Source organism: Carica papaya, chromosome 6 (genome assembly GCF_054855325.1).
Source record: "Carica papaya isolate Zhongbai chromosome 6, ASM5485532v1, whole genome shotgun sequence".
NCBI lineage: Eukaryota > Viridiplantae > Streptophyta > Magnoliopsida > Brassicales > Caricaceae > Carica > Carica papaya.
This window is the reverse complement of record NC_142314.1, coordinates 18831009-18903097: the sequence shown is the minus strand read 5'-3', so window position 1 is coordinate 18903097 and position 72089 is coordinate 18831009. Positions and strand designations below refer to the sequence as shown.

The 72089-nt window shown below is 35.3% G+C and overlaps 1 protein-coding gene and 2 long non-coding RNA genes across 3 annotated transcripts; 1 reads left to right on the top strand and 2 right to left on the bottom strand.

Annotated features, from left to right (window-relative positions):
• Positions 1-8576: 8576 nt before the first annotated feature.
• On the bottom strand, positions 8577-9305 carry LOC148253371 (uncharacterized). Its single transcript, XM_088223340.1, has 2 exons — positions 8959-9305; positions 8577-8844 (listed from the first exon to the last, which is right to left on the bottom strand). Exons 1-2 carry the CDS (start codon positions 9303-9305, stop codon positions 8577-8579), a joined length of 615 nt encoding a protein of 204 aa, XP_088079466.1.
• Positions 9306-51936: 42631 nt separating this feature from the next.
• On the bottom strand, positions 51937-54480 carry LOC148253370 (uncharacterized). The gene is made up of 2 exons (XR_015812812.1): positions 53028-54480; positions 51937-52183 (listed from the first exon to the last, which is right to left on the bottom strand). It is a non-coding gene; the product is annotated as an uncharacterized LOC148253370 (long non-coding RNA).
• A 1158-nt stretch (positions 54481-55638) lies between these two features.
• LOC148253369 (uncharacterized) lies at positions 55639-68223 on the top strand. The gene is made up of 3 exons (XR_015821719.1): positions 55639-55946; positions 56025-56096; positions 67595-68223. It is a non-coding gene; the product is annotated as an uncharacterized LOC148253369 (long non-coding RNA).
• The last annotated feature ends 3866 nt before the right edge of the window (positions 68224-72089 follow it).

The following is a 72089-nucleotide window of genomic DNA, read 5'->3' as shown; positions in this document are numbered from 1 at the left end:
ATTGATAACATTTTTTTAATAATGGCATCTATAAATATTTTATATGAGCAAAAATTCTACATATATTTATTACAAATAACATGCTATTATCTTTTATATATATATATAAAATTTTCATCAAAATAAACAACAAAAATTAAATAAATGAACAAAATATGTAGATAGCATATTCATTTTTACTTTTTTAGTAAGTACCTAAATATGTAGCACGCGTGTCAATGATATTATATATATGCATGGTATAGTAGCTATAATATAAACTAATTAATTAAGTTGAATGATATTATATATATGTATGGTATAGTAGCTATAATATAAACTAATTAATTAAGTTGATTTTTATTTTGCGCTATATATATTTATAAAATTTACGACAAAATTGTGTATGTGAAATGTGGGGTATCAATCCTTAATAATCATTGGAGGATTTAATTATTTATTTTTGCATTCTAGATAGGCTTGGAATACATAGGTTGGTAGAATTTAAAAGCTTTCCTACTTCAGCTTTAGCATTTGAATTTTGGAGAGAGGTGAGTCTTCCATGTAACAAAAAAATACCTTCTTTTTTTTAAGATAATGAAAATTTTAGTTATCATAATTTAATATTAGTGAGCAAGAAATTGGTGACATCCCAAATACTAATTAAAGTATAAGGGTTCCAGATACAAAAACATATACGAGTGCATTTAAAATAATTATATGCAGTGGAATAAAATATATTACAATCCCTTACAAAATAAGTTTGAGTTCGAAATCTTACAATACTGAGGCAACAAAAATAAATACAAGGCTCTCCAAAAGTGGACTCATCAGAGTGCGGATAAAAAATATGCACTCATAATGGTTTACAGATCTACGTGATCTTGGAAGTCTTTAATGGCCAAGTTGACAAGTGAATCCTCGCTATCGTCCTCATCTAGGGGCGGGCATGGAAATGAGTGAGTTCCATATACTTAGTAAAGAAAATAATATTTAAATGATATTACTAAGATTTTAAAAGTAATTAACTTAGAAATGATACCTTATTCGCTTACCATTGAGGAACGTGCATATAGGACCATTTAAATAATGAAGAAAATATTTTATTTTGTATAGAAAAATGTTAACATCAAATCAATCATATCAACATATAATTATGTCATGTAAATAGAAAAAATCAAACAAATCATATCATATCATGCTTTCATTTCATCTTTTGCTATTCTTCGTACGAATCCATTCCGACCTCTATCTACTAAGGGCAATACAAATTCCTGACTACCACTGTGAAATGACAATTTCATTTCATATCATTATCAACACATTTGCAGCTTGCTAAACCACAACACATTTAAAGCTTGCCAAACCATGACACATTCTATAACCATGGTCGTGCCAACTTCAGTGGTACTACATGTAAACTATAGTCATGACCGTACGTCACCAAATGTGACCCCTATAATAATATCGCGTCACCACTCTCGTAAGAGGATACATCGTCATCCACTGGGAGCGTTCCTCTCACATCCTTTTAGACCAGATGGAGGAAAAACAGAACTCCTCGGAGATAAAAAGCCTAACAGCTCATATTAATTTAATATCATGCATGCAAATATCCATAATCCTTTCATATATTCACCAAATAATATCATGCTTCATCATCTCTTATCATGACATCATATTTATCATGTTTATTTATCCACTTGTTAGAATGACACAAATCAGGAAATATCATAAAATATATATGTAAATAAATTAGAAACATAGCAATAATCAAACATATAACAAGTCATGAAATATTCTTTTTATTAAACTAGAAATTCTCCTTAGAACGTGCAAAATAATTACCAAGTTTCCTTACTGAATGCTTGAAGTCTTCCCTAACTCTTCTTCGTTTTATTCCTTCCTTCTCTCTCTCTCTCTCTCTTGAATTACTTTAGTGAATGGAAGAATGAAGATGGAGTGAGGAGGAGTGGTGGATGAGGTCCCTATTTATAAAAATAGTGACCATTGGATCTTCACCAAGTGTCACAAATCTGTGAGGAGAGAGGGAGGGGAAAAAGTGATCGATGCGTTGTGGCAATTGATGGATGTAACTAACGGACGACTGACGAGATGAAAATGGTGCAATGATGGTGTAAAAACTGAAGGCACACCGCCCAAACGACAGCGGTACATGCTGCTCAAATGACAGCAGTACATGCCGCCCAAGGGGCAATACCCGCTGTCCGAGGGCCACACGCACAGACTGCGCACTTCGCACCCTGTACTGATTGGACGTGCGTGCAGGTGCATGTCCCAAGCTTGCCGTATGCGCACATATATCCGCGGCTCGTGGGGCCTGCATTGATGGGAAAAATTTCCTGCAGCCCTTTTTACAGGATTTTTTTGTTGTTTTCCTTCTCTATTTTTCGTGAAAATTTTAAAATTAGCAAAATAAAATAAAATAAATAACAACTACATAATTAAATAATTAAACAAATACATTAGTTCATAAAAACATAAAAATTAACTTTTAAATCCTATTTCATCATAAACTAAAATATAATTTAAAGAGTTTAATGGTTTTAGGGCTCAAATAATTAGAGGTTTTATACAACAATTAAGCGCAAAGGTTTCGGGATGTTACATTCCCCCCACCTTTAAAAAATTTAATCCTCCAAATTTGTTACAAATAGATGAGGAAACTTCTCTCGCATTTCTTTCTCCAATTTCCACGTTGCCTCTTCTAGAGTGTGATGTTGCCATTATACCTTTACCATCAGGTCCTTTTGTTGCATAGAAATTTATCTATCCAATCAAGGATTTTCGCAAGGAACTCCTCGTAAGTTATATCTGCTTGAACTTGTATTTCTTGGTGTGGAATAATGTGAGAAGGGTTAGGTTGGTACATTTTAAGCATGGAGACATGGAAAACATCATGTAGACCCACAAACTCTAGAGGTAGGGCGAGGTGGTATGCCATGGGTCCCATACATTCCAGATCATAAAAGGTCCTACATATCAAGGCTCAACTTTCCTTTCTTACCAAATTGCATTTTCCCTTTGTAAGGGAAGATTTTGAGGAAGACATGGTCGCCAATGGCAAACTCCAATGGTCTTCTATGGTTATTAGCGTAGCTCTTTTGATGACTCTGAGCAGTGGTGAGGTTCTTCTGTATAATGGTCACTTTTTTAATGGTCTCCTGAATGTAGTCTAGTCCCAAATGATGTTGGTTTTTTACTTTGTTCTAGCAGGTTAGAGAACAATAGGGCCTACCATACAGGGCTTCATATGGAGCCATGCCGATATTGGAATGATAACTGTTATTAAAAGCAAATTCACATAAAGGAAGGTACTAATACCAGTTATCACCAAAGTCGAGAACACAAGCGCAGAATATATCATCGAGCATCTAAATGATATGGTCAAACTAACCATCGATTTAATGGTGATAGGTAGTATTGAAGTTAAATCCCGAATCGAGGGCTTCCTAAAAACTATCCCTAAAATGGGAGGTAAATTGGGGGTCTCTGTCTAAAATAATAGAAGATGGAATGTCATAGAGTCGAACAATCTCCTCAACATAGAGACGGACTAACTTGCTTGTAGAGTCTTTTATTCTGATAGCTAGGAAATGAACAGTCTTGGTAAACTTATCAACGACGACACATATTGCATTATGATTGGAACAAGTTCTGGTGAACTGGTGATAAAGTCCATGGTCACATGCTCCCACTTCTATTCTGGAATAGGGAGGCCTTACAATAAACTGCCAGGTCTCTGATGTTCGGCCTTAATTAGTTGGTAAGTAAGGCATCGAGATATATAATTAATAATATTTCTCTTCTTCCTATGCCACCAATATTGGCGCCTCAAGTCTCGGTACATCTTGATACTTCCGGGATGAATGGATAACTTGGGGGCATGAGCAACCTTAAGAACATTTGCCCAGACTATAGCAAAGATCCAAATACGATCCTGAAATTGACATAACCCATCATTTGTAAGCCTAAAATTAGAAAATTCATCAGAAGTAAACTTTCCTAAATTATGAGTTATCTTGGGCTCGGTGGATTAACCTTTCCAAATCTTCATGAAAAGATCAGGCAAAGACAAATCTGGGCAAGGTAGGCACCACCATTCCCATAGTTATTAAGGTGGAGTGCCTGCATTACATCAACTAGCTTCTAACTAGAGGCCATGATCTAGACCAACAAAGCAGACTCCTTCTGATTCAAGGCATCAATCACCACATTACCTTTACCGAGGTGGTAGATCTTGTAGTCATAATCTTTCAGGAGGTCTAGCCAGTGCCTCTGCCTCATATTCAGTTCCCTCTGAGAAAATATGTATCTCAAACTTTTATGGTCAGTGTAAATTTTAAATGTCTGGCCATACAGATAGTGGTGGCCATAACTTCAGGGTAAAGACTATGGCAGCCAATTCCAAGTCATGCGTGGGGTAATAACACTCATGGGGTTTCAACTGTTTGGATCCATAAATGACTACCCAATTGTGTTGCATCAGGACACATCCCAAACCTACATGAGATGCATCACAGAAAACCTAAAATTAACCAGTATTGTTAAGAAGGATCAATACTGGGGCAGAAGTGAGGCGATACTTTAACTCAGCAGAAGTTTTTTCACATTCATCATCCTAAAAAAAGGCTATACCCTTCTTGGTGAGGCGGATCAAAGGAGTTACAATCTTGGAGAACCCATCGATGAACCGTCAGTAATAGCTAGCCAAACCCAATAAACTGCGTACCTCGACAATATTGATTGGTTGGCTCCAATTAATTACAGTTTTAACCTTAAATAGATCCACAGAAACTCCTTCGCCAGAAATCACATGACCAAGAAAAGAGACTCGGTCCAACCAAAAACAACATTTGCTGAATTTTACGTACAAGTGATTCCGTCAGAGGGTCTCCAATACATAGGATAAATGGTCTACATGTTCTTTGTAGTTCTTCGAGTGCACTGGGATGTCATCAATGAACACGATGATGTATTGATCCAGTGCATGCCAAAAAACTCTATTCATAAGATCCATGAAAATAGTAGGGGCATTAGTCAATCCAAAAGGGATAACCTTGAACTCATACTAATCGTACTGCCATTAAAAAGGCGTCTTGGAATATCTTCTTCCTTCACTCTCAACTTATAGTACCCTGATTTGAGATCAATCTTCAGGAAAACTGTAGCACCTTGTAACTGATCGAAGAGATCATCAATATAGGGGAAAGGGTACTTACTTTTTACCATCACTCAATTTAGCTCTCTATACTCAATACATAGTCGGAGAGAATCGTTTTTTTTCTTTATAAATAGCACTGAGGCACCCCAAGGAGAATGCTAGGGCGAATGAATCTTTGCCCAAGAAGCTCAAAGAGCTAGTGCTCAAGTTTAACGAGTTCGGTTTGACTCATGTTGTAGGCTTTGAGATTGGTTGAGTTCCTAGAAGTAGATCGATGGAAAATTTTATCTCTTATCGGGGAGGTAGACCACGCAGTTCCTCTGAAGAGACATTCAAAAAGTTATAAACCATAAGGATTATAAACATTACAGGATCAGCATCCATGTTCCTATTCACTTGAAGGTTAAAAAGAAAACAAGAAAATTTTATGCATATAAGTCTTCTCCTAAATATTTCATAAACAAATATTTTTTTCATTCTTGGTGAACGAAGTGTTATAAATTTATCTTCACAATTGATAATTTCCATATACTTCTCTAACCAATCTATACCTAAAATGATATCGAATCACAAGAAATCTAAGAGTATGAGGTCTACTAGCAGTTCGACCCCTGAGGCTTTTATTTACAGTTTTTATACATATAGTGAGGTTCTAAAAGTCCTCTAGAAGGAGTTTGTACTACTATTACTTCATTCAACGGTTCAGGCTTAATATCTAGCTTACAAGTAAAAGAACAAGAAATAAAAGAATGGGTAACATGTGTCAATCAAAGCTTGGGTCGTGGTGTCATAGATAGAAAGCATACCTGGATGATAGTAGGATTGGCAAGGCACCATGCTCATCAAGATGATAAACACATCACTAGGCTATAGGTCTGGCCCCGTCCTTTGGCCGTTGAGGAAAATCCCTCAACAAGAATTATTCAAACATTGGTAGGGCTGATCACCATGAAAATAGCCACAATGTTGACATAGTTGGGCAAGTCGAGCAGTATTTCTAGTGGATGGTGGTAAAGCAGGAGGAGAGGCAACTCAAAGTCTCTTATCAGGGTGGCTATTGGCAGGGTCAGGTAACCTTTTTTTTTGTTGAGGTTGGTGTTGCTGTTGCTAGGTGCAAAGGCAATGCATTGGTGCTGTGCTGAGATAAGGTCTTCAGCCAACTGTGTGTGTCTAAGAACCTTGGCATAGAAGTTGAGTCTCAGCATCGCTACCCAGTCATAGATATCTACATGAAGGCCCTTCAAGAATTTTCTGACCTTATGACTCTCAGGGGTGACCATTAAAAGGGCGAATCTAGACAACTAGGTAAATCGGGCTGCATACTAGGCTACCGTCATATTTCCTTGGTAGAAGTCCTGAAATTCCTCCTCTTTCTTCTCTCAAATGTACACAAGAAAAAAGTTTTCAAAAAAAGCATCCATGAAAACTTCCCAAGTGGTAGGGGGTAAGACTTCTTTCTTAAACCGCCACTAGTGTTCCGCTTCTCCACTCAACATAAAGGTTGCAAGGGAAACTTTCTATTCTTCTGTTAGGTATAGGATATGGAAAATTTTTTCTATCTGCAGGATCCAAGCTTCTATAGCTAAGGTGTCGGGGCCTCTTTCGAAGTGGGGTGGGTTGAGTCTTCTAAACTCGGCAATGTTATGGGAAATGGATCTTTCAGCTTGGCGATAGTCGAGGGCACGAGGGTGTTGACATTGGTTAGCTTGGTTTTGACCTACTACTGCGGTTAGATCCTGAATGGCATGGAAATGCTCAGTAAACTCAGCTTTAGTCGGTGGATCTTGGGCTTCGGGTCATTCAGTTCTTTATAAGGAAGATCTCCCTTGAGTCATTTTTGTCCTATAAATGAAAAGGGAGACAATGAGTTCGTGACTAGTTTTCAAAAAAGAAAATTATCCTAAGTATCTATAGTGGTTTTTCCTATACTATAGCCTTAGTGTAACGGATTATTCCGTATAATTGCTTTGATACAATTTTGTGACATTCCAAATACTAATTAAAGCATAAGGGTGCCAGATACAGAAATAGATAAGAGTACATTTAAAATAATTATATGCAGCGAAATAAAATATATTATAATTCCTTACAAAATAAGTTTGAGTTCCAAATCTTACAATACTGAGGCAGCAAAAATAGATACAAGCCTCTCCAAAAGTGGACTCATCAGAGTGTGGAACAAAATATGCACTCATAACGGTTCACAAATCCACTGAATCCTCGAAGGCTTCAATGGGCAAGTCGACAAGCGGTTCCTCACTATCGTCCTCATCTGGGGGGGATGGAAATGGGTGAGCTTCATATACTTAGTAAGAAAAATTAGGGCATCAGTAACTACATTTTCTCTATCGGAGTGGTAGATGATCTTGCAGTCAGAGTCTTTCAGGAGGTCCATCTAGTGTCTCTGTCTCATATTCAACTCCCTCTACGAGAAGATGTACTTAAAATTTTTTTGGTCACTATAAATCTCGAAGGTTTGACTAAACAGGTAATGATGCCATATCTTCAAGACAAAGATAATGGCTGCCAACTCTAGGTCATGATTAGGTTAGTTCTACCTCATGGGGTTTCAACTGTCAGGATCCATAAGTGACAACTCTACCATGTTGCATCAAAACACATCCCAAACCAATATGAGATACATGGCAGTAGACCTAAAATCTTCTAGTGTTGTCAGGAATGATCAACACCAAAGTAAAGATAAGACGACGTTTTAATTCTATAAACCTTTCACCACATTCGTAATTCCAGATAAACTGTATGCCTTTTTGAGTGAATCAAGTCAATGGAGCTACAATCTTAGAAAATCCATTGATGAATCAGTGATAGTAACCTGCCAAGCCTAGGAAACTACGCAACTCGGCTATATTAGTGGGTGGATTCTAGTTGATAACTATTTAAACCTTGGCAGGATCCACAGAAACTCCTTCACTCAGAATTACATGACTGAGGAAGGAAATGCGATCCAACCCGAAGGAGCATTTGCTAAGTTTAGCATGCAGTTGGTTCTGGCAAAGTGTCCCCAACAGTTTAGAGAAGTGGACTGCATGTTCCTTTGGGCTCTTAGAGTATGCTAAAATGTCCACAATAAATATGATGATGTACTGATCTAGTGCGTGTCAGAAAACTATATTCATGAGGTCCAAAAAGGCTACAGTTGCATTAGTTAACCTGAACGACATCGTCCTAACTCGTACAGACCATACTTACACTGAAACGTAGTCTTCAAAATATCTTCTTCTTTGACTCTCAACTGGTGATATCCTGTTTTGAGGTCGATATTGAAGAAGACCGTGCCTCCTTTCAATTGGTCAAAAAGGTCGTTAATTCAAGGTAAGGGGTACTTTCTTTTAACCGTTACTTAATTAAGTTCTCGGTAGTCCAGTAAAGTATGAGGGAGCCATCTTTCTTTTCACAAACAATACTGGAGCGCCCCAAGGAGAATGACTAGGGCAGATGAACTTCTGGGCAAACAGCTCAAAAAGCTAATTTCTAACTCTGTGAGCTCAGCACGACTCATACGATAGGTGGGTTTGGAGATTAGTTGGGTTCTAAGTAGCAATTCAATTAGAAATTCCTCCTTTCGTGGGGGAGGTAGATCAGGAAGTTTGATGTGAAAGACTTCTAAAAAGTTACAAACAATCGGGATGGAATACACAGTAGGCTTAACACCCATATTCCTGTTTATTCAACAGTTAGGAAAAATATAATAACAACAGATTTTATTTCCTTTTCAGGGATCACAAGGTTATAACTTTACTTTCACAATAAATCATTGCTTAAATTTTTCTAACCAGTCTATTTCTAATATCACATCAAATCTTAAAAAGTCTAATAGTATTAGGTTCACAAATACTTCTATTCCTGAAGCCTTTATCTTACGATCTCTATATACACAGTAAGCTTCTAGTAATCCCCTAGAGGGAGTCTCTACCGTTAATATTTCTGCTAAAGGTTCTGACCTAATATCAAGTTTATAAGTAAATGCACAAGAAATAAAAGAATGAGTAACACTTGTATTGATGAAAGCCTTGGCAGAAGTATCATGAATAAAAAACATGCCCTTGATAAGAACAGGAGTGAGGAGAGCACCGAGTTCATCTAAGTGGTACATACGACCCTGGGCTATAGGCCTGGCCATGTCGTTTGGTCACTAGGGGCAGTCCTTTATAAAGTGTTGGGTGCTTTCGCACTAATAATAGGTGTGATTTACATCGATAGAATGGGTCACCATACGAGCGACCACAATGCTGACAGGGATAGGAAGGTCGGGTAGGTTGTCTAATAGGTGGAGGCAGGGTAAGGGGAAGGGCAACTTACTAGGTTGGGCAATCTTCTTTTGGGTTGTTGGGGTTGTTGTTGTTTGGTACGGACTCGAGCAATGCATTGGTGTCTGGCCGAGATGAGGTCTTCAGCCAATTGGGCATGTTCTAGCACCTCCGCATACGAGCTGGGTCTCAGCATCACAACCCAATTATAGATATCGACATAAAGACCTTTCAGAAACTTCCTAACTTTTTGACTTTCGGGGGGGTGACCATTAGAGGTGCGAACCTATACAGTTGGACAAAACAGGCTGCATACTGGGCAACTGTCAGATTTACTTGGTGGAGATCCTGAAATTCCTCATCTTTTTCTCAGACATAGGCAGAGAAAAAGTTATCAAAGAATGCATCCATAAAAACTTCCCAAATGGTAAGGGTAGGTAGGACTTCCTTTTTAAGTCACCACTAGTGTTCTGCTTCACCGTTTAGCATAAAGGTTGCTAAGGGAGCCTTTTGTTCCTCAGTCACATCTAGGACAGAGAAAAGTTTCTCTATTTTTAAGATCCAGGTTTTAGTTATTAAGGGGTTAGGGCCACCTTTAAAGTATGGCGAGTTAAGCTTCCTAAACTCTGCTTGAAATTGACCTCTCAACTATTTGGTATTCTGGGGTAAGGGGTTGACAAGGGTTGGCTTGATTTTTTCCTACGGCTGCAGTCAATCCTTGGATAGAACAGAAGAGTTCAAGAAATTCAGCCCTGATTGGATGATATTTGGTCTTGAGTCTTTTAGTATGCTCTATGGAAGGTCTTCTTCGCGTCATTCCTACAAAAGAAAGGAAGACGTGAGTTGGTGGTCTAATTTGGAAAAGAGGACTTATGCTTCCTAGATATTCTAAGGATCTTTCTACCTATGTCCTCAATTGAAAGGGTTTGATCCGTGTAACTCGTCTGATACCATCTGTGACATCCCAAATGCTAATTAAGGCATGAGGGTGTCAGATGCAGAAATAGATTATGAATGCATGATAAAAATTATATACAGCAGAGCAAATTAATACAAATCCCTTACAAATATATGAGTACCAATTACATATATATAATTGAGGCCAGAAGTGACTACAAAATATCATGTCAAAATACAAAAGAGGGCCACTTCTATCATTATACTATTGGACTCGTCAGAGCACAGTGATGATCATGCACTCAAGGTTTGTGGATCCATGGGATCCTCATAGACTTTAATGGGTAGATCAACTGACGGTTCCTCACTATCTTCCTCATCTGGGGGGGGAATGGAAAGAGTGAGTTCTATATGCCTAAAAAAGAAAATAGTATTTAGATAACATTGTAAGGTTTTAAAAGGTAAATAATTATAACATAAATACTTACCATTTAGTTACGTCGTAGTCCTATCTTGCCTTATGAAAATAATTTATTTATTAAAAAAAACATCACACTATAGTCACAATAATCAAGATAAAACACATAGCATACTTGACAATAGAGAAAATCAAATAAATCATGAAATGCTCAGATTTTTGTGTCATGCTTCGCGAAGTCGTTATGACTTCCATCTTTGAGAGTAGAGATAGATTTTCGACTACAAATGTGGAATAACCAGATCAGATACAGATAACCATAATTTGCTCAGGAATATTTTCGGTTTGCCAAACCATGGTACGATATATGACCACTGTCAAACCAACCATAGTGGTGCTATCAAATATTCTACAGTCACGACAGTACTTAGCCAAAGGTGACCCATAACAAATATTTACGTCACCACTCTCGTCAAAGGATATGCCGTCATCCACAAGGAGCGGTTATATTACATATTTTCAGACCAAATAGGGGAGGGAGAAAACAGATACTCTGAATGGGGATAGAAGAATAGATATATATCCCTTAGAGATAAAAAAACCTAACTAGACACTTGATGCATTAGGCATGTCAATACAGATACATGCTTCGAACCATTAATGCTTCATTCCACTTTTCTTTTCTTTCTCTTTTTTTATTTATTATTTTCTAAATAACCTTACCAATTTCATATGATTTTATTTACATGCAAATCAGCAAGTATTTATAAATCACATAACATCTTTGAAATCAAGAACAATTCAATTTATCATATCTACTAGACACGGAACATGCAAATAGGAAAAATCACAAAATCATTAATTTAATTGTCTAAAAATACTCCTTAAGACGTTTAAGAAATATTAAATTCCTTACCAAAATCTTGATAATTTCTCCTACGCCATTCTTATTCTCCTCCTATCCTTCTCTCTCTAGATCACTCTCTTTCTCTCTCTAACTCTTGAAAGGTGGAAGAATGGAAGTGAGGAAAAAATGGGAGGAAGGTCCCCTATTTATAGAAAATGGGAGGAGTTGGATTTGTTCTAAGTGGTGAAATTCGGTGAAGAGAGAGAGTGTTGAAAATGGAAGATGCTTGATTTGATGCGACATGAAAAATAGAGGAAAAAGACCTCTTCCACCAACAGTGGCACCTAAGTGGTGACACGTCGCTCAAGGTGGCGATGGCACACTGCTCGAGGCGGCAGTGGCCTCGCCCGCCCAGCGCGCACTGTAGGCCTAGCCTATAGGCACCGGGCTACCCTACCATGTGAAGGCCCATCCATGCAAGCCTACTGTACAGACGACGTGCATAGTGTGCGGCGCCTGCCTGTCCGCGCACAATGTGACTCATCCAAACGAGCCTTTTTGCACATGATATGACTCATGCGTAGGTCTGACCTCAGTGTCGCGCATGGATGGGATTGCGCACTATGCACACGTCCTGCACCTATCGCGGTTGCTGGATTTTTCCTCAGTTTTTTCGTTTTTCCTTAAAATTGTTTTATTTTTAAAAAAATAATAATTAAATAAATAAATAAAAATAAAATTAGATAAAATTAAATAAAATCAAATAATCAACATAATTTAAGAATTACGATAATAAACTTTAGAATAAAATAAATGAGTTTCGTGTGGCCTTAAGGCTCGAATAAATAGGATTTTTAAAATACAATTAAGCACAATGGTGAGCAGGGTGTTACAGATACTATTTGAAGAAACATTAGATAACATATGGAGAAAGAAAGTTGTAAGAAAAAAAAACCTATGGAGAAGAACAATTGATAGAAAAATGCAAGGAACGTAAACCTTAGTGCCATAGTTCCGAGAGAGCTCTAATTTGACCCTTTTAGCTTGATTTATGTCTCGAGACTACAATACTAGGAATTGGAGACTAAATGTTGGTTGAGGACTAGCTGCGATATTAAGTAAGAAGTGTGCAAAAAAAGAAAAATGTCCATAGAAGAAAAATAAGGAGAAATGAGGCCAAACCCAATAGGCATGCACATGAAGGATAGTTTTGACCTTTCATGACTTTTTACACCATATGTGGTCCAAATGCACCCTACTGAAGCCCAAACAAAACCCATGTGATATTAGACTACTTGAGAAACATGTGAAGCATAATTTTTCCCAAAGCAATTAAGAATTGAGCAAGTTATGGAGTTTTGAAGTAAGGGTATGGGCATGGGCATGGGCCTAACTTTGAGTGTGGTTTGGACCTGTTAGGCTTAGGTTGACCTTAGGTGAGCTAATGTGGTCATTATGAACCCAAATTTGGTCACTTCGTAGCTGAAACCATGACAAGCAAGTGAAGGTAAAATGGGCCAAAAAACACAAAAGAATCAAGAGTGTTATGGTTGTTTGAAGTGAAGGCATGTGCATGGAGTGTAGTTTTGGGCCTTATGGGTTTAAGTGGGCCTAAGGTAGTCCAAAATAACTTGAATAGGGCCCAAATATGGTACGAGAGCTCCTATAAGGATGATGTGTTTTTTATAAGGATGGAATACTCTAGAATTACTTAAGGGTGAAAGATGAGGGAAAAGAGAGAAAAATGGATAAGCTTGAAGAATTGAGTTGGCAACCTCACCAATTGCCACCTAAAACCCTCTTGCCTGACCCCCTTGGGATTCCCTCTCCTAGGGGGATGGGAAATGCATTTTGCAATGAAGGAAAAGTTAGAGAGAGAAAGAAGAGAGAGAGAGAGAATAGAGAAAAAGAGAGAAAAAATGTGTCTACCCAAGAAAAGTGAGGGATTTTGAGGGAATTTAGGAGTTTTTCCTTGAGTAAACTTTGGCCAAATTGCATAAATAATGGAGAGGAAGGAAGAAGGAAGGAAGAAACCAAAATAAAAGAGTTAAAAAGATAGAGAAAGCTCATAACTAGCATAAGGGAACTTGCAAGCTTAAGGGAACGTTTCTCCATCAATTGTATTCTGTTTCTCTTGAAATTTTGAAGTTAGTTTTTAAATGTTGTTAGGGATTTTTTTAGGTTAGAAATAGCTCAAAAACATCCTAGAACTCTGCCAAATGTTTGGGAGAAAAAGGCTCCAAATTAAGCTGGAACTTTGTCAGAGTTAAGGTTGCGAGTTATACAAGGTAAGCCTATTTAAACCTTGCTTTCTTAGAAATGTAACTTCCATATGAAGAGGATATTTTTGGATTAAAAATTATCAATATTCCTAAAGGGATACTCTGCTGAAATTGCGGTAGAAAATTGAGATAAACTAAGGTGAGACTCTGCCCATTTGAAAATAGAAAATTAAAGTTTTCATAAGGGGAGACTTTGCCCGTGTCAACAGAAAAATTTAAAAGTTTTATAAGGGGAAACTCTGGCAGATTGAGTAGAGTGATTTGAGTTTGTGTGAGAGGGGACTCTGCCCAAATCAAGGTTGCATAGGACTTAAGGTAAGTGGATATTGTGATTGCATGGCCTAAGTAGTTTTCAAGTGTTTCATTGGTGTTTTATATGTACTTTCATATATAAAGTGCAAGTGTTTTGTGGAAGTGCTACTATGTTTTGATTGTTATATTTCCCATGTGCTTATTATTATGATTTGGATAAGTGTGCATGGCTTGTTATCGAGGCGAGTTGTTCCAAAAGCACCTGCATGATGTTAGGCTTTAGTGTGCCCCTACATAACCATTCCACTTTTGAGTGTAGTGAAAAAGTGATAAGTGTGAACCCATATATAACCATTCTATTTTCAAGTGTGTGGAGAAGTGTTAAGTATTAAGTGTTCGCCGATGCATGCATGGCAGTAGGAATATGTGAATGGTCCTCCATAATGGTGATGAAGTAGAGCTCATTGTACAATATAGTAAAGTGCATATGTTCTCTGATTCTAGGACATGTGGCTCATTTACAATGTGATATACTGTACTTACCAAGTGATCTAATACATGTGAGAGTGTGGGGCATCGTACAATGCAATAATATATTTTCTGAATCGTGATTCTGATTTTCATTTTTGATTATGTATCTATTTTCAGTGAAAGTGAATATGTTTTTGAGAAAAAGTATATCAAATATATATGTTTTAATGTGTGTGAAAGATATATATATTACACGTATTAGTTGTGTTGTCATAATATCTGCTTACTGGGATAGTGTATCTCACTCCCCCATCATTTTTAGATAATGAGGATTCTGCTGCAGAATAGTATATGATACAAAAGAGAAGTTGAGAAGTTAGAGATCAAGCTACTAGTTTGTACTCTTGTATTCAAAGAAAAGAAAAATTTTAGAAGATCCTATTGTATTGTAGTTGATATATATTATTCAAGGGATGTAACGCTTTTACGTACTCTGTGTATTAATGAAAGTTAATTTTTATTATTTAACTAAGTGAAAAGTGTAAGTGTGCTCCAAACACACCCAGAAAAAGAGGTGGCGGGCTGCGACATCAATGTGATATATTTATTGAATATCTTTGAGAATTGTTAATATTTCAATCTACTGAACATATTTAACATCTTTGAAGATTGGTAATGATTTTGATATCAACCCTTTTGGCCAAGAAATTTTTTTTAATCTTTTTTATCTTATTTATTTATCCTTAAGACATTAAAAGGGGAAAAGATTCCTTTTTAATCCAATATACCTTTTTTATTAAAGGGAAGAAAAAGAGGGGGATCAATCCATAGTAGCAACGAATCCTTAGGAGAGAAAAATCTTTGTAACAAAAAGTGAATGAATCTTATTCCTTTTCACTAGAAAAACTATTCTCATATCCTTGGTTAAATAAGGAAAGTGGTAGTGAGTAGTTTTCATGAGCTTTTTGAGATATTTTGTTGAGTATAGGAAAATTTTTATTTTTTACTTCTTCTTTTAAACTAAAAGAATAGGGAGCACATAGTAAAGGGAGAATTTTAGAATTTATCTTTGATGCTCCTTTACCTTTTTTATATAAATGCTTTGAAAATTAAGTTTCATCATCCATAAAAAAAAGAGGAACTATTGAACTGTGATGATTGATTTTGATGAATGACATAAACTTACTTTTGTATTAATGATGTCAATTGAGTTTTAAAGTTTGCAAACATGTTGTAACTCAAAAAACTAAAATAAATTATGAAAGACTATAAGAGCATCAATAAGAAGAGAAACAAATTGAAGGACAAGAGTAATTGTTTTTACTTACTTACCTTCTATGTAAATTATGTAACTCAATGTTGATAGCTTAATTTTTTATTTTTTCGCTCATGAATCCCTTTCAAAAGTTTGTTTTTCTTGGAAAATAAATTTTCACTATTTTTCAATGTCCATGTTTGTCACATTGCACGTGGATAGGGCTAGCGCTGCGCATTATGCACGCGTCGTTCGTGCAACAAGCCTACTCGGATAGGCCTGCGCCCAGCACCCCAACGCGCATAAGGCCCTGCACACGGCAAGGTAGCTCAGCACCTGCAAGCTAGGCCTCCAGCGCACGCTGAATGAGTGAGGCACACTGTTACCTCAAGCAATATGTCGCCGCTTACCTTGGGTGGCATGCCGTCGCTCGGGGTGTGCCGCCACCAGTGGAGGAAGATTCTCCTCTATTTTTTGTGCCACATCAAATCAAGCATCTTCCCATTTCTCATTCTTTCTCTCTTCACCAAATTTTTCCACTTGGCACAAATCTGGCAGCCCCCATTTTTTATAAATAGGGGCCCTTCCTCCTATTTTCTCATCAGTCCATTCTTCCAACTTCTAAGAATTAGATAGCAAGACAGAGCCGATCTAAGAGAGAATAAGAGGAGGAGAACAACAGTGTAGGAAAAACTTCGAGATTTCGATAAGCAATATGGATGTTGATCCTGCTGTGTATTCCATTCCCATTATTTGTAACTTTTTGGTAGTTTTTCCTGTCGAACTACCTGGTTTACCTCCCCCACGAGAGGTAGATTTTTCTATCGAACTGTTGCTTGGAACCTAACCAATTTTGAAACCTGCATTTCGCATGAGTCGTGCTGAGCTCGCAGAATTGGAAAACCAGCTTTTCGAGTTACTTGGCTAGAAGTTTATTCGCCCTAGTCACTCTCCTTGGGGTGCTCCAGTATTTTTTGTGAAAAAGAATGATTTCAAACTATGCGTGGACTACTAAGAACTCAACCGAGTAGCAGTAAAGAGTAAGTATCCTTGAGTCGACGACCTTTTTGAACAATTGCAAGGAGCACGGTCTTCTCCAAGATCGATCTTTGGTCAGGATACGACTAGCTAATAGTCAATGTAACACCCTGCTCACCATCGTGCTAAAATGTATTTGGAAAATCCTATTTATTCAAGCCTAACACTGAACTCATTTAATTTTATTTCACGACTTTATATCGTAATTTGTGAATATATTAGTTTTTATATTTTATTTTATTTATTTTTACTTATTTGTTTTTCATTTATTTTTTAAAAAATAAATAATTTTTAGGAGAAAATGGAAAAAGGGAAAAAATCTAGTAGGGAAACGCCTGCGGAAGACTGATTGCCTGTGTAGGAGACGAATTGCCTGTGCAGGCAATGTGCAATATCCGTGCGCGTGCACACGTGACAGGCGCAGGACATGCGCACAGTTCACACGCAACAGGCGCATGACATGTACACAGTGCACACATCCCATCCAAGTGAGGCGCGGGCCAGACCTGCGTGTGTGTCTTGTCACACCCAGGCAGGCTTGTCCGCTCACATCACATCGCGCATGGACAGGGCTGGTGCCACACATTGTGCGTGCCCCGTCCGCGCAACAAGCCTGCACTCGGCGAGTGAGGCACACTAGTGCCTCAGGCAGTGTGCCGCCGCCCAACCACCTCTTGGGATGTGCTGCCACTTGTGGAGGAAGATTCTCCTCCATTTTTTCTGTTGCGTCAAATCAAGCAATTTCCCATTTCTACACTCTTTATCTCTTCATTGAATTTCGCCGCCTGGCGCAAATTCAATAGCCTCCATTTTCTATATACTGCCCTTCCTCCCATTTTCTCCTCACTTCCATTCTTCCACCTTCCATGAGTTAGAGAGAGAGAGGGAGTGATCTAGAGAGAGAAGGAGAGGAGGAGAACAACGGTGTAGGAAAAACTTCAAGATGTCAGTCAGGAATTTGATATTTCTTTAAATGTCTTAAGGAGTATTTCTAATAAAAATTTTAAATAAATGATTTTGTGATTTTACGTGATTTGAATGTTTTATGTTTAGTAGTTCTAATAAAGTGAATTGTTCTTGATTTCAAGTATGCTATGTTATTTATAGATACTTGATGATTTGCACATAAATAAAATAATATGAAACTAATAAGGTTAAATTGAAAAATAAATGTATAAAAAAAAAGAGAAAAGAAAAGAAAAGAAAAGTGTAATGAAGCCTGAATGGTCCAAAGTATGTACGTATCTGTATTGACATGCATATTATATCAAGTGTCTCGTTAGACTTTTTATCTCTGAGGGGTATTTATTTTTTCCTCCCCAATCTTGTTTAAAAAGACATGAGAGGATCGCTCCCTGTCAATAATGATGTACCCTCTAACGAGAGCAATGATGCAAATATCTGTTAGGGGTCATCTTTGTCTAAGTACTTTATAACTATAGAATATCTTATATGACCACTATGGTTGGTATAGCCGTAGTCATAGATCGTACCATGGTTTGTCAAACCAAAAATGTGCCTGACCAAATTGTCATTATCTATATTTGATATAGTCATTCCACATGGGTAGAAAGAAATCCGTATATGTCCTCAGATATGGAAGTCAGAACAAATTGGCGAAGCATGATACGAAAATCTGAGCATTCATAATTTATTTGATTTTCTCTATCATCAAGCATGATGTTTTTTTTATTGTTGTGACTATGACATGATGTTTTCTTAATAAATAAATTATTTTCATAAGGTAGGATAAGACTCTGACGTGACTTAATGTTAGGTGTTTATGATATAACTATTCACCCTTTAAACCTTATGATGTAACTAAATACTATTTTCCTTACTGAGCATATGAAATTCATTCTTTCCATGCCCTTCCCCCCCAGATGAGGAAGATAGTGAGAGATCGTCAACTAACCTACCCATTGAAGTCTATGAGGATCCTATGGATCCGCAGACCTTGAGTGCATGATTATCTTTGCACTCTAATGAATCCAACAACATAATGATAGAAGTGGCCCTTTTTTTATTTTGACGTTTGTATTTTGTAACCACTTTTGGCCTCAGTTATATGTGTATTTTGAAATCATATATTTTGTAAGGAATTTGTATTAATTTGCTTCACTGCATATAAGCTATATCATGCACTCGTAATCTATTTTTGTATCTAACACTAACATGCCTTAATTAGCATTTGAGATGTCACAGTCAAGGAATAAGATATTTCAATGACAGACTAACCAAGATCACCCATTTCTTACCCATCAAGACCACGACTCTACAAGCAAATTAGCCCACCTTTATGTCGATAAAATTGTTTGGCTCTATCATGTTCCCTCATCAATTGTGTCTGATTGAGATCCTCGATTCATCTCCCACTTTTAGGATAGGTTTCAAGAAGATCTTGAGTCTGGATTGTATTTCAGTACTGCTTATCATCCTCAAACTGATGGTCAGTCGAAACATACTATCTAGACGTTAGAAGACATGTTGTGTGCTTGCATCATTGACTTTGGCGATAACTAGTATGAGTATCTTCTCCTTTGTGAATTTGCCTATAATAATAATTATCATTCCAGCATCAGCATGGCTCTATATGAAGCCCTATACGGTAGTCCGTACCGTTCTCCCACTTGTTGGAGCAAAGATGGAAACCAGCATCATTTGAGACCAGAGTTTATCCAAAAGACTATTGAGAAGGTTGCGATCATCCGTAGAAACTTGGTTACTGCCCAGAGTCGCCAGAAGAGTTACGCTGATAGTTGTAAGAGGGAATTCGCCATTGGAGACCAAGTTTTCCATAAGGTTTTCTCCAACAAGGAAAAAATGCAGTTTGGGAAAAGAAAGAACTTGAGCCCCCATTATGTAGGACTTTTTTAGATCGTGGAGCGTATAGGACCCGTGGCGTACCACCTTACTCTACCTTGAGATTTTGTGAGTCTATATGTGTTTTTCACATCTCCATACTCAAAAGATACCATCCTGACCCTTTTCATATCATTCCTTATGATGAGATGCAGGTATAAGCTGATATGACCTACGAGAAACTCCTCAAGGAAATTCTTGATTGGACCGACAAAGTTTTACGCAACAAGACGATCCCCATGGTGAATGTGCAATGGTAACACCATACTCTGGAAGAGGCGACATGGGAGTTGGAAAGTGAGATGAGGAAAAAGTTCCCGGACCCATTCAAGACAAATTTGGGGGACCAAATTTTTTAAGGTGGGGGGCATGTAACACCCCGTTCACCATCGTGCTAAATTGTATTTGGTGAACACCTATTTATTCGGGCCATAAGGCCACCTGAACTCAATTAATTTTATTTTGCAGCCTTATATTGTAATTCAGAATTTCAATCTTAAGTCGATTTTGTTATTTTATTTTTATTTTATTTATTTTTATTTTATTTTATTTTGATTTATTATTATATTATTATTGTTATTTTTTAAATAATTAATTTTCAAGAGAAAACAAAAAAAAGGAGAAAAATCCCGCGGGAAAACCACCATGGGAGAGGGTCACCTGGGAATTATGCGGGCGTGACCAGGGGCAAGACATCCGCACAGTGCACACATCCCATCTGCGCGAACAGGGCCAAGTGCTGCACATTTGGTGTACGCCGTCCGCGCAGCAAGCCTGTGCCGATAGGCCTGTGCGCCGGGACCTGCGCATAGTAGGCTTGCACACTGTAGGACTTGTGCGCGGCAAGGTAGCCTGGTGCCTGCTGGTTAGGCCTGCAATGCGCATCGACCGAGGCACACTACCAACTGGGGTAGTATGTCGCCGCCATCCTTTAACGATGTACCGTCGCTTGGGGTGTACCACCACCAATGGAGGAAAAACGTTTTCCTCCGTTTTTTGTGCCGCATAAAATCATCATTTTCCATTCCACACTCTCTCTCTTCACTGAATTTCACCACATGGTGCAAATCCAATGGTCCCCATTTTTTATAAATGGGGACCCTACTTCCCATTTTCTCATCACTTCTATTTAATTCTTCCACCTTCCAAGAGTTTAGAGAGAGAAAGAGTGATCTATGGAGAGAAGGAGAGGAGGAGGAGAAGAAGAGTGTTGTAGAAAAACTTCAAGGTTCGAGTAACTATTTTAGTATTTCTTTAAATATCTTACGGAGTATTTCTAGAAAAATTAAAATAATGAATTTGTGATATTGTGTGTTTTGCATGTTCTATGTTTAGTAGTTCTAATAAAGTGATTTGCTCTTGATTTCAAGCATGTTATGTGATTTAAAGGCACTTGATGATTTGCATATAAATAAAATAATTTAAAACTAGTAATATTGTCTAGAAATTATAAAAAAAAATGGAATGAAGCCTGAATGGTTTGAAATATGTATCTATATTGACATGCATAACGCATCAAGTGTCTCGTTAGGCTTTTTATCTCTGAGGAGTATTTGTTTTCCCCTCCTGTATCTGGTCTGGAAAGACGTTAGAGGACTGCTCCCTGTGGATGACAGCATACCCTCTAACGAGAGCGGTGACATAAATATCTGTTAGGGATCACCTTTGGCTAAGTACTGTCGTAGCTATTTAATATCCAATAGGCCACTATGGTAAATATGACCATGGTCATAGTCGTACCATGGTTTGGCAAGCCAGAAATGTGCCTGAGCAAATTGCCATTATCTGCATCTGATCTGGTCATTCCACATGAGTAGTTATAATTTGTATTTGCCCTCAAATATGGAAGTCAGAATGACTTCATGAAGCATGACACGAAAAATTTTAGCATTTCATGATTTATTTGATTTTCTCTATTGTTGAGTATGATGTTTGATTCTAATTGATGTGACTATGACAAGATGTTTTCTTAATAAATAAAATTATTTTCATAAGGTAAGATAGGACTCTAACATGACCTAACGGTAAGTATTTATGATATAATTATTCACCTTTTAAATATTATGAAATTTAAATACTGTTTTCCTTACTGAGCATATGAAACTCACTCTTTTCACGCCCTTCCCCCCTCCCCCTAAGATGAGGAAGATAGTGAGGAACTGTCGATTAACCTACCCCTTGAAGTCTATGAGGATCCTGTGGATCTGCGAATCTTGAGTGGATGATTGTTCCCGCACTCTGATGAGTCTAATAGCATAATGATAGAAGTGGCTCTTTTTTTTATTTTGATATTTTGTATTTTGTTGCCACTTCTAGCCTTAGTTATATATATGTGTAATTGGAACTCATATATTATGTAAGGAATTTGTAATAATTTGCTCCACTGCATACAAATTTTGTCATGCACTCGTAATCTGTTTCTGTATCTGACACCTCATGCATTAAGTAGCATTTGGGATGTCACATCTTCCTTGTAAGGTGAGTTAATGGAGTTGCAATCTTAAAGAACCCATAAATGAAACGCCGGTAGTAGTCGGTCAAACCCAAAAAATTGCGGACTTCAGCGACCTTGGTTGGTCGACTCTAATTGTATATGGCCTCAACCTTAGAGGGGTCGACAAAAATTCCTTCACAGGAATCACATGACCAAGGAGATTCAGCGCAAGTAAAATGAACACTTATTGAATTTTGTATATAAGTGACATCGACAGAGGGCCTCCAAAATATAGAACAGGTGGTCAGCATGTTTTTTATGATTCTTCGAGTACACCAGGATGTCATCAATGAAAACGATGACGTATTGATCCAATGCATATTGAAAGATCCTGTTCATTAAAGTCATGAAGGCGGTAGGGGCATTAATTAATCTAAAAGGCATAATCTTGAATTCGAACAGACCATGCCAGAATTGGAATGCTGTCCTAAGGATTTCTTCTTTCTTCACTCTCAATTGATAGTACCCTGATCTGAGATCGATCTTGGAGAATACTTTAGCACCTTGTAATTGATCAAAGAGGTCATCAATGCGAGGCAAAGGGTACTTACTCTTTACCATTACCTGATTAAGCTCTCTATAGTCTATGTAAAGTCTTAGAGAACCTTTTTTCTTCCTAACAAATAATACCGAGGCACCCCACAAGGAATGACTAGAGTAGATAAACTTTTGCCCCAAAAGTTCAGAGAGCTACCATTTAAGTTCAACAAGTAATTCTTCCTAAAATACATCCAAAAAGTTGCATACTATAAGGATTGTACAAACTACCGGATCAGTATCCATGTTTCTGTTCATCAAAAGGCTAGGTAAACAAACAAATAAATAAAATTTTTCTTTTTTTAAGTTTAAACATCTACGAGACAAGTTCTCATTTTGTTTTAGGTGAGCGAACGATTATAACTTTATTTTCACAGGTAATAATTACTCTATAATTCTCTAATCAATCCATACCTAGGATTATGTCAAATCCTGAGAAATCTAGGAGTATAAGATCTACAAATAGCTTCGAATCTAAGGCTTTTATTTTACAGTTTCTATACACACAATGAGCTTCTAAAAGTCCTCTAGAAGTTGTTTCTACTGCTAATGTTTCATTCAATGGTTCAGGCTTAACATATAAACTACAAGCAAAAGAGCAAAATATAAAAGAGTGGGCAGCACCTGTATCAATCAAGGCTCAAGTGGTGGTATTATGAATGAAAAGCATACCCTGAATAATGGCATGAGTGGTAAGGGCACCAGGCTCATCAAGATGGTAGACACGTCCCTGTGCTATTGGTCTAGCCATGCCATTTGGCCTATGAGGACAATCCCTCACAAAGTGTTGAGTGCTCCCATACTTATAGCCAGAGATGTTCAGACGCTTATAGGGCTGATCACCATGGAAGTGTCCATAGCGCTGGCATGGTTGGGGGTAGGGCAGGAAGAGGGGCAACTAGGGTCTCTTGTCGGGTGGTCATTGCCCAGGTCAAACAACCTCTTTTTTTACTATTGTGGTTGATGTTCCTACTACTAAATGCAAACTCGAGCTATGTGTTGGTGCCAAATAAAGATAAGGTCTTCAACCAACTTAGCATGTTCAAACACCTCCGTATGCGAACTGGGTCTCAACATCGCTACTCGATTGTAGATATCCACACGAAGACCCTTCAAAAAGTTCCTGGCTTTATGACTTTCTAGGGTAACCATCAGAGGGGAAAACCTAGACAAGTAGGTAAACTGGGCTACATGTTGGGTAAAAGTCATGTTCCCCTGGCAGAGGTCATTAAATTCCTCATCTTTCTTCTCTCAAACATATACATATAAACTATAGTCATCGCCATAGTGACCCCTATAATTATATCGCATAACCACTCTGATCAAAGGGCACGCCATCATTCATAGGGAGCGGTCCTCTCACGTCTTTTCATACTAGATAGGGAGAAACATAACCCCTCAAAGATAAAAGCTTAACATATTATATTTAATTTAAATTCTATGCATACATATTCAATGTTCATTTCACATGTTTGTTAATTAATATCATGCTTCATGAATATAAATCTCAATGAATCATTTCTTATCGTATCATCATAATCATACCATTCGTTCATTTATTTTATTTTAGCATTAATATGTTACTAATCATGCAAATATCATAGAACTTATACACATTTATTTTTAGATTTTTTAACAAAAACTAAGAATGCATCATACTATTTTACACTCATATAACATTTTATTTATTAATCTAAAAATACTCCTTATAACGTACAAATAAAGACCAAATTTCCTTTACCGAAAGCTTGTAGTTTTCCAACGTTCCTCTTCCTTCTTTCCTTCCCTTCTCTCTAGTTCTCTCTTTCTCTTTAAACTACTTGGTGAGTGAAAATGAAGAAGAAATGGTGAGGAAATGGTGGGAAGGGGGTCCATATTTATAAGAAAATTAGACCATTAGATTTTTTCCAAGTGGCACAAATGCAGAGGAGAGAGGGAGGAAAAAAGTTATCCGACGCAACGTGATGATTGACGAATGTGACTAATAGACGACTGACAAGACAATGGTGATGCAATGCCCGCATAAAGGTTGAGGGCACGTCGACCAAGGGACAATGCATGCCTCCCAAACAACGGCGGCCCACCAGTGGAACAACGGTAACTAGTGGAATGATGGTACATGCCCCTCAAGGGGTAGCGCTCACTGCCCAAAGGGCAACGCACGCGGCCCGAGGTCAGCAATGTGCAGGCAAGGCACCAGTGCACATAGGCCCATGTCGTCTGCGCGAGATATGACGCGCATGTAGACTGCGCGCCATGTGCCCTGTGGGAATAGGGGCGAGCGCATGGGCGCACCCTTGGCTAGTCGCGAGCATGCGTGTGCCACACACGAGACCCACATGGGCGGGGGAAAAATTTTCCTACGTCCATTTTCCCCCGAGATTTTTCTGCCCTTTTTCTCTATTTTCCTAAAATAAAAAAATTAATGAATAAAACCAAAATATTATACAAATAAAAATAACTTAAAAGGAACTCAAAATTTTACAAAAATTAAAAATATAATTTAAATAGTTAACGTCCTTAGGACCCGAATAAATAGAGGTTTTACACAACATATTTAAGCACGAAGGTTCTGGGGTGTTACAATGAAGATACTAGAAGAAAAGATATAGGCTTTAATACCTCACAGATTTTTGTCGTGGGGAACAGGTTTAGAAGCAAAAGTATAGATCTTAAAAGACATAATAAAGGAAAATTCAGTTGTTATCAGTACGACAAAGAGGCGCATATGAAAAGAAACTATAGGGTTTAGAAAAAGGAACATAATAATGAGAAAAATTAGAAAAAGAAAGATGATTCGAACACCATTGCAAATGTAGTTGAGATAGTGAAAAGTTGATTGTAATTTTATTTGTTGAGTATCATAGTCATGTCACTGATTCTAATATTGATTGGGTTATTATTTCTACAACATCTTATCATTCTACACCCAAGAGAGATGTCTTTACTATGTAAAAAGTAGAGAATTTTGGCAAAGTGAAGATTGGTAATAGCAACTATGCATATATTGTGGGTGATGATGATATTTATATGCAGAAAAATATTGGTTGCACTTTGACTTTGAAAAACATGCAACATGTGCCAGATTTTGTGTCTGAAGCTGATTTCTACTCATGTGTGAATTTAGATGGTTATTATAAATCCTTTGGTGGTAGAAAATGGAAACTCACTAAAGGTTCAATTATGGTTGTTAGGGGTAGTTTGTGTTACACATTCTACAAGTCTCAAGTGAATTCAATTATAAGTGCACTGGATACAGCTAAAGATGATAATTAGCCAAACATGTGGCATAGGAGGCTAGCTCATGTAAGTGAGAAAGGGTTGCACATTTTAGCAAAGAAGTCTCTTATTTTCTTTGCCAAAGGTATGAGTTTACCCTTGTGATAATTATTTGTATGGCAAACAACATAGAATTTCTTTTAGTAATTCATTTGAAAGAAAAAAAAATATTCTTGATTTGATTTACTCTAAAGGTATGTTGTCCTATTATTATGAAAATTTTAGGAGGTAATAGATATTTCTTACTTTATTATGATGCTTCACGAAAGGTTTGGATATTTATTTTGAAAAGAAAAGATTAGGTCCTATAGTACTTCAAGTAGTTTCATGTTATGGTAGAAAGAGAAAAAAGAATATCCTTAAAGTGTCTTCATTGTGACAATAGTGTTGAATACACTTCAAAAGATTTGAGAATTACTGTTTACAGCAGGAAATTAGACATGAGACAATTGTTCTAGGTATTTCTCAGCATAATGGTGTTCTTGAAAGAACAATAGAACACTCTTAGAGAAGGTAAGATGTACATTGAAAATGGCTAATCTACTAATGTAGTTTTAGGATGAAGCACTCTACATTGTCTGCTACTTAATGAATTGATCTTCACAAGCTCCTTTAGATTTTAAGATTCCTCAGAGAGTATGGTCTGAGAAGGATGTCACTTATTCTCACTTGAAAGAATATGGTTATAAGGAATTTGTGCATGTACCTAAGGAACTGAGACATAAGCTTGATGTAGGGTTGTTTCGTGTATTCTTTTAGGTTATGGAGATACAGAGTTTGGGTATAGATTTTGGGATCTAGTGAAGAAGAAAGTCATAAGGTCCAGAGATGTAATATTTGATAAACACAAGACCTTGTTAGATTTTGAGACAGAAGAGGAGACCACAAGAGGTGAAGATATTCCACTTCCTGCACTAGTTTCTCTTTCAATCAAAGATGCCACAGATGAAGGAGAGTTCCATGACGAAAATGGAATTGATGATTTGCCAGCACAAGATGATGTTGAGCACGGAGAACAGCCCCTTGTACCTCAAATAGTAGAAAAACCTCAACTTTGAAGTTCAACTAAAACACATCATTCTTCTAACATATATCTAGTTCTGAGTATGTGAAAGTTATAGAAGAGGGGGAGCCAGAGAGTTTCCAGGAAATACAAATTATAAAGGAAAAGTTCAGTTGATGAATGCAAGACAACAAAATATGAGTTTTTTAAAGAAATTCACACTGATTTGGTTAATATGTTGATCAAAGTTGTCACTCGTGAAAAGTGTCAGTCTTGCACCAAGATGGTGGGACTGAGTGACCTCCCCATGGGCTGAAGGGGGAGATTGTTGAGTTTTGTCTAGCCCATGCGGAAATTAATAAAGATAGAGAAAAAAAGAACGAAAAAAGAAGAAAGGCTGCCACATTTGGGGGAAACAATTTTCTCTCTCCTATGTATGTACATACATATATGAAAAAATTGGAAAACAAAGTGGCATTCAGTTTTTCCTCTCATATTCTCTCACGGAAATAAAAAAAAAAACAACTTTAAAAATTATTTCTCTCTCACTCTCATGCACACATATTGAAAAGGGAAAAAAGACTTTATTTTTAGAAGAAGGAAAAGAAAAGAAAAACAAGTTCAAATTTGGTTCCTCTCTATGCACAAGTACCAAGGAAAACAGAGACGGAAAGACTGTTTGGTTACATGCACAAAAATCAAGATAGAGAAAATTATTGACAAATTTTGGTAATTTTCTTTTGTATTTTTTAATCAATTTTTAGAGCATTATTCTCTGATTTCTTGGTGTAATAATTCAAATAATTTAGGGAAGAATTTATATATTTTCTCCAAAATATTGTGTACTTGAACTTTATGATAGTGGATTTGACTCGAAGATTGACCCATAGTTTTTTTCTCTACACTGGAGGATTTTCCACTTAAATCTTGTATCTCGTTATTTTTGTGATTTGTTCTTTATTTGCATTGGTATTGATTTACAAATTAATTAGTTTAAAATTATAAATGGGAATTTGTGGATTAATTTTGGTGATTGCCGTAATTTACACAAGTAAGATTAGAATATTTAGAAGACCCAACAAAAAGTCATCAAGAAACAACACAACAACAAAAGAAAAAAAGAGATGAATGAGCACACTAGGAAATATAAGAGAATCCAACAATCATAGGTACAAAAATAAAAAACTAGAAACAACATGAATCGAAATGCATATATATTTTGTGATAGCAATTTTTCAATAATGGCATCTATATATATTTTATATTCACCGAAATTCTATGTATAGTTATTATAAAGGCGTATTGCTGTTCTTTTATAATCACAGAAAATATTCATCAAAATAAACTAGAAAATTAAATAAATTAGTAAAAATATGTAAATAACATATTCCTTTACTTTTTTAAGGAGTAGGTGTATATGTCTATGTGTGTCAATAGTATTACGTGTATGCATGGAATAACAGCTATAGCATAAAATATTTAATTAAGTTGATTTTTCATTTGCTACTACATATTTATAAAATTTACATTTAAAAATGTGTAAGTGAAATTGGGGTATCGACCCTTAATTACCTTAGAAGGACATGATTAGAATAGTGGTCCCTAATTACATTTTGTTTTCTTTTTAAAAGTCAAGTGAGAGTTTGGTTTATTTGCTTTTGTATTGTAGATAGTCATGAAATGCATAGGTTGGTAGGATTTAAATTTTTCCTACTTTAGCTATAACGTTTAAATCTTGGAGAGGGACGAGTCTTTTCTATGTGAAAATAATAGTTTTTTTAAAAAAGATAATGACAATTTTATTTATCATAATCTAATAGTAATGAGCAAAAATCTAGTATAGAATCAAAAGAGAAAGCCATTACAAAACTATTTAAAGAAAATAATGTTGACTTATTTTTGTACATTTAGATTGCAAAATTACTTAGGTTACTGAGCAATAAATATGAGAAACAATAAAAAAATTAAAACAGATCATACAACAAACAATATACATAAAATGATTGAAAGACTACCTTTGAGTCACTTTTACATGGCCAACCTTTTCTTTGTTTTCTAGATATTTTTTTTTAAAAAACTTTATATTCATAATAGCAAATACAATACCACCACACGTTACAAGAAATTAACCATATGGGTAACCAAAAATTCATAATCTAAGCAGTGTTTTCTTGTAGAATTCTTTTGTGTTTACCTTTTAGAGGAAGACAAAGTCAAATTGAATTACATATGATATCTAAATCTAACTGAGGAAATCATACCCATATGTATGTACATATATCACCAATGCAAATTATATCCATCAGTTAACTTTTTTTCACAAAAAAATATTTGATTACTGTATATATTTGATGCAAATTTTCTTAACTATTAAGAAAAATCACTAGGTCATAATGGTTATTTTATACCAAGAAAAAATATTAATTTTTACCTTAATTATTATGTTTTAGCATATCATATCCCATGTATGGTAAAATTTAAAATTTTAAAAAACCTAGTGGCCTGTAATTAAAGAGAAAGAGAAAATGAGAAGGAAAAAAGAAAACGGTCAAGGTTTTAGGACAATGAAAAAAAAAGAGAAGTGGAATAAGACTTGCTTATCGCTCAAACATTTCATAAGGTTTCTTTTATTACTAGCTATAATAAAAAAATATACATTTTTTATTCTTTCTTATGTTAGGGCCACTTCAAATACAATTTGTTTTGGTTTAAGAAGGAAAATAGTGAGCTCTCTATACAAAACTTAGTGTGGGACATGTAAAGATCAATGACTAGGATTCATCCTCCACTATGAAAATCTACGGAGGCAAACATGTATGAAATGGTTTTCATGGTTTTTTCTTTCCCCTTCTTCCCCACCTAACATAATCCATTTCCAAACCCTTGAGTCTTCGGCATTGATCTTATTTCCCAATCACTTGAATTTTTGAAAGTGAGATTAGTGAGAGTGACTCAATTTTGCCATGGAGGAAGAGATGGATCCAATCGAGAAGATTCCTAATCATCTGCTGTAATCCATCTTGGGACATTTACCATCATATGCGACCGCTCAAGCCACCACTATGTGTAAGAAACGGTATGAATCTTGGAAGACATCTTCCAAGCTCGACCTAGATGAGCTCTTATACTAGACAAAATTATTTCCTACTTCCAGAAACATTTTTCTTGCATAAATAGAAGTAGCCTTGAAAAATCATGACATGGAACACCTTTAAGATCTTTGGATCTAGACCATGCCTTACTATAAAAAAGATAGAGAGGTTTGGTCTCTCAGGGAACTAGTCATCGCTTCAGCCATCTAGAGAGGTAAAATAAGAGTCGTGGACTTAAATTTTGGGGCTAGACGTGATCATATGAAAGAACAAATAAGCTTGCACCTACCAAAACTTTTTTTCTTCTCCGCGAGTTCATATCTGACATGGTAATGTTAGAAGCTTACTTATTTCCTACTTATGATGTCATAAACTTTCATTGTCTGAAACAACTTACCTTGTCAAGCATTTAGATATTCGATTAAATGTTGTCTAAGGTCGTCAATAATAGTCCTGTGATGGAGTACTTATCACTTGAAGACTCTTGTAATCTAAAAAATATTAAGTTTTTTAGTGATAGACTTAAACGATTACTCATTTATCATTGTAAACAACTCGAAAGAGCTGTGTTGGATCTCCCATATTTTATTTTCTTTTCATATGTTGGAAACCTCACTGAAAACCAAAATAGCTATTTCAATTTTCTTCATATTGTGGGTCATCATCTCAACTTTGTGAATATTGTAAAGATTTCAGGAGTGAATGTGAGAGCTTATCACTTGGCATACCTCATCTCCAAGTCCAGAAACCTTAAGAACCTGCACCTTTTTAGCTGTAACTTCAAGGAGCCAACTCGAATTCTCATTCTCTCACTCAAAATCTAGGATGTTCGCTTTTGAAGAAACCATATGGAGATGGTTACAACCACCCTAGATCTTGACCGTCTTGAGTTAATACCCACTAAAAGTGCCTTCAAGTTTAAGAAACGAATGGTGTTTACTAGCTTGAAGATTCTTTTCCTTGGACCAGGGGTGTTCCTCAGCAATAAAGCATTCCCAACTGTGATAAAAAGCATAAAGCTTCTGTAGTCTTTAGAACTAAGGCTATGCGAAGGTTTTAGCCACCTTAAGATTGAGAATATGAGCTTGAAAGCTCTGTTTGGGGATAGAGGTGAGAGTATTCTAGAAGGCGATATCTTTGCGCCAAACTTAGTGAGCTTCAAGTGCTTGGACCTTGTTCTATTACTTCATCATATTGTTGTTTTTGCAGATCTCCATGCTCATCTCAATTTGTCCTAGGAGAAGCAAAGCTCAAATCCTAATTGCAGAGATTTGAACTCGGTTTTGAATGACTCCAAGGTACTTACTATTCATTCTCTTTAATGATTTATATATTGTTTTTCTTTTGGGGTAAATGAATGTGAAATTTATGAGAAGAAATCTAAAACATTCTTGTTATATGTTACATTATTAGGAGATGTACTTGATCAGAATGTCAAACATATATATGGAAGTTCTGTAGTTTATGATGTCTGCAGGAATTGCATGCAATACACAATATTTTAACATATTTTAACACCATGTACTATATATTAAATAGTAAGTCTTAATCCTTCTCCTATATAATATTATTATGATATTAATACACATTATACATAGATCAGCATAAACTATATAACACATGAAGAGAATGATATGATATACATAGATCGTATATATCATACAATAATTGACACGGTTTAGTGTTATTCTTGTTACACTCGCATAAATATACATAAACTATATTACTGATTCACTTTCTAAAATCAAGCTACACATGATGTAACCACCCGCCAAACCCTACTCTTAATTAATTTGGAAAACCCTATTTATTTGGGCCCTTAGGCTGCATTGAACTCGTTTAATTTACCTACAAATTATTATCGTAATTCATGAATTATAAATTTTTATTTATTTTGAATTTATTTAATTTTAATTAATTCTATTTAATTTTAATCAATTCAATTTAATTTTATTTTAGTTGAATTTAGTTTATTTTATTTTATTTCAGTCCAATTAAAAAATAAATTTTGAAAAAGTAGAAAAACAGGAGAAATCCCATGGGAAAATCCAGCGAGGAAGGGGAGTTACTGATGCGAGCGCCTGCGTATTGTGTACGCGCACGCGCACACAGCTGGCGTGGGATGTGCACATAGCGTGCACCTCCCATCTGCGCGTACGACGTGGGGTCAACCCTGTGCGTGCCATCCGCACAGCAGGCCTACGCGGATAGGGCCCAGTACGCCTCGGGCTGGCACACAGTAGGCCTGCACGCATGACTCCCAATGATCCTAGGCCCTTTGCCCACGCAAACTAACCCCTACGTGTGCGGCAAGGAGGCCTGTGTGCCTGCAGCAAGCTGAGTAGGCCACTGCTACCTCGATCAATGCAATGCTGCCAACCTCGGGCGGCGCACCACTGCTTCTAGTCGAGGAGATTTTTTCCTTTGTTTTTCATGCTGAGCATTTTTTCTCTCTCTTCACTAGATTTTTCCACTTGGTGCAAATCCAACGGCTCCCAATTTCTATAAATAAGGGCCCTTCATTCCCAATTTTTCCACATTTCCGTTCTTCAACCTTTCAAGAAAAAGAGAGAGAGTGAGTGATCTAGAGAGAAGAGGAAAGAAAGAAAAGCAAAACAGTGTAGAAGAAGTTATCAAAGTTTCAGTAAGGAATCTAGTAGTTCTTTAAATGTCTTAAGGGATATTTTTAGATAAAAAAAGGGATTAAATTGATAATTTGTGATTTTTGCCTGTTTTGCAAGCTTTCATGTTTATAGGTTTATTAAGTTTTACTATTCTTGATTTCAACCATGTTATGTGCTTTGTAGATACTTGATGATTTGCATATAATTAAAATAATATGAAAATTGTAAGGTTATTTGGAAAATAAATGAAACAAAAAAAGAAAAATGTGGAATGAATCATGAATGGCCTAAGTATGTATCTATATTGACATGTATAATGCATCAAGCATCTCATTAGACTTTTTATCTCTAAGGGGTATCTGTTCCCTTAACCTCATTTGAGGTATTTGTTTTCCCCTCCCCCATATAGTCTGGAAAGATGTAAGAGGATCGATCCCTGTAGATAATTGTGTATCCTCTTATGAGAGTGGTGACGCGAATATCTGTTCGGGGTCACCTTTGGCTAAGTACTATCGTGACTATTGAATATCGTATAGAACCACTATAGTTGGTACGGTCGTAGTCATAGATCATACCATGGTTTGGCAAGCCAAAAATGTGCCTAAGTAAATTGCTGTTATCTATATTTAATCTGGTCATTCTATATGTGTAGTTGAAAATCTTCATCTGCCTTTAGAGATAGAAGTTTTAATGACTTCCCGAAGCATGACATGACAATTTGAGCATTTCATGATTCATTTGATTTTCTCTATTTCTGGTATGATGTGTGTTTGTTTTGATTATACTAATGTAATGTTTTTCGTAATAAATAAATTATTTTCATAAGGTAACATACGTCTATAAGTAATCAAATGGTAAGAATGTATGTTAAAATAATTTACCTTTAAAACCTTACGATATTATTTAAATAATATTTTTCTTACTGAGCATATAAAACTCACTCTTTCCATGCCCCCCTCCACAAGATGAGGAAGAAAATGAGGAACCACCAACTGACCTACTAATTGAAGTGTATGAGGATCCCGTGGATCCACAAAACTAGAGTGCATAATTGTTCCCGCACTCTGATGAGCCCAATAGCATAGTGAAAGAAGTGGCCCTCTTTTGTATTTTGACTTTGTATTTTGCAATCACTTCTGGTCTTAGTTACATGTATGTAATTGGAACTCATATATATATAAGGGATTTGTATTAATTTGTTCCGCTGCATATAAATTTTATCATGCACTCGTTATTCTATTTTTGTATCTGATGCCCACATACCTTAATTAGCATTTGGAATGTCGCAGATGGTATTATAGCATAATTATGCAGATCAAATCCCTTACACTTAGGCCTTAGGTAGAAAGACCCTTGGAGCACCTAGGAAGAATAAGTCCTATTTTTTAAAAAAATTAGACCATCAACTCGTGTCTTCTTTTGCAGATGTCTTTCCCTTGGAACTTCCTAGTTTGCCTCCCCCACGAGAAATAGAGTTCCTAATTGAATTACTGCCCAGAACCCAACCAATCTTCAAGCCCGCCTATCGTATGAGTCATGTTAAGCTTGCAGAACTAAAAAATCAGCTTTCTGAACTAATTACCCAAAGGTTTATTCACCCCAATCATTCTCTTTGGGGCGCTCCTATATTATTTGTGAAAAAGAAGGATGGTACCCTCAAACTCTATGTGGATTACCGAGAACTCAATTAAGTAACAGTTAAAATAAAGTACCCCTTACCTCGAATCAACAACCTCTTTGATCAACTGTAATGAGCCACGGTCTTCTGTAAGATTGACCTCAGGACAGGATACCATCAGTTGAGAGTCAAAGAAGAAGATATTTCAAAGATCATTTTCTGGTGCAAGTACGGTTTGTACGAGTTTAGAGTAATGTCATTCGAGTTAACCAATGTTCCTGCAGCCTTCATGAACCTCATTAATAAAGTTTTCCGGCACACACTAGATCAGTACGTCATCATATTTATTGATGACATCTTAGTGTACTCCAAGAGTCTAGAGGAACATGCAGTACATTTGATTGAAGTATTGGAGACCCTTCATTGGAACCAACTATATGTCAAGCTTAACAAATGCTTTTTTTGGTTAGATCGGGTTTTCTTCCTCGGTCATGTATTTCAAGCTTGAAATAGTAGTCAACTGGAATCTTCCCACCAATGTGGTCGAGATACATAAGTTCCTTGGCTTGGTAGGTTACTACCAATGATTCATCGATGGATTTGCTAACATTGCTGCTCTATTGACCCGACTCACTCGAAGGACGTACCATTCATCTGGAATTACGAATGCAATGAAAGCTTCATGGAATTGAAGCGTCGTCTTACCTTTGCTCCTGTGTTGATCCTCCCTGACACTATTAGAATATTTTAGATCTACTGTGATGCATCTCATATTGGCTTGGGGTGTGTCTTGATCCAGCACAATAGAGTGGTCACTTATGGGTCCCGACAATTAAAATCTCATGAATGAAACTAGCCTACCCATGACTTGGAGTTGGCGGCCATTATCTTTGCCCTGAAGATATGGTGTCATTACCTGTTTGGTCAAACTTTCAAGATTTACACTGACCACAAGAGTTTGAAGTACATCTTCTTGCAAAGGGAGTTAAATATGAGACAGAGATGCTAGATGGATCTCCTGAAGAAATATGAATATAAGATCATCTATCACCCTGGTAGAGGAAATGTAGTTGTCGATGCATTAAGCTGAAAAGAGTCTGCAATGCTGGCCCAAACCATGGCCTCTAGTTGGAAATTAATAGTCCCTCTATTTCAGCTACTACGACAAAGGCACCTATCTTGCTCAGATCCAAGCCTTGCCGGATCTCTTCATAAAAATCTGAGAAGCTCAGTCTACGGACCCATAACTCACCAACAATCTAGATTAGTTCTTTTCTTATGAATCTCTTGATTTCATGATTTCATATAATGGACTATTTAGATTTCGAAATCAAATTTAGATTCTCGTTTCTGTAAGGGTAAATGTTCTCAAGACTGCTCATGCTTCTAAGCTATCCATCCATCCCAAAAGATATACCAGGACTTGAAGCGTAAATGCTGGTGGTCGGGAATGAAGAAAGACATAGTCGACTACGTCTCCCAATGCCTCACTTGTCAGAGAATTAAGGCAGAACATCAGAGACCTGACAATTTGTTATAAGGCCTCACGATTCTAGAATGGGAATAGGAGCATGTAACTATAGATTTTATCACAAGATTGCCCAGGACCTATTCTGGTCAGAATGCTATTTGGGTCATCGTTGACAAACTAACCAAGACCGCCCATTTCTTGCCCATTAGGACCACTAACTCCACCAGAAAATTAGCCCGCCTATATGTTGATGAGATTGTTCGACTACATGGTGTTCCCTCATGCATTGTGTCTGATCGAGATCTGGGACAACTTTCAGGAAGCTCTAGGCCTGGATTGTATTTCAGTACCGCTTATCATCCCTGAATAGATGGTCAGTCAGAACGAACAATCTAGACATTAAAAGATATATTGCGTGCTTACGCACTTGATTTTGGCGATAACTGGTATGAGTATCTTCCCCTATGTGAATTTACTTATAATAATAGTTACCATTCCAACATTGGCATGGCTCCGTATGAAGCATTGTAGAGTAGGCTTGTCGTTCTCCCACTTGTTAGAGTGAAGTCAGAAACTAGCGTCATTTGGGACCAAACTTCATCCAAGAGACTATTGAGAAGGTTGCGATTATCCACAAGAACTTGGTTACTACCAAAAGTGGTCAAAAGAGTTATGCCAATAATCATAGGCGACCCCTGGAATTCGCCGTTAAAGATCAAGTTTTCCTCAAGGTTTTTTCCTACAAGAGAAAGATGCGGTTTGAGAAAAGAGGGAAGTTAAGCCCTCAATATGTGGGGCCTTTTCAGATCATTGAGTGCATTGGACCAGTGGCATACCGCCTTATAGACCCTAAGAGTTTATGGGTTTATATAATGTTTTCCACATCTCGATGCGCAAAAGGTACCACCCTGACCCTTCTCATATCATTTCTCACAATGAAATGCATATTCAAGCTGATATGACATATGAGGAAATCTCCATGGAGATTCTTGGGTGGACCGATAAGGTTTTACACAACAAGACGATTCCCATGGTGAAGGTACAGTGGCAACATCATACCCCAGAAAAAGCAACATGGGAATTAAAAAGCGAGATGAGGGAGAAGTATCTGGACCTGTTTGAGACATATTTGGGGACTAAATTTTTCTAAGGTGTGGGGGATCTAACACCCCACCAATCACTGTGCTTAAGTAATTTGGAAAATCCAATTTATTCGATCCCTTAGGTCGCATTGAACTCATTTAATTTACACGCATGTGTGCACAGCAAGCGCGGCACATGTGAACAACACGCACGCCTCATCCATGTGATCCTGTCGCATGTAGGCGAGTCGTCCACATGTCACCTTGCACGCGGACAGGTGCAGCACACTGTGTGCACAGATAGGTGTTTCACACTGTGCGTGCGGACAAGTGCTGCACACTGTGCACGTGCCATCCATGCAACAGGCCTGCGCGGGTAGACCCCTATGTGCTTAGGGCCTACGAGCACGATGCCTAGAGCCCCTAGGCCCTGCACGCACGACAGGGAGGACCGTGTGCCTGTAGGCTAGCCTGCAATGCGCCGTACGAGCCACTGCTGCCTCGAGTAGTACGCCGCCGCTAGTGGAGGAGATTTTTCTCTCTCTTCACCGGATTTTGCCACTTGGTAAAAATCCAATGGCTCCCAGTTTCTATAAATTGGGGCCCTTCCTTGCCATTTTTCCCACACTTCCATTCTTCCACCTTTCAAGAATTAGAGAGAGAAAGAGAGAGTGATCTAGAGAGAGAAGGAAAGGAAGAAAAAATAACGGTGTAGAAGAAATTATCAAGATTTTAATAAGAAATCTAGTATTTCTTTAAACGTCTTAAGTGGTATTTTTAGATTTAAAAAAAAGGATTAAATTGATAATTTGTGATTTTTATCTATTTTGCATGTTTTTGTGTTTATTTGTTTATTAAGTTGAACTATTCTTAATTTCAAGCATGCTATGTGATTTATAAACACTTGATGATTTGCATGTAATTAAAATAATATGAAATCGGTAAGGTTATCTAGAAAATAAAAGAAACAAAAAAAGAGAGAAATTTAGAATAAAGTATGAATGGTCCGAGTATGTATCTGTATTGATATACATAATGCATCAAATGTCTCGTTAGACTTTTTATCTTTTAGAAGTATCTGTTCCCCTAACCCCACCCAGGGTATCTGTTTCCCCTCCCCCATCTAGTCTGGAAACACTTAAAAGGATTACTCCCTGTGGATAACGACGTACCATCTGAAGAGAGTGGTGATGCGTATATCTGTTAAGTGTCACCCTTGGCTAAGTATTGTCGTGACTACAGAATATCTAATAGGACCACTATGGTTGGTATGGTCGTGGTCATAGATCATATTATGGTTTAGAAAGTTGGACATGTGCCTGAGTAAATTGTCGTTATCTATATCTGATATGGTCATTCCACATGGATAGTTAAAAATCTGCATTTGCCTTAAGAGATGGAAGTTGTAATGACTTCGCGAAAACACAAAAATATGAGCATTTCATGATTTATTTTTTTTATTTTTATTTTTGGTATGATGCATGTTTGTTTTGATTATACGAACGTGATGTTTTCTGTAGTAAATAAATTATTTTCATAAGGTAACATAGGTCTACAAGTAATCAAACGGTAAGTATGTATGTTAGAATAATTCACCTTTAAAACCTTACGATGTTATTTAAATACATTTTCCTTTCTGAGCATATAAAACTCACTTTTTCTATGTCTTCCCACCAGATGAGAAAGAAAATGAGGAACCGCTAGCTAACCTATCTATTGAAGTTTATGAGGATCCTGTGGATCCACAAAACATGAGTGCATGATCGTTCCCGCACTCTGATGAGTCCAATAGCATAGTGAAAGAAGTGGCCCTCTTTTGTATTTTGACATTGTATTTTGCAGCCACCTCTAACCTCAGTTACATGTATGTAATTGGAACTCATATATATATATATAAGGAATTTGTATTAATTTGTTCCACTGTATACAAATTTTATCATGCATTTGTTATTCTATTTTTCTATCTGACACCCACATGCCTTAATTAGCATTTGAGATATCATATGCCCTTAGACATTTCCCTAGAAGCTTTCCAACTGAGTGTCTGAGGAATCTCAATGTAAATCTCAAGTATGCAACAAATCATTTCTTTGCCTGCTATCTTCTATACTATGCATCACTCATTGTCAAGAAGAATTATACATGCAAACATGTCCATTTTCCATACACATGAAGGTAAATATACATATATACCCTATATGCTATATATACATGTATATATAATATGTAATTATTTAAACTCATGAAAGTATTCATTTTTCTTTAAAAAAACTAGTTCGAGAATAGGGATGAAGGAGGTGTAGGGGCAAGTGATCACGAGTGCATGAGAGATCATCTGTCAGAACTCACTATGAAGTTTTTTTGAGGAACTGATGAAGAAATAGAGGTGATGGAGTATTTGATGAGGAAGGCTACAAACTTGAAGACGATGAATATTTCTCTACTAACGTCACTTCTTGAAGCTCATCCTGGGAAGATTATATCAACCATAAGGAGATACAGAAGGATTGCTAAGAACTCAACAACTAAGATCCATCACACCCTTGTGCTGCCGTCGTGATCGATATGGATGGTGATGAGTGAACATCATCTTTTATTTTTAGAATTTGTTTGAACTTTTTTAATTTCTCTTTACTTTCATCATAAAAATAACTAAAAAACAAAAAAAGATGTAGCTTTTTTCTTAATAAGATATTAGAAAATACAAAAAAAAATTGAAAAATTATTAAAAAATAAAAAAAATTAAAAATTAGGTTTAAAAAATTAGAAAAATAGGAAAAAAAAACCTACTAGACAGCAGACCTGAGGCTTATTTTCTTCATTTATTCATTAATGGTACTACTGTTGGAAGACTCTTTATTTGATGTGTTTTGTATTTGATGCTGTGACGATGAGTCTTTTCTTATATTAAGTTTAAATTTTTTTTAAATATGTTTTCTGTCTTTTTTTTTTCCTTATATGAAGTTTGTCATCTATTAAGTATGAATTAGTTCATTTATACACTAGCATGCTCATATATTTAATCACCATTTTATATGATTATCTATATAAATATATTGGAAATCTAATATTAGATTATATTGATGTACAAATACACCAAGAATTCTTCATATATACATATATATACATCTATATGCTCTAGTGAATTAAGTGGGAATTATGACATCTTATTGCATTATGTATAGATTCTTAAATTTTTGAATCAGGGATATATTTAGTTTGAGGAGTATCTCTTGATTGCTTTAAAGCATTATAGCTTTTTCTCAGAAAGTACCATAGGTTTTAATATTTTACTAATATTTTATTAGTTAAACTACATTTAGAACACCAATTTTATAAGTAGTACTAGAACTTGAGTTAGCCTATGTGATTCACTATCTTTGATCTTATGAAAGCTTTAATTATGGGAGATTTTGTTATTTCATTCCATCTAGAATAATAGAATATAATTAGAGAATCTTTCATGAAAATTAAGTACTCTAAGAGTTTTTTCTCTCATCCTCTTCATCTGACCTTTATGAAAGACATTATAGAATTCAAACAAAATTCATGTACTCAATATAGAAACCCAACACATCCATCAATATTAGTTGTTAGTTTCAGATCATCTCTAATACCATTTATAAACTACAATATTAGAGATTCAATCTTTTGCCAAAATTCTAGCTATTAGGATTTTTGAAGTTGTTATACCATATATATATATATATGTATATCTTATCTCTTCATAGTATCATTTATGTTGAAGATTAGAGGTTTTACAAAAATTAAATCTTCTCATTAGAAAGTTCAAGCCAATTGTTCAATTTATTATTTATACATTTACAAAAATTACCTAAATAATATTAACACTATATGATTAGTGGATATATAGCATGCATAAAGTTAGATGGCTGAGTGTACTAACTATGATAGAGGTATCAAAAAGTAGAAATGACTTTTTGGATAGTTTTAATTGCGAAGAAATGATTACTATAAGTAACAACTATATAACTTTTGAAAAATGAGTTATTAATGTATCTTGAAGTGAACTTTTCAGTATAATTTATTTTTAAGTACTTTATTTAACATAATATGTCATATTAATTTGAGTACTTTAAATGGATAAGGATTTTTAAAGGCACAAAGTTAACTTCCTCTAAATGAATAAATGGTGTACTACTGTTCTTTTATAATTAGGGTTATTATAAATGGCGTATTATTATTCTTTTATAATTATACAAAATATTCATTAAAATAAACAAGGAAATTAAATAAATTAGTAAAAAGTGTAAATAACATATTCATTTACTTTTTTGATAAGAACGTACATATGTAGTACGTGTATCAATAGTATTACATATATGTATGGAATAGTAGCTATAGCATGAAATATTTAATTGAGTTGATTTTTCATTAGCCACTATAAATTTATAAGATTGACAATAAAAATATAAAAGTGAAATCGGAGTATCAATCCTTAAAAGAATATGATTGGAATAGTGGCTCCTAATGTATGTTTTTTTTTTTTCTTCTAAGAGTCAAGTGAGAGCTTGGTTTATTTGTTTTTGCATTGTAGAATATCTAGGTTGATAGGATTTAAATGTTTCCTACTTTAGCTATAGTGTTTGAGTCTCGGAGAGAGACAAGTTTTCTATGTGAAAATAATGGCTTTCTTTTGGAAGATAATGAAAATTTTATTTATTATAATCTAATATTAATGAGCAAACATATAGTATAAAATCAGAAGAGAAAGACATCACAAAACCATTTAAAGAAAATAATACAAATTTATTTTTGTGTATTTAGATTGCAAAATTATATAGAGTACTGAGCAGTAAAGATGAAAAATAATAAGGGAACCAAAACAGATTATACAACAAACAATATACATAACATAATTGAAAGACTACCTTTAAGTCACTATCACATGACTAATCTTGTAATTTGAGTGCTAGATTTCTTATTCTAATATCATCTTATATGATATGCTAAAGTGATTATTTAAAAACCTAGATTGATACAAAATTACTTAATCAATGAAGTATAAACAAAAGATCAACTTAATTGATAAAAGACTAATAAGTTCAACATCATTAATGGATACTCTTAAAGGATATATAAAATGCCCAAATCATGTATATGCACATTGTTTTTGAAATGTAAGAAATGATTTGAAGATTAGTAAAAAGACATTACACAAATATGAATGGTAGACATCTCCCTCAATCCAGACCAACGGAAAGGCACAAATGACGTGACATAAAGAATTCTAAGACCATACAACATGAAATACAAACAAAAAAAAAACAAAAAAACAAAAAGTCATCAAAAAAATAACACAACAATAAAAGAAAAAATGAGATGCAAATGCACTAGAAAATGTAGGAGCGCCCAATAATAGTAGGCAATGCCACAGAAAACTGGAAACAACATGAATCCTGATACACAATTACTATAAATGATAACTTTTTTTAAAAAAAAATTGGCATCTATAAATATTACATATGAGCCAAAATTCTACATAAATTTATTACAAATATATTGTCTTTTATATATATAGAAAATTTTAATCAAAATAAATACAGAAATTAAGTAATTTAGCAAAACATCTCGATAACATATTTCTTTTTACTTTTTTAGTAAGTATGTAACTATGTAGTACAGGTGTCAATATTATTATTATGTATACGCATGGTATAGTAGCTATAACATAGACTATTTAATTAAGTTGATTTTCCTTTTATGCTATATATATTTATAAAATTTACAACAAAACTTGTAAGTGAAATATGGGGTATCAATCTTTAATTATCATCAGAGGATTTAATTATTTGTTTTTGCATTCTAGATAGTCTTAGAATACATAGGTTAGTAAACTTTTAAAAGGTTTCCTACTTTAGCTTTATCTTTTGAATTTTGGAGAGAGGTGAGTCTTCCATGCAACAAAAAAATACCTTCTTTTTTTTAAAATAATGAAAATTTTAGTTATCATAATTTAAAACTAATAAGTAAGAAATTAGAACATAATCATAAGATAAAAACAACATAAAACTATTTAAAAAAAATAATATAAATTTATTTTTATGCATTTAGATTACATAATTGAATAGGGTATAGAACAATAAAAATGAAAAACTAATAAAAGAACTAAAACATATTATATCAAGCAAGATGCATAACACGATTGAAAGATTAGCATTTAGTTACTACCGCATGGTCAACCATACAATTCGCACACTAGATTTCTGATTTTAATTTCATCTTGTATAATGAATACTCTTAAATGATACATAAAATACTCAAATCAAGATAGTTTGTGAAGTTTCAGGAGCACAACCATGCAAAGTCGAGCTCAAGACATTTTTTTTTAGATGATTCCTAACTTTTTCCTCAATTCTTTTAGTTAAAAATTTTTATGATTAAATATAAATATAACTTCTTCAGTGTGTAATATCACACCATATATATATAGTGAAATATTTATCATAATAAAGTTTGTATGTGAGTATTTATCTAAGTCTAATAACTTATTATATCGATGTAGATATAATTATATATGTGTATATGTATATCTTAGATCTTTTCCTCAATGTACAAAAACTTTGTTATGAATGATCAAATTATTTGCTTCCTGTTTCTATGGTATATATGCCGCTAGCTGTTTGTATTTAGCTTATTTGTGCGGCTCTCTTCTCCTCGTGAATATTTTGGTGGTGTTGTAAAATTGATTATAAAAATTGATTACTATGTGTAAATCCAAGCAGTGTTTTCTTCTAGATCTTTTGTTTACCTTTTTGGGGGAGGAAAAAAATTGAATTGACATATGATATATACATATTGTAACGACCCGACCCTAGTACCAAGGGGTAAGGCACCAATCATTCATATCATAACAAAATGAGCATGAAAATTTTAACAAATGCAGTGGACTACATTCCTTGAAATGAAATTATAAGCGAAATTGTCCATATATATTTGACATAAATTTTCTTATGTAATACCCTAAATTAAATTTGAATGTAATTTAAGATTTATTTATAAATATAATTTCTTAATTTTTTAATTTTTAATTTTAATTTAGAGTAAAAATGAAGTAAAATTGATGGAGGATTAAATTAAAAATAAATTTGGGGGGAAAGGGTGAAAATTTGAATTCTGGGGATATTTTTGAAAGAAAAAACAGAAACCAGGGGTCAAAATACAATTTAGAGAAGTTTTACCATGTAGGATGTCCGGTCAGCAGCCCCGACGAACCAGAACGCGTCGCGTGGCAGCATTTATTTGTGAGATTTATAGGTACTTATAGCATGTTTTGATTTTCTAAGAAAAATTCAAGGAAAACAGGAACCGCTAGTGGGCGTAGTCAACAGTTTAGTTAACTTTCGGACATCAAATTGAGTAAGAATTCATCACCCTATCCTTTGTTATTTAATTGAAGTTTAATTTTAAATAATATGATATTCGTGAAACTTAAAAAATATCTATAACTAATTACGGGTTACTAATAAAACCAGAACCGAAAATTGTTCTCTGTTGATTTTTGTTGATTTATTTTACAATTTAAATGCATGATAGTATCTTATTTATTGATTTTATAGTTTGAATGCATGTATTGCTGCCTTACGTGACTACTGTTAAATTGAAAATTCGAGATATGATTACATTCCCTAATGCATGTGATTACGATTGATTTGAAAAAATGGAGGTTAAAGGTAAATGTAAAACTTGTGTGATTAAGTGACTGGATGAAACAACAGTCCGGACCGGGTACATATGGAACCCTACCGTGAACGTGTCTCATACCGAATGAGGTATTGGGATGGCCCATTTCACCCTCATACCGAACGGGGTATTGAGGTTTAGTAGTTTGGCGCTCATACTAGACGGGGTATGGGGACAGCCCGTAATTGAGAATGTTAAAGGAAAGGGTTCACGCGTAGCAGAAACATCGCTATAAACCCCCATGGATACCAGCAGGTTGATAAAAAGGGACAATTGTTGTTTTGATGATTTGAATATTAAAGTATAATATATATTATGTTGCCGATTATATATGAAATCATGATATGTATAATGTTATTATTTCTATAGGTTGTTTTTATAAATCTCACTACTGCAAGTGGACGGTAAATCGTTTTATTATTGATAAATGAATTTACTTAATTAAGTGCTCCATTAATTGTTTTTGGTTTTTTTCTACCAACCTTCATTTCTCTGTCAGTGATATAGCGTAATATTCTTAGTGGGTTAGTGTAGCTTATCCTTTATTTAACCATTTCATATCAAGAGAACCAGGATCCAAAGCCCGATCCGTAAAAAGGTTGCGAGTAGAATACTATTTTTTTTTTATTTTTCGTTCATTTCCTTATTTCTTTGTATTTCTTTAAAAATGGTGAATTCTTTAATACTAATTGGTACTTTAAGTTATTGTGTAAGGAATGTAAAGCTTGAACATTTATTTTGCTTTCGCACTTTAATTATTATTTATTTCCTTTGGATATTTTCGGGATCGTTACAGTTGGTATCAAAGCTCAACCATTCCTTGTGAAATGCAAGTACAGATAGATGAGGAGAGGAAGACCCTCACTAAACTAAGCAACCCGGGAGGGTTCGCTTAGAGAGGATGTTGAGTGGTTATTTGAGATGGTGGAGAGAGTCATTGCTGCCCAGCAGGCCCGGGAGGAAATGAGGGAGCTGCTTGACCCTCCCCCGCTACCACAGGTTGAGCCACCCCTGCAGCAAGAGGATCCCGAGCCTCCCCAATATGACCTTGCTCCTCCAGAGTACCACCCGGTACCACCACAATATGATCTGGTGCCCCAGCCACCGCGTCACCCAGCACCACCACAATACAATCTAGTGCCCCCACCATATCATTAAGTACCACTGCAGGGCCATCCAATCCATCCTTAGCCCAGCCTAGTCCTTCATCCACGGGACCCAGCTCCTCTCATGATGGACCTAGGATACATAGAAATGTATAAAAGGCTAAATCCTTCTACTTTTACAAGGGGATACTCCTTTGAAGAGGCCGAGTTCTGGTTATCTGAGACAGAGAAGGCTTTCAAGACCCTCAGGGTGATCCCCGAACAGAAAGTCATCCTTGCTACCTACATCCTGGTGGGAGAAGCAGACCGCTGGTGGCAACTCAAGCAGACCACCTTGCCCTTTCCTGTTACTTGTGTACAGTTCCTGATGTCCTTTCATGCAGAGTACCTCATAGAGCATCTCGAATATCTGAAGGAGATGGAGTTTGCACAGTTGGTCCAGGGGAACATGACTGTATTAGAATACGCTCGCAAGTTTCCAGAGTTGGGTCGATATTCTCCTGAAAGTATGATGGATGAAGCAAGAAGGCCAGAATGTTCGAGTGGGGTCTCCGTCCTAAGATCATACAGCAGTTGTTTGTGCTTGAGCTTAGTATTTATTCGACTGTTCTGGCCAAGACATAGTTAGCGAAGAGGAGCCTTCGCACCTTCCCTCAAGCAGCAGGGAACCTCAGGCCCTCAACTCCATACCGCATACCAGCACCCACTGCACTTGTTCAACAGTTCAAGAGATCCAGGCTGATGTCTCAGGCTCCCCCTCAGGTTCCAGCAGCAGAACGCGGCAAGATCTGTTAGCATTGTGGCAAGGATCATGAGGACTGACCTTGCTATCGCCTCAACAACACATGCCGCATATGTGGTAACGCCCAACATTATGCAAGGGAATGCCCGAGGAACCAGAAGCAGGCCAGACCTCCGGTCAACAGCTCCGACGAATTAGAACGCGTCGCGTGGCAACGAACGCTGACGCGGTGCACGCGGGAGGCCACGCGGGCAATCCATGTGCCCGCGATCGAATGGCTCAGATCCATTCCCGCGCGTACAAACGGCCCAAATGCATTCCCTTCCCAAATGCGATCGGATGGTCAGATTTGAACGGGATCGAATGGGCCAGATTAGATCGCGATGAACGCCCCAGATTAGATTGCGATGAACGGTCCAGATTCATTTCCTATTTAATCACAATCAGATGGTCCAGATCAAATACGATGGACGGTCAAGATTAAAAGCAAACAGATATAAATAACCCCCATCCACACCAAACCTTAACCCCAGCTGTCAAACCCCCTCGCCGGAGAAGAAGACCCAGTCGCCGATAAGGAGACCACCGCCATCCGCCACCGTGTCGGAGCCCTTTCCGACCGCCAAAAGAGGTAAACATTTTTTCTTTTGCTTAGAATTCAATTTTAAATACACCCATGGCCAAATTACGATTAAAGGACCGGCCGATTGGCCGTAAAACGTGGGCAAAGCACGGTGCTGTCGCCGCGGAGAATTGCACAAAACGCCTCCGATGAGGCCCTTCCCAATTCCTGTTATGCATAAATTTTTCACCGTTGTGATCACCGTTTCCTTCTCTACAGGTTGACTGAAGCAAAACTCCCAACTACAATGTGAGCTAGAGGAGTCGCCGCACTGGAGAGCGCCGCCGCTGGTGAATTTCAATTTTTTATGTTTTTTTGGCCAACCGAGGCCCCTTAACATGTTTTCTCGCATGGATTGATGAAAAATCGGCCGAATCCGACCAAAAACGGCCTAAAATAGCTGACCCAAGGTGGACCGCCGCCCCGGGCGGTGGCAATGTCGCTGGAGCACAGCAGAGCCGTCGTGCTAGAGAAATTGGCTAAAATGGGCCCTGAGACTGATTTAGGGTTTGTTTGGGACATTTGTAGGTACTTATAGCATGTTTTAATTTTTGAAAAAAAATTAGAGAACTAGGAACCGCCAATGGGTGCAGTCAACAGTTTAGCCTTCCAGGCATCAAATTGAGTAAGAATTCCTTACCCTATCATCTGTTATGGAATTGAAGTTTAATTTTAAATAATATTGTATTTTGTAAAATTTAGAAAATATCTATAATTAATTATGGGTTACTAATGGAGTCAGAACCGAAATTGTTCTTTGTTGATTTCTGTTGATTTATTTTATAGTCTAAATGCATGATAGTATCTGATTTATCGATTTTATGGTTTGAATGCATGTATTGCTGCCTTATGTGACAATGTTAAATTAAAAAACCGAGATATGATTGCATTCCCTAATGCATGTTTGTTTGGTTATGTGATTACGGTTGATTTGAAAAAATGGAGGTTAAAGGTAAACGAAAAACTTGTGTGATTAAGTGACTGGATGAAACAACAGTCTTACTGGACATCCTGGGAGATGGTGGACGGACTAGGTACACAGGGAACCCTACCGTGAACGTGTCTCATACCGGACAGGGTATGGAGACTTGGTAACTTGGTGCCCATACTGGACAGGGTATGGGGACGGCTTGCTTCACTCTCATACTAGACGGGTTATTAAGGATTAATAGTTTGGCGCTCATACCGGATGGGGTATGGGGACGGCCCGCAATTGAGTATGTTAAAAGAAAGGGTTCACGCGTAGCGGAGACATCCTTATGAACCCTCATGGATACCAATAGGCTGATAAAAAGAGGCAGTTGTTGTTTCGATGATTTGAATATGAAAGTATAATACGTGCTATGTTACCGATTATATATGAAATCATGATATTTATAATGTTATTATTTCTATATGTTGTTTTTATAAATCTCACTACGGCAAGTGGACGGTAAATGATTTTATTATTGATAAATGAATTTGTTTAATTAAGTGCTCTATTAGTTATTTTTAGTTTTTTTCTACCAATCTTCATTTCTCTGTCGATGATATAGCGTAATATTCTTACTGGGTTAGTGTAGTTCATCCCTTATTTAACCATTTCAGATCAAGAGGACCAGGATCTAAAGCCCGATCCGTAAGAGGGTTGCGAGTAGAATGCTAGTTTTCTTTATTTTTCGTTCATTTCCTTATTTCTTTGTATTTCTTTTAAAAATGTGAATTCCGTAATACTAATTGATACTTTAAGTTATTGTGTAAGGAATGTAAGTCTTGAATATTTATTTCACTTCCACACTTTAATTATCATTTATTTTTTTTGGATATTTTCGGGGTCGTTACATCTTAACTGTTAAGGAAATTGTCCAGGGTCATAATGATCATTTTAGACCCAGAAAAAATACTTATTTTATACTTAATTATTATGTTAAAGTCTATTATATCCCATGTACAGCAAAATTTAAAATTCATTATTATATTTTTTTGTTTCTTTTTTATTTATCTCCTAATTCCTAATTCATTCCGTAAGTTTCAATAAATTAAATAATGCTTAGCAAAATTGGGATATTACACATATCTCGTCAGTTCAAATTATATCCATCTATTAACTTTCTTTCATACATTAAGATTGGTTACCATATATATTTTATGCAAATTTTCTTAACTGTTAAGAAAATTGTCCAGGGTCATAATGGTCATTTTAGACCCATAAAAAACACTTATTTTATACTTAATTATTATGTTTTAGTGAATTATGTCCCATGTATAGCAAAATTTAAAATTCAAAAAAAAAATTAGTGGATTGTAACTAAAGAGAAAGAGAAAATGAGAGGGAAAATGAAAAATAGGGAACAAAAAATAAAAAGAAAACAGTCAATGTTTTAGGAAAATGACAAAAAAAAAGAAGGGAGATAAGCTTTCCTTACCCCTCGAACGTTTCATCAGGTTTGTTTTATAACAAACTACCATAAAAATTATTTTGTTATACACATTTTATTTTATTTAATCCTTTTTTAGCATTAGAAATTTATTCAAAAATTTTTTTTATTAAAATTAAATCTCTAAAAAAATATTTTTCTCTATTTTTGGTATTAGGGTTTTTTGGTTCTCTTCTAGCATTATTCTTCTTAGTCGTCGGGTAGGATTCTTATGCGGGGGAGAATTCTTTCCCTCTAGAACTCTTCTTATGAGTTATTTTCTTTGTACGATGTATTTTTGATTCTCTTCTAGCACTATTCTTCTTAGCCGCATGTAACTTTCTCCTTAACATGGAATAATTTATGAAATTCAAAAGAAGAATCTATTTTTGGGATGGACTCTTAATGGGGAAGAGATTTCCTGTGCAAACCGGTCTTTTTCTTCCCTTCTACTTCATCAAAAGTCAAGAGCTTAATTAAAGAGGAGGAGGTCCATTCTTGTGATGAAGTGGAAAAAAGAGGATTCAATCAAGAGGAAAATAAAGCCCCCAAAGAAAGGAAAAGTGATGCCATCAGAGAAAAAAAACAATAATGCCATAGGAGAAAAAGAACATGATGACTCCTAAGTGGAAAAAAGAAAAGATACTTTAACCAACTTGAACTTTTCTTTCTCTAGTGGTGTTGCTTCTTTCTTACAAGAAGCAGAGTCGGTTAACTAAACATGAGAATGTCTTAATTAAAAAAAAAGCATTTTGAAGAAGGGGGGTTGATGCGAGAAAACTTTTGTTTAGACATTTGATTTTTCATTCTTCTGCAATCAAACACAACTCTCCACATGAATAACTTTCAACTTCAAGTAATCTCATAAGAATTCAATAATCCTTATCCTACCAAGTAAGGCGAGGTTTCAAGAGATTTACATCATTAAAATTGATATTTTTTTATCAATTTAGAATCCTTATCACAACAAGAGAAAAAGAATCCTATTATTACAAGTTATGGCCAGGATTAGACTCTCATTCATCTCATGGTAGAAAATCCTAGATTTTCTCTCATATCTTCTCTTGGATTTTTTTCTAGATTTTCTCCTACGTTTTCTCTTGGATTTTTTTTCCTAGATTTTCTCTTAAATTTTTTTTTTCTCTTGGATTTTCTCCTTTATTTTTTCATGGAAGAGGAATTGTTTTCTACTTCAATTTAGAAGCTTTTAAAGCATCTTCAACTCAACTTCCACAATAATAATTAATTAAATATTAAAGACCAAATTCAAGTCAAATAAACGATGGAGAATTAGGCCAAAACACCACCACTTGTCAAGAGAGAAGATTTTTAATTCTACTTGGTTTATGTATTTTTAATCATTATTTTGATAGTTTTCTAAATTGAGTTGTAATTAGAATTATTCTTGAATTTTACTTTTTGAGTTCAAGTAGAACTAGTTTGGGTGAATACCTATATAAAGGCCTCAACATTAGGTTTTCGTACATCACTTTAAAATTAATCAAACTCAAGAACTATTTTGCTTTTAGTGCACTGATTGTGAGTGCTTTTTAGGGAGGTTCTTCAACTATCTCGTTGAGTTAGGAATTGGATCTACTTATCGAAGAAAACTCGTGGTGTCTTTTCAATTCAAAATTTCTTAATTCTCAGTTACCTTAGTTTGTCTTTACATTATTGATTATGGGTTAAAGGAGGGTTTACTTAGGAGTTTAAGTTTATACATGTTGATGTTATATGCTAGGTTTTAGATTGCATTGTTGGTTCCAAGTTCTGCATCATTCGTGCCTCCACCTTTAAGGCCTTCTAAGTTTAGCCCAAGACTTCTTTCTTTATGGATCCATCCTTTAACATAAACTTGAAAGTCTTTCTTGATTTTATTGGTCAATGATCTTGTCCTTGCTCCACTCGACATAGTGGTACTCCATCCATATAACCATCTGCACCTTGAACTTGATCCATCTTAGACTTCTCTCTATGTGAACTTTGTTCAACTTGAATTCAGTTTTGATTTCTACTCATTTGGACCTTGCCAACCTTTATCATTCATGAGGCCTAAATTGTGACCTCTTAAGCTCATGAGATCATGAGCTCCATCTTGAGTTATGTCTTGCTCTCCCTTTATATGGTCGAGACCTTTTAAGCTCACATAGTGTAACAGTCAACTGTGTGCTACTGTATACCTTTATCTAATAAAATCTTTCAGTCGTATGACTTGTTGACTAGTAAATACATTCTCTAATTTAAATAAAAAGAAATTACAATGAATTAAAAATTTAATTACAATTTTTTGGAAATGGAAAAAAAATGAACCTATAAAATTTTAACGAAAGAAATATTCTCAATAACGGGATTTTGAAAGAAATTATATGTGAAGTCCCGATGCCAAATAAGACACCAACGTACAAAAGAGCATGCATAAAATAAATATTTACATTGCACCAAAACTATACATCTCATATAAGGTTTACAAAAGGCAGCATCCTGAGACAAAATAGGCTATTTACATTACAAAATACAAACTACTGGCCTCAAGTTAAAACAAACTACAAGTCTGCTCCAAACTATTCCTCCTAAAAGGAATCTAAATAAGGTTCTTCAGTGTTCTTTTCCAACTTTGCATCTAGGGGGGGAGGGTTGGATTTGAGTGAGTCCCAATACTCTGTAAGATAGATAGAAATAATGCAACATAGATAAGTTTAAAAACTTTCATTAATGTATATTTGGAAAACAATATTTAAAAACAAATTAGATCCAATTTCGTTGCCAAGTCAAATAGTCGATATTTCCATCCAAATCGAATATTCATCTTACTCAAATTGTCCCAAATGAGGTTAATACTACATTTAATGGATTTACACAACTCACACACATAGGACAAGATTCATCTTCTAACTCAATTTTAATTAAAAATTAATTATCTTAAATTATGTTTTACTAATTATAAACCTACGTGTGCAGCCACCTACACCTATTTTCAATGAGGGCAAACGGGATACCATCTAGTCATGGGTGGGTGCGCAAATGATTACAAACATACATTCACATATAATATATACAAATGAAATACTCTTAGATCTCTCTATGTCGCCATCATTCATGTCCTTGAGCTCCAGAACATGAATATCAAATTACCCAGAGTCCCTCAAGATAACTGAACTACATGTTCCATAAAGGAACCAAAACCAACACCCATAACTTAGTGGCTTTGGAACAAATAATCAAAGCAAATAACTCTAGTGAATTGAATTTCAACCAGATTCTATATTCAAGTTTTTGACTTTTAATTTTATTTATGTAGTTTAGAGTAATTCTAGAAACTAAAATTTTATATTGTTTATTCTTTTAGACTTAATTTAAATTTTATTAATTTATTTATTAATTAGCGATTAGTTATTTAATTTTTTTATCAACTCAAATTGAGCCGTAAATTTTCATATTTTAATTTCATACATTCCTACTTCATTTTTTTTTATCCCGTGCTCGAGAAAGAATTTCCCTCGTACCTGCACTTGTGGTACAGGAAGCACTACCCGCGAAGATCCCTCAGTGTGCATAGATGTTTGCCAAATCTGCACGGCGCACAGGCCCGCTACAATTACCATGCAGTGTGATAGATACGGAAGGGCGAAGGCATCCCGAATACAGTCCCGGTGCATATACACACACCAATACGCATGGCAACACCGGTTGCCATGTACGTGCCCACGTAACATTCTCGGCACACTCGGTGCCTGACAGTGTCCGATGTGCATATTACACAGCGTTGTTGTGCCAACCCGTGTGGGGGGATGTCCTCAGACAAATCTAGGTGCCCAGCAGCATCCCTTTTCCACGGCTATAACCCAAATATTTCACCTCCATTCAGCAGCAGCGACATGGTGATGCTGCTTTCTGTAAACAGAGCCTTTTTTGCTCATTTCCTCAAATTGATCTTCAATCTTTTGCTTTCCAAACATTATTATCGGTTACCAAACAGATAACTTCAAATAATTTTCAAATCAAACTATTTTAAATTCACGAAAACCAGATTATAACACTCACGCGCACGCACTTTATTTTCCTTTCACACACGCACACAGCAGGATTAATTCACCAAAACATGTTATTTAAAACATTTAAAAATTACATATCATGCATCAACAAGATTTCAGTCTATCGTAATTGATGTATACGCGAAACAGAAGCAAAGTTTGCACGAAGGAATGCTGGAAATTTCAAAAAAGTCTCCTCTGCAACTTGTGATAAGTAAAACGGAGTATGGTGAGAGTTTTGATTAATTTTCAAGTTTATGATTCGTTTAACTTTGAGAAATAATGTCCTAACACTCCTAACTTGTTATTTTAATAACTAACTACAAGATTTTGGAAAGGAAAGCACAAATTAGGAATGAATTTAAACGAGGAACAAACACCTACTTGAACAGGGGTGTTGTTCCGATGCAGCAGCACAATTTCAACTTTCGAAGCTTGGTGTGGTAATTTCGGTCATTAGGTAACGTATATAGGTGATCATAAACATCTAAGGAAATGAGGAAGATAATCTAGAAGAAGAAAAATCAACCTACCTCAGCGTGAAGGATGAAAATCCGTTTTTGTCACGTACCCAGAACGTATGATCTGTTTTGGGTGCATGGTTTCTCTCTAGGTTTCCCTCTCTCTCTCTCTTCCATTTTTCGCTCTCAACCTGCCCTCTCACTCACTTGTTTAACTGGAATTTTTGGTTTGAAGAAGATGAAGACGAAGTTGTGAAGAGAAGGAAGCTTTTAACTGAATTTGGCCCATCATCCGATCATCCAAATGCATGCACGACATCACAGCTGTTGGTGCTTTTGGTGGCCGACCAAGGCTTGCATGGAAGGCCAATTTTTCTTCATACCTGGCCGGTGCTCACGACAGCCCACCATGTGGCTCGGTTATGGCCACAATTGTGGTGTTAGTGGGTGTTTAGTTTATCTTTATATTATACATAGACAGTTATATATATATACACATACACACATCTCTATATTTATTCCTATGTTTATATATTTATACATATATATTTATTTATTTATATATATGTTGACTTACATTTATAAACTTAGTTTAGTCCATATATATTTTATTATTATTTACACAAACACATATATATACTTATATATGCATACACAATTATATGTTTATAAACATATCTATCTTATTCCTGAATTTCTATATTGTTCCGTATAGTTAATATTACATGTTCATATTTATTACATATATATGTCTATCTACGTTTATACACATTTACATACACGTTCATATTTATTACATATATATATGTTTATACACATTTACATACATTTGCGTACACAGTTTTATAAATTATTATATGTATATATATATATTTATTTACATATTTATTTATCCACACATACTTGTTCATTCATTTATACTTAATGTTTACTTATACATGCTATACAAACTCAATAAATTTATACTTAGGTTTAATTATATATATACATATCTATAATTTAATTTTAATTTACTTATATAAATATAAATTTTATTTTAGTTCTTATTATTATTTAATTTATTTAAAGTAATAAAAACTTTAGGTCTTCTTACTATTTACTTAGAGCAACATAATTTTTAGAAGCTTTTAATTCTTATAAATTTTAAGAACTTAATTAAAAATACATTATTTTTTTTAGATTTTATAAATTTAATTCTTTTATTTTAGAATAATTATATTTAACTTATTATTCTATTCTATTTTATTTTTATTAAAAAATTTATATCTGTATATTTATTTAGTTTACATTTATAAATAAAATTCATAAGAATTTCTTAAATTAAATATATAGAAACACACAGGTAACTGTTACATTATAATTTTATTTTCTAAATTGTTATTATTTTAAGTAAATTAAATAATAATAAAATAAAATATACATTTATATATGTGAGCTGAGATGTGGGTATGAATAAATAAACATATGTATAAATACATAAATGAATAAATTATATGTATAAATATATAAACATAGGAATAAATATATAGACGTGTGTATGTGTATAAATATATAATTATATATGTGTAATATAAATATAAACCAAACACCCACTAACACAACAATTGTGGCCATAACTGAGCCACACGGTGGGCTGTTGTGACGACCGGCCGGGTTTGAAGAAAAAAATAGGGCCTTCCGTGCCAGCCCTGGTCGACCACCGAAGGCACCAACGGCTGTGATGCCGTGCATGCGTTTGGACGGTCAGATGAAAGCTTCCTTCTCTTCACAACTTCGTCTTCATCTCTTCAAACCCAAAATTCCAGTTAAACAAGTGAGTGAAAGGGGAGGTTGAGAGCAGAAAACAATAGAGAGAGAGAGAGAGTGACGCACCAGAACAGAGTATACGTTTTGCGTGCATAACAGATAGGAGAAACTTCTTCTCGCCGAGGTAAGTTGTTTCTTCTTCTTGTGAATTGTTTTGTTTATCTCTTTAATGCCTTATGGTCAGTTCTACACAAAAATCCAGCTCTCAAATCGTAGCAGCAAGCTCCAGAACCCAAAACCGTTGTTGCTGCACTTAAACGACGCCTCTGTTCAGGTAAGCGTCTGTTCTTCGTCCAACTCCACTTCTGTTTCGTGTTTCCTTTCAAACATTCATAGTCAATCACTAAGATAATGTGTTAGGAGTGTTAGGATTTTATTTCCAAAAGTAAAACAACTTTTAAATTCGAAATCTAACTCAAAATCATCACTTTGCTCTGCAAGCATAGCTACTATGAGTTGCAGAGAAGAATTCTTGAATTTCCAGCATTTTGTTCATACGATTTAGCTTCTGTCTTGTGCATTTAATGGGTAAGACGGGTAGAAATCTTGTTGATGCATGATTTGAGATTTTTAGATACATTTGACGATTAAACTACTTGAATTAATTTGGTTATGCTGCATGTATTAAGTGAATGTGAGTCGTGATATGTGGTTTTTACAAATTAAGATGATAATTTTTATGCATGAATGAATAGTGTGAATGGGTGTTGGTGATTGATGCTTGGAAAACAAAGAAAGTATTAAAAAAATTTGAAGGAATTGAACCGAATGGTTCTGTCACAAGCATGCAGCACCAAGGTGTTGCTGCTACTGGGCGTGTGCTGTTCTGCAGCTTGCGGGCATGCGTAGGACGTTTCTGGACACCTAGAACAGTTCAGAAATGCCACTCGAGCACGGGCTGAGTTAAAAGAAAAAAGAAAATTTTTAAAATTTGGGATTATGGAAATCATTTGAGATAAAATGGGTTAATTAGTAAGGAAGAATGGTTTAAATTAAAATGGAAAGATAAAAACTATACCTAATAAATAGTTAAATTCTCTTAGTAATATTAGGATTTAAATATAAAAATAAGAAAATTCACAAGTTATAAAATAAACTGAAATATTGAGAAGAATCAATATTTTAATTTTTTATAATTATAATAAAATTTATGAATTTAGGGAAAGATAATAAAGTCTAAGAATTTAACTAAATAAAATAAAAATAGAAAATTTTAAATAAACACACAATTTGCTTTAAATCCGACACACCATACTTCCTTCGAGGGGTATTTGGTTTGCTTATTTGTTTAGGAGCCACTATGTTATGGGTGTTAGTTTTAGTTTCTTAATGGGACATACTTTAGTGGTCCTTAGGGACTCGGGGCGATTTGATATTCATGTTCTGGGGCCTAAGGGCATGAATGATGGCGACATGAAGAGATTTGAGAGAATTACATTTGTATTTGTTATCTCCGATTGTATGTTTATAAACATTTGTGCACCCACCCATGACTAATTGGTATCCTATTTGCCCTATTTGGAAATAGGTGTAAGCGGTTGCGCACGTAGATTTGTAATCATTGTAATTTAAATTATGATAATAGCTATTAATTAAAACAATGTCAGAAGATGAGTTTTGTCCTAGGTGTAGCAGCCCCGAAAATTTAAAATGGAATTTATATTCAAAAATATCAAATGCGGAAGCGAGATCAAAATTTCTGTTAACATCCCTTACACGAAAACAAAAAACGTGCTCAAAATATAAAAGATTAAACTAACAAAAAAAAGAAACTCGAAAGTAAAGCTATGAGTATGACTATGGAGTCTCTAGGCATCCCCTTCGTCGTCCTCCTGCAGAACGGGCTCGGGAACCATGTCTTCCTGATCTGAAATGATTAAATAAGGAATGAGGTACACTAGCCCAGTAAGGACATCACGATATCTCACCGTCACGGAGGTAAAGGTGGGTAGAAAACACAAAAGACCAATGGAGCATGATTTACGACAAATCCTTTTATTAATAATAAAACCTTTACCATCCACTTACCTCGGTGGAATTTATAAAACAATATACGAAAGCAATAACATTATCATAATCATGGAATCATATAAACTGTAAAACATAACACTTATCACGCCTTTTGTAATTCAATCATTATACAACCCCTGTTTTTCAAGTATACACTTATTAAGGTTTTGAAACGTATATGTGTTGCATTATTTTTATCTATCTTACTGAGTACTAAAACTCACCCAAATCCAAACCCCCCTTCCCTTCGAAGATGCAGATTTGGAGGAAAACATTGTAGAACCCCGTTTAGACTCTTTTTGGGAAGTATAGTTTGGAGCAGACTCCGTAATTTATTTTAGACTTGAGGCTAGTATTTTGTAACTTGGTTATCTCTTGTTTTGTATTTTGAAATGTAGATAGCTTATTGGGGCTCAATATACAGTCTTTTGTTAACTTTTTATGGGATGTATAGTTCCGCTGCAATGTAAGTGTTTATATTATGTTTGTTCTATCGGATGTTGGTGGCCCTATTTGGCATCGGGACGTCACACATAGCCATGATTTCTTTTGTGGTCGTGAACTCTTAAACTTATGTGGCCATGATCACTCTTGTGGTCATTAGCTTTTATGTTTCTTTGAGCTTCTATGTGACTTATGATGATTTATGCCACCTTGATCTCTATTGATGCCTTCCTAATCATGTCTATAACTCATTGAAACCTTCCTTATATAGTTTAAAGTAGTTCCTGAGTTTGGTTAAATGTCTTAGTAAATTGTTCTTAATAAGGGGATTCATAAAAGAAAAAGTAGATAACAAATTATTCATAAAAATCAATAGAGATGATATTTTAATTATTGAGAGAAGAGATTTTTTCAATCACATTAGGTTACGTCCTGAAGTTTTTTGTGATGTATTAAGATATGTGATCCCCTGAATTACATCAAGCTATATCATGAAAATTTTCTTATCACGTCAAGACATGTAATGTGTTGACAAACGTAATCATTTAAACCACATCCCATAATATGTTGGAAGTGTGATTCCACGAATCATATAATGATGCGGAACTCAAGATCAACCAACATGATCAGGAACTCACACAATTTCATTTGAGGCATCAAAGAAATTTGATCATATGAAAATCCTCCCTACTTAACCCTTTATAAAGAATGATAGGAACTAAAATCACTAGAAAATTGAGAATTAAAAGAAGAATGGAAAAATGTCACAAGAAATTACCTTGATAAGTAGATCCACTCCTTACTCAACAAGAAGGATGAAGATACTTATCTTAAATAAGACTCATAATATTATTGACTTTAATCTTGAATGCTTACAGTGAAGACTTGATAACCTATTTATAGGGTAAGTCATGTGAATAAAAAGGTAAAAAAAATCTCTTAATTAAAATTGTAATTACGTAGGAAATTAATTAAAATTTAAAGTTTAAATCCTTAAGTAGGTTCAATTACATAGGAAATTATTAAGATTAAAGTTTTAAATTTCTAACTAGATGTAATTACATAAAAAATTAATTGAAATTACAGTCTAAATTCTTAACTAGAATAGATATGGTCTTCCCCTTTTTCTTGGCCGATTGCTTCATTTTCTTATTCATTTCCATCATGTGCTTGAAGCAAATTAATAAGATCATTATGCCATTGGATTAATTGGTTGGGTAGCTTATTTTCTCTAGCTTCTTTAGTGGATCCAAACCCATCTTCCTCATTAATCCAAGCTTGGATGAAGAGTTGGAAAGCTTGTTGTAATCTTTAGGTCGGGCTCCTTGTTATGGGCCCACTTGGCAGGATGATGTCTCTTCTAAGTGGCCCAAGATGATCCATACTCACATCATCTCCCTCCTCTTCAAGAGGATTCGTCCTCGAATCTAGACCTGCATCGAAAAAGGAAAGGTTAACAACATTAAAGGTGGTTGAAACACCATACTTACTTGGGAGGTCTATCTTGTAGGTGTTGTCGTTAATGCACTTCAAGATTTTGAATAGGCTAGCTCCTCTGGGGTCAAATTTTCACTTTTGTTGTTTAGGAAATCTTTCCTTCCTCATATGGACCATACCCAATTTTCAAGTTGAAATGTGACTTGTTATCTCTTTTTATTGGCTTTGCAAGCATATGATTTGTTCTTTTTTGCCAAGTGTTCACATGCCTTGTTGTGTATAGTTTTGACTAAACTCTGCTTTTTATTGTCCGTCCAGACTAACAAGTTCCTGCAAAGGTAAAGGAATTAAGTCAAGTGGGGTTAGTGGGTTAAACCCATATGCAATCTCAAACGAAGATAAGCTAGTGAAAGAGTGAATAGTCTTGTTATAAGCAAACTCCACTATAGGTAAATACTTTTCCCGTGTTTTTAATTTTTTTTCAATTATCACCCTTAATAGGGCTCGTAGAGTCCTATTAACTAGTTCTGTCTGTCCATCTATTTGGGGCTGATAAGTAGCAGAAAATAACAGTTTTTTCTCCAACTTATTCCACAAGACTCTTCAAAAGTGACTTAGAACTTAATATCCCAATCACTAACTATGGTTCTGGGGACACCATGTAGCCGCACGACATCATTGAAAAATAAATTAGCTCTATTTGTTGCATCATTTGTTTTATGACATGCTATAAAGTATGTCGTTTTACTGAATCAGTCCACTACAACGAATATATTATCACAAAATCCATAGACACATCCGTCCATATTGCTGATGGAATGGGTAACGAAGTGTACAATCCGTGCGTTAAGGAACTAGACTTGGCCTACCTACTTGCAATACACTTTTCACACACTCCCTCTATATCCCTACACATGTTAGGCCATTAGAAGTGTTCTTGTAAGATACTTAAAGTCTTAGCTATCCCAAAATATCCCACGAGTCCCCCACTGTGTGACTCACATACTAACAGTTCCCACTGGGAACATACAGATACGCACAGTTTTCCATCTTTAAATAGAAACTCATCATGCCTATAAAACTTCTAGAAGGCACATTTTTCACATACTACATAAATACTAGCAAAGTCACTATCATTGGGATATAATTCCTTAATATACTCGAAGCCTAACAATTTATAATTAAGAGTTGTAAGTAATACATACCTCCATAACGATACATCTGCTACAATATTGTCCTTATCTTTCTTGTACTTGATGATATAAGGAAATGTTTCAATGAATTCCAATCGCTTAATATGTTTGCGGTTGAGCTTACCCTGTCCCTTTAGATATTTTAATGATTCATGATCTGTGTGGATCACGAACTCCTTGGGCAGGAGATAATGCTACCATACCTCCAGTGCTCTCACTAGTGCATACAGTTCTTTGTCATAGGTGGAGTAATTAAGGGGTGCGCATTGAGCTTTTCACTAATATAGGCAATGGGGCGCCCTTCTTGTAGCAGTACTGCTCCTGCACCGATATTTGAAGCATCACATTCAAGCTCAAATATTTTGTTAAAATTTGGTAATATTAGAATGAACGCAATATATACCTTTTCTTTAAGTAAAGTACAAGCATTTTCTTATTTTTCAGTCCATAAATTTGTGTCTTTCTTAACAAGTTCATTTAAAAGTACAGTTATGGAACTGAAATCCCTTACAAATCATTGGTAGAAACTTGCTAGTCTATGAAAACCCTTCACCTTGCTTGCAGTCTTAGGCGTAGGCCAATCTCTAATGGCTTTTACTTTCTCGTCATCTACTTCAATATCCTGTGTGCTAACAATAAAGACCAAAAAGATTAGTTTTTCACTACAAAAGGTACACTTTTTGAGGTTAGCATACAACTTTTCTTTTTGCAGTATCTCTAGGACACTTTTAATATGCTCAATATAATCTTCTAATGATTTTCTATATATTAAAATGTCATCAAAGTAAACAACTACAAACTTACCAAGATATGGCTGTAAAATATGATTCATTAAAAGTATGAAGGTGCAAGGAGCGTTAGTCAACCCAAAAGGCATAACCAACCACTCATATAAATAGTATTTCATTTTGAAGGCAATCTTACACTCATCTTTAGGATTTATATGGATCTGATGGTAGCCACTCTTCAAATCGATGTTGGTGAAGAAGCTTATGTCACTTAACTCATCGAGCATATCATTGAGTCGGGGAATGAGGTGTCTATACTTAACTGTGATTTTATTTACAGCTCTACAATCCACACACATCCTCCAAGACCCATCCTTCTTGGGTACCAATACTATTGGAACTGCACAAGGACTCCGAATATGTCCCTTCTCCAACAACTCCTCTACCTGTCTCTAAAGCTCTTTTGTCTCCTCGGGATTGCTCCGGTAGGAGGGTTGGTTGGGAATCGATGATCCATGGGTGAAGTCGATCTGGTGCTCGATCCCTCATGTTAGTTATAATCCATCTTGTATATCTTCTGGAAATACGTCTTTGAATTCCTGTAAAATAGACAATAGAACACTAGGCAAAGAGGGATTAAGGTCAGTTAAACTCAAATAAGCCTCTTTATACTGAAGTACTATTAAACTTTGTTTCTCACAATATGCTCTCCTCAACTCTTTCTCCCTCACAAGTAGACACTCATTTTTCTCTTATTCTCTTCCATCACTGGGCCTTCTCTTTTCTTTTAGGCCTTTTGCTCTCTTAATGGGCCTTTTTTTCTTGCCTCTTTATCACTCAGTGAGATTTTCTTTTGGGTTTCTTTTTCTTTGCTCATTGGGCCTCTTTTGTTTCTTTTTTTTTTTTGTTTTGTTATTCCTTCCATTGACTTTTTGGTTTTCAACTGGTCTTTGCATACCTCTTTAGGTGTCAATGGGATGAGAGTGTGATTTCACTCGTTAAAGCTAAATGAATAGAGGTTCTTAAGATCGTCATGAGTAACTCACCAGTCATATTGTTATGGTCGCTAGTAAGATGTGACTAACATGTATAAGTATGACATTACAAAGAACTTGATCATGATACCTTCCTATGGTGAAAGTTATCATTACCTGCTTGTTTACTCGGATGTCTCCGCACTCATACAGTCACTGTAGCTGGTATAGGTTGGGGTGCTTGGTATAAGATAATCCCAACTTCTCAACAAGTGTTGTGCTAGCTACGTTGGTGCAGCTACCTCCATCGATGATCATGCTGCATACTTTTCCACCTACAAGACACCGTGTATGGAATATGTTCTCTCTTTGATTATCCTCCTCCTTTATTTGGATGATAAGGGCTCTCCTGATAACCATGGACTCTCCTTGAGCCGCATACTCATTCTTCTCATCCTCATCCTCTAGTGAGGACATGCTATTGCTTTCAGAGTCACTATCGATCTTGTCATTGTCCCTTAACAGCATCACTCTCTGTTTTGGGCATTGGGAAGCAATGTGCCCAGATCCTAAACACCAGAAATATTTGATAGTTCTATGTTTCTGAGATGAGATAATTATTTTACCTTTATAGTCAGGTGTTGCCGCCTTCTCCTTCTTTGCCTCAACTCCCTTCCTTCCCTCTTTTTTCAACCAACTTGTGTTAAACATAGGAGTGGTATGGAATGTTCCCTTACCTTTACTTTTTAGTTGTCTCTCAATCTTCATGGTCATGTGGACCATGTCCTCCACCTCCACATAGTGTTGTAATTCCACCATGCTTGCGATATCTCTATTGAGACCTCTAAGGAATCTCGCCATGGTTACTTCGGCATCTTTTTCTATATTGGTCCTGATCATAGCTATCTCCATCTCCTTGTGTTAGTCTTCGACAGACATAGACCTCTGCGTTAAATGCTGTAATTTTTTATGCATCTATCTATAGTAGTAAAAGGGTACGAATCGTTTTCGCATGATTGCTTTCATTTCTTTCGAGGAGGATATTGGTCGCTCTCTATTATACCATCTAATAAAGAGTGGTTGATCCCATCACACTAAGGTGTAGTAAGTGAACTCTACCGCTGCTAGTTTGATCTTCTTTTCCTCATGGTAGTTATGGCAATCAAAGACAAGTTTTACCTTTCTCTCCCGCTCCAAGTATGCTTCAGCACCATTCTTACCGTTGAAATGTGGTATTCTCATATTGATGGTGCTGATAATGTTATCCCTCCTTTCTTCTTTCCTCTCTACCCTATCTTCATCCTCATTATTACAGGGACTGACCTCGTCCTCATGGTGTTGAGTCTTAGGCCATTTGGTGTTTGGGGGCCCACACCTTGCCTCTCTTCGGCCACGACTTAGATTATCCACTTTTTTACTGAGTCGTGTCAATTCTGCTTGCATAGCCTCCAAAAAGAGTCTTATGTTGGCGGGGCTTTAGTGATCGCTTGATATCTTTAGAAAAGAGTTGGCTGCAAAAAAGGTTAGTAATAACAAATAAAGATTCTTCACTGATTCTCTCATGTTTTACTCACTTGGCTTTTACCCTCTGATATTCTCACAAACTCTTGCCTTTTACCTTTCTATCTCCCACCCTCAAGTTAAGTGTCGTATAGATCCTCTTGAATTAAACTATTCTCAAGTATTATTTTAAGACACTGCAAGGAGTCCTATAGAACAAATACCACACCAATACTAAAAATAAGAGTGTAACACACAGATGAAGAGGTAGTTTGTTATTAATTACGCTAAGCTCTAAGATGTAATTTAAATGCTTAGATGTATAAGAGAATTAAAAATTAGAATAATAAAAGAAATTGAGAGCCGAGAAAAAATTGATGGTTTATATAAGATGTAGGGATTCTGTATTGGCCCAAGGAAAAATCTGAAAGATATTCCTGTCAATTTATTCCCGATGTATGTTATGTTCTATATAAAAAATGTAGCCTTTAATGAACTTTGTAAGTGTGAATGCACGTGGTTGTAAAATAAATTGTAGAATAAAAGGGGATTTTGCGTTATGAAGAGGTGGTTCTTGCACCATTTCAAAGAAGGATAGTTGAGTACCAAAAAGGTTTGTACTTTCTCGATGAGATTTCTTTTCTTTGTTTCCTTTCTTTTCTCTCTTCTCTTTTTTTCTTTTCTTTTCTTTTCTCTGTTTTTCTTTTCTCTTCTTTTCTCTTATCTTTTTGCACAGAAAATAAAATTGCAAGAAAAATAGATTAAAAAAAATAATAGGTACTCAATAACGATTTTATCAAGCCAAGAAAGCAACAATTGAAGTTATGTCTTGCTTGGATCGATTTATGAGATAATCCTTTTTTTTAATAGATGAATAAAAAAAATAAACAGTGCAAGAATTTAAAAGTGCAAAGAAAATGATAATAGGTTTATATGGAGCCAAAGCTTTGATACCAAATGATGCGGAACCCAACGTCAATCAATGTGATCAGAAACTCACATAATCTCATTCAAGGCACTAAAGAAATTTGATCCTATGAAAACCCTCCCTACTTAACCCTCTATCAATAACTAAGATCACTAGGAAACGGTGAATTGAAAGAAGAATAGAAAAACTTCTGAAGTAATTACTTTGATAAGTAGATCTGCTCCTTACTCAACAAGAAGGATAAAGACACTTTTCTTGAATAAGACTCATAATATTATTGATTTTAATCTTGAATGCTTATCATGAAGACTTGATGGCCTATTTATAGGGTAAGTCATGTGAATAAAAAGGTAATAAAAATCTCCTAATTAAAATTGCAATTGCATAGGAACTTAATTAAAATTTAAAGTTTAAATCCCTAACTAGGTGCAGTTATATAAGAAATTACTTAAAATTAAAGTTTTAAATTCCTAGCTAGTTGTAATTACATAGGAAATTAATTAAAATTAAAGTTTAAATTCCTAACTAAGATAGATATGGTCTTTCTCCTTTTCTTAGCCCATTGCTTCTTTTTCTTACCCATTTCTGTCATGTGCTTAAAGGAAGTTGATAAGACTATTATACCCTTATGTTAATTGGTTGGGTAGCTTATTTCCTTAGGCTTCTTTGGTGGATCCAAACTCATCTTCCTCATTAATCCAAGCTGGATGAAGAGCTAGAAAGCTTGTTGTAATCTTTGGGTCTAGCTCCTTGTTAGGGGCCCACTTGGCATAATGATGTCTCTTCCAAGTGGCCCAAGATGATCCATGCTCATGTCACATAAGGCATTCTAATAACTCATATAACATATGATGCATTTAATAAATAAAAACTGAAATGAAATTTTTGAAAAAATAATGATATTTTAGAATATGGATCATATAAAAAATGTTAAGTTTTTGAATTCTTACTTTTAAGAATCTTATTTGAGTTAGTGAATAATGAATTTTGATTCATTTCTAAGATTCTTAACCTACTTCCTTGTTAACTTTCTTACACTTGATTATCATTTTTAAATCAAGAATGTTAAGGAACATTGATAACTAATTACTAATAAAAATTCTTGATTATTATATTTTTGATAATATCGATTGAAAATAAGTATGATAATATGTGTGAAAGACAGCTAGAAAAAATTCTAATATTTGATATTTGGAACTTGACAATTATGAACTTAAAAAGATTATATATTTTTAGATAATGTACATATGAAATTGACGAATAAAAATATTTGTGTTAATTGATTAATATTTTGTGATATAAATGGTGGTTGGTAAACAATAAATTAACTAAATTGATATATATTTCTCAAATGATGATTGATATTCTTTATACAAAAAGAAAAATGAGTATATTTGGTCATTATATAACATATAAAATATACACATTTATGTGAGATGCTTATTGGATATCATTAAAAATTGATGATATTTTAATGTGATAAACTTATTGAATATCTTTAATATTGATGATACTTCAATATGATATGTTTATTGAATATATTTGACAATTGTTGATATTTTAATATACTGAATTTATTTAATATCTCTAAAGATTGATAATGATTTTGATAACACCCTTTTTGGCTAAGAATTTTTTTTTTGTCTTTTTTATCTTATTTATTTATCCTTAAGACATCAAAAAGGGGAAAATATTCATTTTTAATCCAATATACCTTTTTTTATAAAAGTGAAGAAAAAGGGAGGATCAATTCATAGTAGCAATGACTCCTTAGGAGAGAAAAAGCTTTGAAAGAAAAATATTTGTAACAAAAAGTCTTATTCCCTTTCATTAGAAAAACTATTCTCATGTCCTTGGTTAAATAAGAAAAGTTGTAGTAAGTAGTTTTCATGAGCTTTTTGAGATATTTTGTTGAATATAGGACAAAGGTTCTCATTTTTTACTTGTTAGAAGAGTAGAGAGCACATAGTATGAGGAAAATCTTTTAATTCATCTTCGATGCTCCTTTACATGTTATATATATGTGCTTTGAAAATTAAGTTTCATCATCCATAAAAAGTAGAGAAACTATCGAACTAAGATGATTGATTTTGACAAATGACATAAACTTACTTTTGAATTAATGATGTTGATTGAGTTTTTAAGTTTGCAAACATGTTGTAACTCAAAAAAACTAAAATAAATTATGAAAGTCTACAAGAGCATCAATAAGAAGAGAAACAAATTGAAGGCCAAGAGTTATTGTTTTTACTTACCTTCTATGTAAATTGTGTAACTCAATATTGATAGCTCAATTTTTTATTTTTCACTCATGAATCCCTTTGAAAAGTTTATTTTTCTTGGAAAAGAAAATTTTACTATTTTTTAAAAAGGTAATTTGGTAAAAAAATATTTTTAAAATATATATTTTCAAATGGAGATTTTATGTGTGTTTCAAAATACAAGATATTTTAAGAAAATTTTAATTGGTGTCACACTAGAGATGATTTTTAAAACACACAAATTAAAATTAGTGTGATACCGCCACCTTAGAACTGAATCAAGATCAACATGGACAGGGCTTTCCGTGGGAGCACTGAGACAGCTTGTGCTGGTGTGATTGAAAGAGATAGTAACAGTCAGTGGCTTGGGGGGCACTGTAGGAACATTGGTACTTGCTTTGTCTTGCAGGCTGAACTTTGGGGGTCCTGGATGGTTTCACACTGGCTTGGAACTTGGGCTTGCAGCATGTTATCTTGAAAATGGATAGTGCCTTCCCCGTCCAAGATCTGAATAAACTTCTCAACAAAAAGGTGATTTCTCTCAATGCTAATTCCAACCTACCTGGTTCTGGCTTTTAAGGCTTGGCTTATGAAAGATTGGATTGTGAAGATATAGCATGTCTACTAATAAGGGATTCATTGTGCTGACTACTTGGCGAATTTGGCCTTCTTCTGGCCCCCTGGACCCTTTCAGATACATCACCTTCCTACGAAAATACTGAGCATCATTCGTGAGGACCTCATTGGGACCTCCTGGCCTAGAACGTGTAATACTTAAGCATTTAGTTTCCGCGTTGTTGTGCTCTTCTTCCCCTTTGTAACAAAAAAAAATTAGTTTGAGGTGCTGATGGACAAGCATTAGTATTAGATGCATCTTTTTCAAGTATGTGGAGATTACATATTGGACTTGTGCAAAAATGAGTGCCATCTGTGAAGTCATGGAGTTATCCTTTACAATAATAGTGGAATTATTATTATTTTAATATACTCTCCAAAATAATTACTGAAGCACACTCATAAGTAATAATCATTTATTGTATCTGGAGTAATTTGCACAAAATACATAAAAAATCGAACAAGATAAACAAAAATGTTGATGAATTAACATATTTTTATATTTAAATATAAATAATATATTACTTTACTATTTCATGAATAAGTTCAAACATAAATAAATGTCAATAATATCATGTACATATAAATAATATATTATTTTAATTTAAAATATTGCATGATTGAAGTGAAATAGTAATTGCATGTTTTAATAGATTTTTGAGTTGTAAATTAAATTGTTGAATGAAATGGCTATGATGGAATATTAGTAATGCATGAAATAGCATGATATTTGTATTAAGGTGCATGAATATATTATGAAAATGGACATATAGGCCAACACTGTAATGTTTATGCATGGCATTTACAATGATATAATCCGTTAGGCTATTATATCTGAGGGGCTATGTTTTTCTTCCATCTGATTTGAAAAGACGTGAGAGGATCGCTCCCCATGGATGACAACGAACCCTTTGATGAAAGTAGTTATGCTATATGATTATAGGGCCATTGTGGCGATGTATGGCTTTGCTATAGCTTACATTTAAGACCACTGTAGTTGGCATGGCCGTGGTTGTAGAGCATGTCATGGTTTGGCAAGCCGTAAATGTACTGCAGTTTAATAAATAGTAAATGGTTGAGAAAAGAAAAACTTTCTCATTCTACAGTGGTAGTCGAAAATCCGTATAGCTCTTAATAGAATAAGTCAGAACGGCTTCAGGGGAAGAATAGGTAAACGATGAAACAAGAAGTCATAACATGATTTATATTTGTTTGATTTTCCTTATTTTATGCATGATTGATATGAATGTCTTGATGTTAATAATTTTTTAAATAAAATAAAACTGTATTCTTTATCATTAAAATGAACTCACATGCAACGATCTTGGATGGTAAACGGTTAACGGTACATTTCTTTAAAGTTTTAGCACCTTTAAAATCTTACTAATGTTGTTTAAATACTATTTTTCTTACTAAGTTTATGGAACTCACCTTTTCTGTGCTCCCACCTAGATGAGGTTGATAGTCATAACACCCTACTAACCTTTGCGCTTAATTTATATTTGGAAACCCCTATTTATTGGTCCTTAAGGGTACCTGAACTCCTTAAACTTCTTGTAATTTTTATATTGCATTTTGTTAATTTTAATTCATGTTTTAATTTCATTCTGAAAATTTTGTTTTATGAATTTTTGTTATTTTTTGTTTATTTTATTTTATTTTATTTCAAAATTAAATTATTAGGAGAAATGACGGAAAAAAGGGCGAAATCCTACAGGAAAACGCCCATATAAAAAACTTGCCCGCATGGGCATCACAAGCTGTGTGCGCATGCGTGCGTATGGCCAACACATGACATGTGAATTGTGCGTAGGTCTCGCCGACGCAGAGCACGAGGCCGGCATGCGCACGTGTCCCATCACATGTGAACTGGCCAGTCCATGCACATTCCATCATACGTAGACTGGCGCAGGAACGTGCACCCTGTGTGTCTACCGTCTACGCAGTCAGCTTGCGCGCAACACCTTGTAAGCTGTAGGCCTTACGCGCGTGCAGGCTTGCCCTGCACGCACATGACAAGATAGACCAGCGCAGCTACAAGCTAGGCTTGTAGCACGTGGCTGAGTTGGGGAGGTACGCTGCTACCTCGGGCAGTGTGCCACCCCCCTTCGACGTTGTGCGCTGCCTTGGGCGGTGTGCCACCACCGTCTTAGACAGTGTGCCGCCATCGGTTGGGAGGTTCTTCTTCCATTTTTCACACTATCTTTGTGTCGCATCACATCACTTTTTTTCCACTCAACTTTCTCTCTTCTTACTAGATTTCACCATTTGGTGCAAATTTAAGGGTCTCCATTTTCTTTAAATAGGGACCCCTCTCTTCCATTTTTCTCATTAGTTCCATTTCATTCTTCCATCCTCCAAGAGCTTAGAGAGAGAAGGAGTGATCTAGAGAGAGAAGAAGATGAGAAGAAGAAGAAAAGTGTAGGAAAACTTCAAGATTTCGGTAAGAAATTTAGTATTTCTTGTAAACATCTTAAGGAACATTTCTATAATCAAAATTATGATGCTTGAAATTTATGATTTGTAAGACTTATGTTTAATTGTTCAAATGAAGTAAATTTTACTTGATAAAGCATGTTATAAGATCATACAGGCACTTGGTGATTTGTGTGATTCAAATGACATGATTTTTATGATAACTTTCTGAAATACAAAAAGGAGATTAAGCATGGTATAAAAAACATGTATCTGTGTTGACATACATAATGTATCCAGTGTCTCGTTAGGCTTTTTATCTCTGAAGGATTTTTGTTTTCCCCTCCCCCATCTGGTATGAAAAGATGTGAGAGGACTGCCCCCCCTGTGGATGATGGCGTACTCTCTGACGAGAGTGGTGATGTGAATTATTTGTTAGGGGTCACCTATGGGTAAGTACCATAGTTATGGACTACCTGATAGGAACATTGTGGTTCACATAGTCGTGGTCATAGATCATGTCATGGTTTGGCAAGCTGGAAATGTGCCGTGAGCAAATTATCGTTATACATATAATCTGTTTATTCTACTAGGTAGTCGAAAATCTGTATCTGCCTTCAGTAGATGGAAGTCAGAACGACTTCGCGAATCATGACACAAAAATCTAAGTATTTCATGATTTATTTGATTTTCTCTATTATTAGCATGATTGATTTGATTGTTGTGACTATGAAATGATGGATATGATATTCTCTTTAATAAATAATTTATTTTCATAAATTAAAAAAGGACCCTGATGTGATCCTTGATGGTAAGTGTTGATAACATAATTATTCACTATTAAAATCTTATGATGTTATTTAAGTACTATTTTTCTTACCGGGTATGAGGAAGTCACCCCTTTCCATGGCCTCGCTTAAGATGAGGAAGATAGTGAGGAACCAATCGTTGACCTTCCCCTTGAAGTCTATGACGATTCTGTGGATCCCCAAACTTCGAGTGCATAACTATTCTCGCACTCTGATGAGTCCATTCACATAGTGAAAAAAGTGGCCATTTTGTATTTTGTTGCCATTTCTGTCATTAGTTATATATGTGTAATTGGAACTCATATATTTTGCTAAAGGATTTATAATAATTTGCTATATTGCATAGAATTATTTATCATGCACTCATAATCTATTTTTGTATTTGGCACCCTTATACCTTAATTAGCATTTGGGAGGTCACATATGGTATTAGAGTAGCTACACGGACCAAATCCCTTACAACTAAGGCTGTAGGAAGGAAAAACCCTTAGGATATCTAGGAAAATAAGTCATCTTTTTCAAAACTAGGCCATCAATTCGTGTCTTCCTTTTCTTTTGTAAGAATGACACGAGAGAGACCTTCTATAGAGCATACCAAAAGACCCGAGGCCCAGGATCATTTAATGAGGCCTGAGTTTACTGAACTCTTCCGAGCTATCTAAGGATTGAACACAACTGTAGGACAAAACCAAGCCAACCCTTGTCAACATCCTGCCCCAGAATACTGACCAGTCGAAACGTCTATCTCTCACAACATAGTGGAGTTTAGGAAGCTTAACCCACCGCACTTCAAAGGTGGCCTTGACCCTTTAGTAGCTAAAGCTTAGATCCTACAAATAGAGAAGTTTTTCTCTATCCTATATCTAACCAAGGAACATAAAGTCCCCCTAGTAGCCTTTATGCTAACTGGTGAAGCAGAACACTGGTGGCGACTCAAAAAGGAAGTTCTACCT

Bases quoted from the DNA above. Each gene is read 5' to 3' on its own strand.
- LOC148253371 (XM_088223340.1), bottom strand. From the start codon at position 9,305: ATGGCCAGGCCTATAGCCCAGGGTCGTATGTACCACTTAGATGAACTC. The intron at 8,845-8,958 runs GTTAGAAAAATT...TTGAATAAACAG, and splicing joins GTGATATTAGAAATAGACTG to GAATATGGGTGTTAAGCCTA.